At 53.5% G+C, this 70,481-nt stretch overlaps 2 protein-coding genes across 2 annotated transcripts; one reads left to right on the top strand and one right to left on the bottom strand.

Annotated features, from left to right (window-relative positions):
* The first annotated feature begins 3,822 nt into the window (after positions 1-3,822).
* On the top strand, positions 3,823-4,785 carry FAM181A (family with sequence similarity 181 member A). The gene has a single exon (XM_004376692.1). It carries the CDS (start codon positions 3,904-3,906, stop codon positions 4,783-4,785), a length of 882 nt encoding a protein of 293 aa, XP_004376749.1. The 5' UTR covers positions 3,823-3,903.
* A 4,054-nt stretch (positions 4,786-8,839) lies between these two features.
* Positions 8,840-42,071, bottom strand: ASB2 (ankyrin repeat and SOCS box containing 2). The gene is made up of 9 exons (XM_004376693.2): positions 41,795-42,071; positions 33,064-33,168; positions 29,803-29,963; positions 28,582-28,737; positions 25,531-25,776; positions 20,915-21,086; positions 13,691-14,255; positions 12,243-12,396; positions 8,840-8,976 (listed from the first exon to the last, which is right to left on the bottom strand). Exons 1-9 carry the CDS (start codon positions 41,998-42,000, stop codon positions 8,840-8,842), a joined length of 1,902 nt encoding a protein of 633 aa, XP_004376750.1. The 5' UTR covers positions 42,001-42,071.
* Between the last annotated feature and the right edge of the window lie 28,410 nt (positions 42,072-70,481).

Below are 70,481 nucleotides of genomic sequence, written 5' to 3' on the forward strand. Positions count from 1 at the left end.
TGGCTGAGCAGCCCTGAGTTGGGCCCACGGATCAGAGGTTTGGGGCCTGCCTTTGGGTGTGCCACTTTACCAGCTGCTCAGACACAGGACCGTAATGAGAAAACAACTGTGGAAGGGCTCCATAGAGTGAGGGGTAATTATCACCGCTCTCTTTCCACTGCCAACATGGCCTAGCAGGAAAACGCAAGCAGCTTTCGCCAGCACGGGTCAGAGGCAATCCCCAGAGGCCAGGTCAGAGCAGGGCCATGGATCAGGTCCCAGTCCACTCTCCTTCGAGACACAGCTGCCTCCTCTCCCCTCTACTCATCTCCCGTAGCTGCGGCTGCCATAGCCCTGAGTCGGAAGTTCGGAGTCAAGTTCTGACAGTGGGACGGAAGAGTCGAACCCAGGACTTACCGTAGAAAATCTGGTCCACAAGGTCTTTAAACCCAACGGCACTTGAGCAGTGCCTGGCACTTAGTAGGAGCTCAGGGAAGCAATGTCACGCGGTGGGACCATCACTGGCTTTCCATGCAGACCGGCCTGGGTTCAAGTTCAAGTTCTGCCAGTTATTAGCTATAAGTCCTTGGGAAAGTGAGTTAGCCTCAGTTTTCCTCATTTGTAAATGGCACCAATAACAGCCTCCTTGTAGAGCTGTCCTGGGCATCGAGTGAGCTCTTCCCCGTGTGATCACAGTTACGGCTCTCGGCAAATGGCAGGCACCCAGCAGGTATCGGCTTCCTTCATTCCATTTTTCTCTCTCCCTTTTCTTTCTCACCTCCGGCCTTTCTTCTTCCCTTCCTTCTCTCTTGCCTCAAAACTGTTTGGTGGAAGAACCGCTTATGTTAAGAATTACGGAAAGACTTTTTAAAAGATATAGACTTGACTCCCACGGAGCACCCCGACCTGTTGTGGGGACTCACTCTTGGCTATGAAACGGGATGACATCACAAGCAGATGAGGCCAGAATGGGTGGGAATGACTGCAGTTGCGGTGACATCTCGGGAAGATCTATGATCCCAGTGGAGAGGCTGGAGATTGTCTTGATGCTCTGAGAAAAGAGAAGGTGTTCCGGAGAGAAGGGCCAGCACGGGCACAGACCCAGGGAGTGAGGAGGCCAAGGTGGGAGTGGGGCCGGCGATGGTCTGGGCCAGTCTCCCAGCAGAGAATAATGGAAGAGCTGGCTCAGTGGGCTCTGGAGGTATTCCACCGCCTCCCTACAGCGGCAGCAGGAAGCCAGGGCTGGAGTTGCGAAAGAGCCTAAACTGGTGACCACGGTGCATTGGGGGGATTTCTTTTGCAGTACGTGCAGGGTGGGCTGGGCAATGCTGCAGAAACAAACCACCTCCAGTCTCAGGGGCTTGAAATGACCACGGTCTGTTCTTTGCCCATGCAGAGTCGGCTACAGGGATGGGCCCCTCAGGCAGGTGAGACCAGCCACACAGGCTGCTCTGGTCTGACAGTGCCTGCACCTCACCCTGAGCGTCCCCGCCCCACAGCAGGGCCCTGCGCCAGCTCTTGAATGCCTGAAGTGAGTTACAGCTTGTCAGAGCTGGGCCTTCTCCCCCATACCCTTCATTTTGCCTGTAGGGACCCTCAGGCCAGTGAGGGTGGCTTGGAGCCAGGCCACGGTGGGCAGATGCCTGGTGCCAGCAGAGCTGCCTATTGGCCAGCAGGAGGGGCAGGCTCCCCACTCCTGGGGGAGCCCCTGGCTCTGCCCTTCCTATGCGTCCAGCCTCGGTGGGGAGACCTCAGACAGGAGTCCCTTGCTTCCAGCACTTAAGAACAGGTTTTGGAGCAAAGGTGTGAGTGGCTGTATAGTCCACCTGCCACTCGGCTGTCCAGGGGGCAGGAGGAGAAGGAAGGTGGCACAAGTAAGGGGAAAGGAAGAGGAAAGAGAGAAGACAGAGCCCGAGGAGGAAGGTGTGAAAACCCCCGCTCCAGCAGGCTGGCATGGGGGCGGCGCCCACGAGGATTTCCCAGGCCGCTCCTCCGCCTCAGCCTCACCTTCCTTCTGGCCCGTTGGTGGGCAGGGCCAGCGGCCGGCTCGGGCTCCTTGCTCACTCGGAGCAGCCCTGCTTGCGGCCCTGCCGGCGTTGGCACGGTGACAGTAGCCAAGTGTGCAAACTTGTGCCATTGTCCCCAGGCCAGGGGGAGCCATGGAGACTGGCTAATATGACACAGGAAAATGTTTGCTGATGGCAATTCTATGGGCTTTGTCCACCTCTTTCTCCATCATGACGACTCGATTTAAGTTCCTAACTGTTTGACTACAAACGCAAGGGGGCCGTGCAACGCCAACCTTTTGTCCGGCCGCGCTGAATGGGCAATTCAGGCTTTGTGCAGCTCAATTGAGGAAGCAAACATAAAGACAAGATTCCAGAGAGCTCCGGCTCCCTTCCCATGGATATCCCAGGCCCTCGTTAGTCAGTCCTGCCGCGGCCACCTTTCCCGACAGCAGACTGCCTCCGCAGCCGGCCCTCCTATGCCCAGTCCAGAGAGAAGGGGGAGAGAGGGGGAGACGGAGACAGGGGAGTCAGGGAACCACTCAACACTCAAGGACAGGGAAAGCAGCCCGCCCCGGCTTACCCCGGCCGTCCGATTGTCCGTCTGCACTGGAGCATGGCAGGTGGAGGCTGGCAGTCTTTGGGGGAGGTTTGCAAGCCCGGCTCCACTAGGCCCAGCCCCTCCTCGGTCCTGGACATTTCAAACACACTCGTGCCGCGTGCACGCTCACTCACACACGCACGCACTCGCATGCACACACACCACCCCCTCCAGAAGCCAGGGAACCGAGGTCGGGGGGGAGGAGGGGCACGGAGGCCGAGGGGGAGAGTGGGGCTGAAGGGTAGAAATTTACCGGGAAATGATTGCATTTGGGAGCTGTCTTTTTTGTGATGGTCCCCATGGTGACAATTTGTGACGGCAAAGAATGTGGGAACGGGGCGCCGCCGCCTGATTGGGATGCTTTGTATCTGGAGAGGCGCTCCTGATTGGCCTGAGGGCCCCCCAGCCCTGGGGACTTGTCCTCCATTCAGCCCACTCGAGGGCTGCACAACTAACTGCTTCCCGCGACGGAGCGCGGCGGCCGCGAGGGCCAGCCCAGGTCTGCGGGGGAACCTGCCGGGCCGCGTGGGAGGGGGCCCGGGACCCACACCTCTGGTCAGTGTGGGGGACTGCGCTGGCTGGGTGGGGGGTGAGGGGCAGGCTGGGGCCCTGGGGGAGGGGCGAGGTGCTGTGGGTGGCGGCCGAGGAGGCATGAAATCGCTGCAGATGCTTCTACGGGGGAGCCCCGCTGCCCGCTGCCTGTGACCAGCCCTCGAGGCAGGTCTTGACTTGAGTGCCAGAGAGGGGTCCTGCCTGGTCCTGCGTGAGAGCTAGGGGTGGAGCGTGGGGACTGGGGGCGGGGGACTGTGCTCAGAGGGCTGGGGGCGGGGGGCAGGAGGGAGGAGGACACTACCGGGGAGGGAGGGGGCTTGGCCTTGCTTGAAAGTGGAGCAGTTGCTTCAGCTCATGAAATAAGACCTGGCTGACAAGTCATCCACGGTGGCCGTGTTCCTGCCAGCAATGCCACTGGGTAGCTGGGCCACCTTGGGCAAGCTGCCTGACCTCTCTGAGCCTCAGACCCCAGAAGGTTAAATGAGGTTCTCTGTGCACCTGGCTCATTGCAGGTGATCAAGAAATACTTAGCAGCTTGAGTGGACATCCCAGCTACCCAGACTCTGTTTAGGGCTGCAGGATGCTGGGGTTGGCGCCACTTTTTGCAGCCATGCGGCCTTTGGGGAGGGTTGGGTGTGGTTGCTCACAGAGACACTGACGGTCTGCTGTGTCCCTCAGGTCAGCTGGGTGCCCTGCCCCGGAGCCACCGGCCACCAGCAGGACCCACTCTCTTCATGGAAAGCCCCGTGCAGTGGCCCCCTGGTGATGGCATCCGACAGTGATGTGAAGATGCTGCTGAACTTTGTGAACCTGGCCTCCAGCGACATCAAAGCGGCCCTGGACAAGTCGGCGCCCTGCCGCCGCTCCGTGGACCACCGCAAGTACCTGCAGAAGCAGCTCAAACGCTTCTCCCAGAAGTACTCCCGGCTCCCGCGGGGCCACCCGGGCCGAGCGGCCGAGCCCCACCTGAAAAGGGGTCCTGAGGACCGGCCCTCGAGGCTGTCCTTCGACGGCCAGGATCCCAGCCCCGGCGGGGGTGGGGGCTGCAAGGAGAAGGCTCTGGGGAACCTTGGAAGGGAGGAATTTCTGTCCGGGGAGCAGGAGCAGACACTGCAGGGGCAGAACCCAGAAGCCGCCCAGCCTGGCCAGGTGCCCATGAGGAAAAGACAGCTGCCCGCTTCCTTCTGGGAGGAGCCTCGGCCCGCCCACAGCTTCCCCATGGGGCTGGAGGGGGGCCTGGGCCCCAGGGAGGGGCCTCCCTATGAGGGTAAGAAAACGTGCCAGGGCTTGGAGCCCTTGGGGCCCGAGATGGCCCCGGTGCCCCTCTCCCCAAGGGCACTGGTGGAGAAGGAGCCTCTCAAAATGCCTGGGGTCTCCCTGATGGGCCGAGTCAACGCCTGGAGCTGCTGCCCCTTCCAGTACCATGGACAGCCCATATACCCAGGCCCTCCGGGGGCACTGCTGCAGGGCTCCATGCCCAGCCTGGGCCTGTGGAGGACAAGCCCAGCCTCCCCGGGGGAGCTGGCCCCCTTCTGTAAGGATGTGGATAGCCTGGGGCAAAAGGTATACCGCCCTGTGGTCCTGAAGCCCATACCCACCAAGCCGGCCGTACCCCCGCCCATCTTCAATGTCTTTGGCTACCTCTAGCCTGGCTGGGACAGCCTCGGCCCCCACCTGAGGCTCCCCTGGCGAGGTGGGCGGGTCGGCGGGCTCTGAGCTGCTCAGCAGCGCGGCCTCTCCCCATTGTGTGGGAGGGGTGAGGCAGGACGGGGCGTCTCAGGCGGTCACCGACTCCGCCCTGGCAGCCTTGGGGGCTGTGGGGCGGGGCTCCTGCCCCCGGCCAGCGTCCAACAGATGACCCCGCGTCCCTGCGCAAACCAGGGTGGCGGGAGTGGCCCTCACCTGCCTGACGCCCCAGAAGCCAGAGTCCCACATCTGTTCATCTGCCACCACTGTGCAAGCCAGCCTCAGTTGTTATTTTTGTTCTTTGTAAATATTGAGAGAGTTAAAAGAATAAAGATGTTTCTTTTGCAGTTTCCACATCTTGGGTGTCTCGAAGTTGAATGGTCCCCAGCCCGGGCCCCAGAGTTCCCAAGAGCCCTGAAGTCGTGTGATGTGAGGCTGGCTCTCCTCTTGGGGCCCCTCGCCCCACCTGTAGAGGAGGGCGTGGGAGCAGAACGGTCCCCTCTGCGGTGCCTTCCAGTTCTGCTTACAGCCTCAGAGCAGAGGCAGTGGTGAGGTGGTCCTGCCGGGCCCTTGGTCAGAAGGGAAAATCAGGCCAAACAGGGCTTCAGCCCCTTGTGGACAAAGCAGCACGCTGTTTGACCAAATTACTCCTCTTCTAAGCATAGTCTTTGGTTCTATATCCACAGACCAAAAAATAAAAAGGAAGTAATACTGCGTGTGTGTGTGTGTGTGTGTGTGTGTGTGTGTGTGTGTGTGTGTGTGTGTGTGTGTGTGGGAGCCCTGGTGGCGACGTGGTTCGGAACTCGGCTGCTAACCAAAAGGTTGACAGTTCAAATCCACCAGCCGCTCCTTGGAAACCCTATGGGACAGTTCTACTCTGTCCTCTAGGGTCGCTACGAGTCGGAACTGACTTGACAGCACCTAACAACAATACTGTGTGACGAATGCAGGTTCCCGGATTAACTATGGCTCGCCCTCTGCCAGGCCTGGCACAGCACCTGGCACACACCAGGCACTCCACCAATGTGCCTGGGACAGTGCTCAGAGGGAGGCCCCAGTGGCAGGGAGGGGGCCGGGCTTGCCCCGATGGTGCTCGGCTGGCAAAGCCACAGAGGGCCTCTCCCTCGCAGCGGGCCTGCTGGGGCGCTGGCGGCTCATCATTTCAACACACAGCTCGTAACTGGCTGGGACTCTGGCTCCCAAACTAGCAGTGTGATGTGGACAATTCCCCCCCTCTGTACCTCAGTTTCCACATACGTAAAACGGGGGACTAGCTTGGGGAGAGCCAAGAGAGGCATCGCTGGCTGCCCACGGGGCTCTCCCCTACGGTGCCCAGAGGCGGCCTCAGTATCCTTCCTAACACAGGCTCCAGCGAGGGCTGAGGGCCTCTCCCACCCTGCCGTGTTTTTCCTCCGGGCTCCCCTGGAGTGGGGAGTCCACACGGAAGGGACGCTCACTTGCAGGGTGGCCGGTGGGTTTCTGTCCCATGCCATCAGACACTCTAGAGCCACAGAAGCCAGCGCACCACAGGCAGAGCTGTTCCGAGCAATTATGTGGCACATGGGTTGGGGGTCCTCAGGTGGGACCATCAGCCTCAAACTGCTCTGGTCTAAAGGAGCAGTGAGGGGCAGTCGTCATGGCGACCCTTTCGGATCCATTCTGATGCATCTCAGCCCCTCCTAACTGCCCAGAGTTAGGAGCATGGGCCCTGGAACACATCACCCAGGCTTGCATCCCCGCCCTGCCACCTATGAGCTAGCTGTGTGATCTTGGGCAAGTTCCTTAACCTCTCTGTGTGAGTGCTGAAACCCTGCATAAACTACCACAGTGACCTGGTGGCATCTGGGGGTCCTGCCAGACCCTGTCATAATCATGTTCATGGACGGTGTGGCCCATGGGGACATGGTGCCCAGACCATTCGACCAGCCACATTCCCAGGGAAGGGGCCCAGCTCCTGCGAGGAAAGGCTTTGTGGGTGCTGCCTGAGGCCAGGCTATATCCCATCTACCGCTTCAGCCTCACCTCCTCCAGGGGGTAACTCCCTCAGGCAGTGTCCCCCTCTGACCTCAGATGGGGAGAGGTCATGGCCCCTGCCTCTCAGGACTTGGGCATATAATGTGATCTGTGAAATGCCTAGTTTAAGAGCTTACCCGATACCCGCCCCGCCTGTGTACCCAAACAATCCCAGACTAGCCATTTCTCCCGTCCCGTCATCCCTGCTGCGTCATCTGAGATTAAAGGCTCTCCCTCTGAGCTGCTGGGCCAGCAAGGCACTTACTAATCAGGGTTTCCTCCTAATCACGAGCTGAACCCTATTCGGTAACAGCCCCTGGGCCCTCGGTGGGGTGAGGGGCTCCTGTAAGCTCTGCCTGCTCTGCAGCAAGGCGGCCTAGAATTATGTCCACACACTAATGGGCTGAAACCCCAGGGCCTGCTGTGTGTGCCCAGGCAAGCCCCTTTCCCTCTCTGGGCCTTTCCCCCATATGTACCGTGAGGGAGTGGGTATGACGTGGCCAAGTCCCCTCTGGCAAGTGCTGCTTGGTGGGAGTTTTCCTCTTTACGCAGACCCCAAGATTTACTGATTTAATGGAAACCCAGCAAGTCAGAGCCAGCAAGGCCACTAGGGGCCACCCAGCACCACTCTGCTATACAGATGAGGAAACTGAGGCCCTGGAGGAGCAGGCCAATGGCAGAGCCGGGCCTGGAGCCAGTGCCCCACAGTCTTGCAGGCTGAGCTCACGGTAAGAGGTCACGTGGTCGGCGGACACTGTGTCGGACCTCCCTAACGCTCTAGCAGGTCCTGGCCCAGCACGGCACTCAGCGAGGCGGCCTGCTCTAACATCGATGCAGAGCGGCCCAGACGCAGGCAGCTTTCAGCACGCGTGCAAAGACCGCAGATGAGTCACTGCAGCTTCCCTAGAAACGGACACACCAGAGCCAGGACCATGCTCTGCCCAACCTCACCTGTGCCACCTGCCTGTCAGCCCCCAGGGAGGGGACAGGCTGCACACACTCTCAAGCTCAGCATTTCTGCTGGGGCAATGATGGCCATCACTCCAGCGCCTTTGCTCACAGAAGCATCTAGATCGTTTTTATTGTTTCCCCCGCCCCATCTCACTTTTGTAGCAAAACCGGGGCAAGAGAACGTGAAGACAGAGTGCCAAGGAACACGTGCGTGCAGGACAACCCCAGTGTCGGGAGACGTGTGGGCACCGAGACCCTGCTTGTGACGAAGCTCTTGTTTCCATGGTGACTATACCAGGCGAGAAAACCAACGGCAGTACCGCCCCCGCTCTCCGCGGGCCATCGGTCTCTCCTGGTGAGTGAAGGCCACACACTCTTGGTCTTTCAGGAGCCCAAGCAAAGGTGACAGGTCACTCTGCCCCCACCCCTGCCCAGCCCCCACACCCGCCAGAGGCAGCGCTGAGGACCACAGGCCTTGGGGGAGTCTGGTGAGGGGACTGTGTTGGGCAGGGTGTCACCCGTGCAGCGTTTATTGTACTGAACACAGCCCTCAAGGACCAAAGGCCTTCCGGGTCCTGGGCTACGTCTTCAGGGAGACAGCTAAGAAGCCAGCTGGAGGGTTTCACAGAGCAAAGAGGGAGAGGCACCAGGAAATCTGCAGCGAGGCTGTCCAGGAAAGGTAGACTTGTCCCTTAGAGTTCTCCAGCCAAGTTGGGGGCCGGGGGGTGGGGGTCCCTTACTGGTCCCCTGCCTCAGCTGGCCTCTCTGGCCCCAGAATCAGAGGTCTTTGTCATTCCCAATGGCAGAGAAGGTCCGGGATCTACTCACTGGTTCGAGAACAAACACGACTTTTCTCCTGCTCGGCACATTCTGCCCTCTGCTCTGGGCAAAGCTCTGGACCACAGACCTTCTGAGACCATGGCGCTGCCCCGGCCGAGGGGGGAGGCAGCCTGCAGCCTCATTTATCCAGGTCCCCTTGGTCTTGGGGATGCCACCATCCTGAGACTTAGCAAAGACAAACTGAGATGCCATTCCGTGGCCCCACGGCTCGTTACTGGCTGCTCTCGTACTTCAGGTATCTAATCAGCCTGCCTGGCAGCGGCAATGTGTCTAGGAGTTTTATCCGGCATTTCCCAACGGCCTTCCGCACCCGCAGACGGCAAAGGTGAGCCAGGGGTCTCGGAGGTTCTGCAGAAAGGAGGGAAAGAGGGCTGCTGATTTGTTGATTGCTATCAGCAAAGGGCTCGCATCCGCCACCCCGGCATGTGGAAGGCACCTGGCTGATGTGGCTACATAAGGGAGGGGGTGCCTGGGCTCCCCCCAGCCCTAAACCCCAGTCCCTGCCAATTAGAAACACCTGCAAAGCACCTTCCAACTTGTCACTTGTCTTCCATCCCCACAGCCCAAGGAAGTAGATGGGGTAGGTACCAAAACCCCACCTCACAGTGGGGAAACTGAGGCTTAGCAAGGTGACATGCCTTGTCCAGGATCACTCCTGGGATGGGAGACTGCAGCTCCCAGCTCCTTGCTCCCTGCTCTGTCCTCTACCCACAGCCTGGACCTCCAAACACAGCCTTAGCAAGAGGTCAAAGAGTGTGACCTCTTAAGTGCCCCCACAGCATGGAATTCAGCTCTGGGCTTCCAGCTGGTGCTCAGGGGCCGGGGTGAGTGGTCAGGGACCAGGGATTGGGCAGCTCCCACTGGGCTGTCTTCCCTGAGGCCTCCAAAAACCCACTGCCAGCTAGCCAATTCAGACTCACAGCGACCCTATTGGATGGCGTAGAACTGCTCCATAGGGTTTCCAAGGAGCGGCTGGTGGATTCGAACTGCCACCCTTTTCCTTAGTAGCCAAGCTCTTAACTACTGCACCACCAGGGCTCCTAAGGCCTCTTGGGAGCCCTTGTATAGTGGAGTTTTCTCAGCTGGGGCAGAGGGGGTGGGGAGAGGAGGCAGGTAGGAACTGGGACTGGGCAGTGATGGGGTCATTTGTTTCAGCCTTGGGCACAGGGCTTGGCAGAGGTGTCGGCTTAATCAAAGAATGTCATTCACTCATTCATTCATTCATTCGTTGGTTCATTCACTCATACATTCAGCAAACACATACTGAGCCCCTTCCTGGGGCCTGGCCCTGCGCTCAGGCTTGAGATGCACAGGGGCCTGCCCAGGGCACCACCTGAGCTGGCTCTTGAAGGGTGGGTAGGAGTTTCCCAGGCAAGGGTATTCCAAGCAGGAGGAGCAGCAAGGGTGCAGCCGAGGACGTCATGACAAGCTGAGAGAAGACTGGGGCATAGAGTGTGTGGAGGGGGGGGAGTGGCCAGGTGGCTGAGCGTCGCCTAGCCAGGCATCAACAATGCCTGCACTGTTCACTCAGCCCCGGGAACTCCGGGCTGGGCCAGCGCCGGCCGCTACTGTGTTTCTGACACTTCCCTTGCCCTTTGCTCTCCCTTAGGGCAGACCTCCCCTTTGGGAAGCTCAGCACCTTTCCTGGCTGAGTTAAAACTGCACTGGTGGGACAGAGCCACGGGGGCCGGGGAGTTCCTGCTAGCTACAGATTCTCCGTGTGGTCCTGGGCTCATCATGCCACCTCTCGGAGCCTCCGATGGCCCTTCTGCCTGGAATAATGACATAAATGCCACTGCAGTAAATGAAAAACCATGTGGGAGGGTGTTTGCGGATGGAGGGTGGGCATTAAAGTAACCAAAATGGGTACTGGTTAAGAACTACATATTCTGCTTGTTAACAAACATTTAGAGCACGTTAAGGATTCCCCACATTTTTCCCTGGAACACTGTTTAGTTCTTAGGAATTAGCCTTCTCCAGAGGGGGTCCCTGGGGGGCACAAATGGTTAAGTACTCAACTACTAACCAAAAGGTTGGCAGTTCAAACCCACCCAGAGGCACCTCGGAAGAAAGGCCTGGCGATCAGCATCCGTAAGGTCACAGCCTTGAAAACCCCGAGGAGCAGTTCTACTCTGCACACATGGGGTGGCCATGAGTTGGAAACTAACAACAATCCTTGTCTAGGGAGAAGAGGCGGAAGGGGACGGTGAGGGGCGGGGCCGACATCTGGTGTGGATGGCTCCCCCCTCTAGTGACCAAGGGTCATGGTGACAGCAACCGACTATTCATTAGTTCAGTAATGTTTACTGGGCATCCAGAACTGGGCCTCACGTGAACGGGCAGGCAACTTTATCAAAGGCCTCAATTCAAGTTCTTTGCCAGCATTTGGGCAAATGAAAAATCCTATAGTAGGTTTGGGCTCAAAGAGGCGTGGGGATGAAGGAGGAGCTGGGGTGAGTCAGAATCAGGGCCTGGTGGATGGGGCACATGGGCAGGCGACGGGGGGTGCACGCTCTCACCCACCCGGCGAGAACGTCCAGCAGCATGGGATATAATCACGTGCTTCGGGTCTGTCTCTGTGCTACGTGATTGACAATACTTTGCAAGAGACAGGACTGTGCCCTCAGAGCTGGAGAAAGCCGTGGGGGAGCTGAAATCCCTCTGGGCAGGTGCCTGCTTCCCACTGTCAGCTGTGGCACTTAGTTTAACTGCTTCTGACACCTCACCCGCCCAGGTGAGCTCATAATGCCTTCACACCTTCTTGGTCTCACTTAGCCAGGCTGCCCCATCTACACCGAACACATTAGCTGGACCTTGGCCCAACCCTACTTCACTGTGCCAGGCCCACCCATCTGCACACACCCAGAGCTGAGAAGCTTTGCCAGACCAAGACCTTATGACTAAACCACAGGCTGGCAGAGCGGGGAGCTGGCCATCCTCCTTGCTGTACAGATGGGGATGCTGAGGCCCAGAGAGCGGAGGGGCCCTACCCACGGTCACACAGTCCCTGGCAAGGCTGGGCTCCAAGCTCAGGGATTCTGCTCCTAGCTCTGTGCTGCTCCAAGTGTGGACCACGGACCAGCAGCATCGCCCCACCTGGGAGTGTGCTGAAATGCATACTCTCAGGCCTCACCCGAGACCTGCTGCATTGGAAGCTGCATTTTTAACAAGATGTCTGGGTGCTTTATATGCACTTTATGGTTTGAGACATCCTAGACCACTGCTCTCTCTTCTACTCCGCCACACTGCCTCCCGGTGACCCACAAACACAGGCAACTTAACCCCAAGGCTCTGATCCCCCTCACAGAGCTGGAACTGTTTAAAACACCATGGAAAGAGTTAGTGAAAGAGCACGGACTTTGGGATTGGGAAACCTGGGCTTGAATCCCAGCTCTGCCACAAACAGCTGTGTGCACTTGGCCCTGGCAGCTGAATCTCTCTGAGGGCCAGTTTCCTCCCTTGTAAATCATGGAGAAAATGACACGCCGTCCGTGACACAGCACAGATCAGGCACGTAGTAGGTGCTCATCAGATGTTATTAAGTCACAGCCCTGAGTCCTGGGCTTCTCTGTCAGGCAAGGGTGACCTGCCAGCAGCAGCGGTGGCAGCCCTACCTGCCTTCTCCTTGATAACGGCCCAGTCCTCGAAGCTGTCGATGTGCTCCTTCAGCCTCGAGCAGAGCTGCACGTTGCCCACATAGTCCAGGAGCACATCAATGATGGGCCCTGCCCAGCGGCTCACCTCCGGGGCCGAGAGGATCTCGCAGAACTGGAAGAGAGAGTGCACACACCAGCTTCAGGAGCTCAGCCTACAGGAAACTGAGGCCAGGGAGGGCAGGAGGCATGTTCAGGGGTGGACACTGAGCACATCCAAGACAGGATCCAGTTCTAGAAATCCTCCCCACTCTCTACTCAACACAGGCTGCTGCTGCCCAAGGGGAGATGGGCAACTTGGGCAAGTTGTATCGATGACCTTGCTGAGCCTCAGCTTCCTTGTCTATAAAATGGGTATACCAGTACCAACTGCCATCGAGTCCATTCCAGTTCATGGCAACCGTATAGGTCTCAGAGTAGAACTGTGCTCCATAGGGTTTTCGATTTTTTGGAAGTAGATCCACAGGCCTGTCTCCCAAGGTGCCTCTGGGTGGACTCGAACCTCCAACCTTTTGGTTAGCAGCTGATGGTGTCAACTGTTTGCACCACCTCGGGACTCCGTAAAATGGGTATATGAACACTAAGGTAATATAAACATAAACTTCTTTGCACACAGTAGGCACCCATACATGATGGCCATTAGCCATTATAATTATTCCAAGAGAAGGAGGATTCTAACTTCCCTTTCATCCTCAGTTCCGACTTTTTAAGTCAACACCATGGACAGGTCCCATCTCTGGATCACTGACTTTCTGTACGTCGTCTGACCTTATCCCAGCCTGCTCTTGTCCCCTTCCAGATTCTGGTCACTTAATATCATATTCGAGCTGTAGGATGCTGGGGGTGACAAGCTCCTCCATTACAGAGTTCCCCGCCAGTCCCTTCTCCACAGCTGCTGCCTTAAGTTCTCCGAGACCGTAGACCAAGCAAAGGATTGAATTGTTCATGTGACTCCCTAAGTTCTGCCTACGTTGACTCCAAAGCACCTTAACCACTAGCCCACACTCGCTCCAAGGCGGTTTAAGCACCGAGCTAGGCCCCTCAGAAACGTGTTAACCACTAGTCTACATCGCCTCCAAAGCATGTTAACCACTGGTCTACACTCACCAAAGCACGCTACCTCTCCAAGTCCACACTCTCTCCAAGGCATGGTAACTACTTCAGTGCCCCTAAACCTGTTAACCACTGGTCTATGTTGCCCTCAAAGCTCGTTAACCACTGGACTAGACTGCCTCTAAACACGTTAACACTACTAGTCTTCATAGCCTCCTGAACCAATTACTCACAGGTCCTCACCCCTCCAGACAAGCTCACCAGACCCCGTGGCCCTCTCGTCCCGCCCACCTAGAACTGCCCCATCCGCCGCTGCCGCCCGCGGTCTAGACCACGCCCACCCGCGCCCCGCCCACCTGCACCACGCTGGGCTCCTTGACCGTGGTGGGCGAATCGCTGAAGCGGCTGGAGCGCGCGGCGGCCGGCGGGTGCGGGCCGTTGCCGTAGAGGCACGAGAAGCAGGGCTCGCCGTCGCAGCCGAGGTCCATGAGGAACTTGAGCAGCGACAGGTACCTCATGGCGAACATGATGGTGGCGGGAAAGGCGGTGGGGTGCGTGGCGATGTAGGCGTCGATGTTGGCGCCGTGGTCCAGCAGCAGCTGCATGGTGCGCAGGCAGCCGTGGCGGATGGCCACGAGCAGCGGGTTGAGGATGTCGCGGTTGGGGTCGGCGCCGGCCAGCAGGAGCATCTCGGTGGCGTGCACGTTGTTGTTGACCACGGCGAAGTAGAGCGCAGAGGTGCGCCGGTCCTCGTAGAGGCGCGCGCGCTCGGGTGCCAGCGGTGCGTTCACGTCGAAGCCGGCGCTCAGCAGCCCCTCGAGCACCGCGTCGTGGTTGCGCTCGGCCGCCAGGTGCAGCGGACTGATGCCGCTGCGGCGCACGCGCGTGCGGCTCGTCACCGGCAGCAGCATCTGCACGATCCTGCGGGCGGGCGGGGCAAGCGCGGTCACGGGGCTGCCGGCACGGCGGGGTCGGCCCGCCAGCAGGGGGCGCTGTGGCGCTCAGCCCAGCCACTTTTCCAATCACCGTGTGTGGGGAGCGGCGAGTGACGGCAGCACCAGCAGGGGGCGCTGTGGGGCCAGCCATCTCACAATGACCGCATTGGGGAGGGGGGCTCTGTTGCTGTCTCCGCGTTACTGGATGCTGAGGTTCAGAGAGGCTTCAACAACCTCCCCACACATAGTCAGTAAAAGTTGGTCTGGGCTTCAAACCTAGAACACTTGACTTCAAAGTCAGTTCTTATAAGCCTCAGCCAGGCTGGACTGTGGTACCAAGAGTCTCCCACTGACTTGTTTTAGGTTAAGGGGTGCCGCCCATTCCTAGCTCAATAATCTGGAGAATTGACTGGAGGGTCCCCAAACCCAATGCGTATCCAAACTACTCCCTGTGGCAGGCAGTTGAATCTAGTGAAGTTTGGAGCCAGACCCTGCCTGGGAGGGCGGGACAGGCAAGGAGGAGAAGGGACAGGAACAGCCAGCCAAAGCAGAGCTCGCTGTGTGCCCGGAGCCATCTAAAGACTTTAATCTTTACAAGAACCCACAGAGCGCATCTCATCATTTCCATTTTGCAGATGAGAAACATCACAGGTCAGCGAGCTTAAGGAACTTGCCCAAGTCAGGAGAGGTCAGCCAAGATATGAATCCTCCTCTGACTCCAGGGCTGAGCTGTCCTACACCCTGTGGGCCCCGGTGGAGCTGCCAGGTTTTAGGGCACAGGAGGGGACAAAACGTGTCTGGCCCCAGTTGTTCCTGCCCTGAGCCCTAGGCAGCCCTCCGTGACCATGACCTCGCCTGCTCCCCTCTCCTGTGGATCTAAACACCTCCTCCCCTGGAGGCTTATTCTAGCCTCGCCCAGCCTCTCTGCCCTGCCTTTGGCCTGGACAGCACTGGACAGCCACTGCCCAGCCTGGAGCCCCCTGCAGCCCTGGCTGGGCTCCCCTACTGACTTGGCCACCCACTCCGCACTTTATGTATATTAGTTTATTAAATCCTCCCAATAGCCCAGTGATGTGGCACTAGTGTGATCTTCGTTTTACAGATGAGCAAATGGAAGCCCAGAAGGGGTATGTGACTTGCCCAAGGATGCACAGCCAGTAAGTGAACCACAGCTAGGCAGTCTGACTTCTCATGTAGCAGTCAGAGTGACAGCTGATCTGTCAGAGACTTAGCAATCTTCACAGCCCGGTAAGGTGCCTGCCACGCCCCACGGGGAGCCAGAGCAGGTCTGTGGCCTTCATTTTGGCACGTGTGGCTCAGAGACCTGGAGTGACTAATCGAAGACCACAACGCAGCTTCTGGGCTCTTGGCCCCTTGATTTTGCTCTCTCCCCCCAGGCCCCCTGCTGCCTACAAGGAAAAGCCCCTGCCACCCTAATCTATCCAATCCCTGCTGACAGATCACCTTGAAGCCCTGCCTGGAGCTCCAAGGACGTGGCTGCGGCGAGGGAAGCAGGTGCCACCAGGCCTGTTCCCACACTTCCTGGCACACCAACTTCCTGGAAATCCGATGCCAGCGACTTCCCACTAGGATCTCAGTGAAAAGTATTATTATTGTTAGTGACGCTGTGTTTGGCTAAAATCGGCCTCCAGAACCTCAAAAGGAAATTCGTACACCCAGGGGGGCTAATTGCCTCCTAATTTCTATTTGTGCCGGCGCAGGGGGCCTGACCTCACTCTGCAGAGGTGCTGGTCACAGGCAGGGCTGGGCCCTGGCCCTGGACCTCAGCCACCACCAACAAATGCTCTGTAACAGCCGTAACGTGCCCGAGCACGGGAAAGAACAGTGGGCAGATCTGCTGAGGGCTACAGGCCAGATGGGGCTGGTATCTCCAGCGGGTCACAGCTGGCCAGATGGGGCTGGCATCTCTGGCGGGTCACAGCTGGTCTCTAGCCTTTCCCTTGCCAACTAAGGGAAAGGGGCAGGAATGTGGGAACTGATCGGCAGCTGCCTGGGGCCCCCGAGCATCATCTTGTTAACACAGCGCAACCATCTTATCGTCCCTTGCTTCTGTGGGACCATGCCATTCAGAAGGGGCTTCAAACTCTTGGAGATGAATGTGTGACACTGGATGGGGCAGGAGAGCAGTGTGGCCAGCCCTCCCATTTTACAGAGGGTGAAGAGGCCTGGGCATATGGTGGGGAAGGGAGTGAGATCAGACAGGCAAAGCCAGGGCAGAATGCCAGTCTCCAGGCTCCTGGGATCAGGCCTCCCCATGATGCCCCACTCCTAACCAAGGGGAATGGTCGACACAGGCAGGGGTCTCCCCACAGCTCTGCTATGGAGGTCCTGGGATCACAGAGCATTGTGGCTCCAGCTGTACCTTATGGAGAGGAACCAAGATGGCCACTGCCCAGTAGAACCCTAGGTGTCTGGGAGACCTGGCTCCCTGTCTGCTCCCCTCCCGTGCAGAGGCACCAGGGGCTGCGGGGCTGGCTCAGACCTGGGACCCCTGCCCTGTAACTAGACCCCTGCCTTGTTCCAGGACCCACCAGTATTAACTAGACCCCACTCCCCTTGCCCCAGGCCCCAGCTCCCCACCACGTTCCCAGTCCCCACATCTGATGTCCTGCCTAAAGTCCAGCCCTGCAGGGAGTAGAGCAGAGAGATGTGAGCCAAAGAGGCTGTCCTCGGCATCGTGGGAATCCGGTATGGGGGCTGAGAGTCAGCTGGACCTGGGTGACACAGCCAGCTCTGCCCCTCGGTGCTGGGCCATCTCAGGCTTAACCTCTCTGAACCACACCTGCTTCATCTATAACGGGTAATTACCCATAATAGTCATAATGCTAATGCTAATAATGATCATCATCATCATAAACCAGTCAAGTCATGAGTCAATTCCAACTCATGGCGACCCCCTGTGTATCAGAGTAGAACTGTCTCCATAGGGCTTTCAGTGGCTGATTTTTCAAAAATAGATTGCCAGGTCCTTCTTCTAAGGTGCCAAGCATGTTAACCAGGGACACTCAATAATAATAGCCACCCTTTATTGAGCCCCTATAAGTTGTAAGCACTTTACCTTCCTAAATAATAGCTACAATAATATCATTGCTCAGCATTTACTATGTGCCAGGCACTGTTTAAAGTGCCTACTTGTTTAACTCATTTCATCCTGGAAAGGACCCTAAGAGCTGAGTATTTTATCTCATGTAATCCTCGTAACAACCCAGCAAGGTGAGATGCAATTGCAATCTAAAAATATCTTTCACTGAGGCTGCTTTTGAAGGTGAGATCTTACACATTAAACTGACCGACTTATAGCAGGCACTCAGTCGCTGGTGGCCCTCAGTGTCTTGACCACCACGGGGCACGGAGCTTCTGTGTCTCTGGGTCCTGGCAGGGTGACCTTTGTCAGAGTTGAATGTAGATTTGACAGTGGACTTTGGTTTCACCTGGGAACCAGCCGCCCACAGATGGCTCCACTGCCAACGCTGCTGGACTGTGCCATGTCCACCCTGCCTATGTGTGTGTGCTTGTGTGCACGTGTGTGTGTGTGTGTGTGTGTGTGTGTGTGTGCATGTCTGTGTGTGTTGGGGGGTGGCGTTCTCTCTTCTCTGAGCCCGTGTGATACTTGTGCTGGACCCAGGAAAGACCCACCAGTGGAGATTCTGCCTGAAACTGTTCCCAGGGTGCAACAGAGTCCCTGCCCACGAGGGCTGCCCGCTGAGGAAAGTCTGCAGCTCTTCCAGGGGCCCGTTTCCTCTGCTCAGCCTGGGAGCTGGTGCAGGGCAGCAGTTCCTCCATGAGGGTGGGCGCTGGAAGGGCAAGTACCCAACAGCTCCACACCTGCCGGGCTGAATGTCTTGGGACCACAGGGCCCTCAGAGAGAGACTGGAGCTTACTGAGGATGCAAACTGCCAGTTCTCAAACACTCTGCAACTGATAATCACCCAGGGAGAGCAGTCAAATGCAGATTCTGGGCCCCACCACCCAGGGCCTGATTTAGCAGGTACTCAGCTGTTAGGGTCCTTTCCAGGATGAAATGAGTTAAACGTGTAGGCACTTTAAACCTGTTCAGCAGGTTTGGGGCGGGGGGGGGGGGGGGGGGGGGGGGCAGGAGTCGGACACAGGTGATCCAGGACTACACTTTGAGAACCTTTGATGCACACGCAGTAAGCAGCTTCCTGCAGCAGAAGGACCCTTAGACAGGAGTGGGGAGAGGCTTAGGCCTGGGAATCCCTCCTTATTTTCCGTGAGTCCTTGCGCTCTGAGCCTCGGTTTTCCTTTGAATAAATGGGGATACTCACCTGTTAGTCCATGTGCTTTATAAACTGCATTTCAATATAATGTATTAAGTAATTTCTATCCTGCCTTATTCCAGAAAGAATTTTAAACGGTTTGCAAAGATAGAGAAAATATAGCAAAGGTAATCTAAATTAGAAGTAGAAGAGAAAGAATGTTTAAAAACAAGGGGGTCAGAAATGAGACCCCAAATGCAAGTCTATGTTTTATGTTTTATCATTCTTAGAAGAAATACGGCCAGCATGCTCCTTAGAAGCGAGGATGGCAAGACGTCAGCTCACTTACTTTGGGCACGTCATCAAGAAAGATCAATCACAAGGACATCATGTTTGGCAGAGTAGAAGGTTAGAGAAAACGAAGGAAGCCCTCAATGAGGTGGATTGACACCATAGCCACAGTGGACTCAAATGTACCAACAATCACAAAGATGGTACAGGCCTGGGCAACGTTTTGTTATATTTAAGGTTGCCATGTGTCGGAGCTGACTCGACAGCAACGAACAGCAACTTGTTTTATGTTGGCCGCCAAGTAAGCTCTGAAGGAGTGACTGTCTACCCAGGCTGCACAGCAGAATCCCCTGGAGGCCTTCAAACACCCCAAGCCCTGGCCACACCCCAGACCAGTTATGTCAGAATCTCAGGGAGGGCTACTCCCAGGGGGTCCAGCCTGCAGCCAAGGTGAGAGCCTCTAGTCTGGGGGGCTATTTTAAATTCACTTTAAAGGAATCTTGAAGCATCAGCTCTTGGGTAAAGTAGTTTCTTAATAAATATATTTTGACGTTGACCTGTAATTTCATAAGGTGCGTTTGCTACACCGGGCATGAAAAACAGGCGGAAGTGCGATTTGTCGGTGACTAAGACGGGTGACTCATAGCGACCCCATAGGACGGAGTAGAACTGCCCCACAGGGTTTCTTTCCTAGGCTGTAATCTTTACACGAGCAGATCGCCAGGTCTTTTCTCCTGTGGACTGGCTGGTGGGATCAAACCGCCGACCTTTCAGTTAGCAGCGGAGCACATAACCATTGCACCAGTCGACTCAACAGCCCACAGCAACACAAGAGACGTGTGAATCTTAGAGGCTCCTTTCTCAGTGACACCCCAGTGTCACCCCCTCCAGCTAAGTGTGTTGAATAGAAGGCATCATGTGGCAAACCCTGAGACCAGCTGCCTGGCCCTTGGTGCGGAACACCAATCCCCAAGCCCCCTCTGGGAGGTAGAGAAGGCCACTAATGCCAAATGCCCAGGAGTGAATGAAGAGCGCAGGGCTTGCCCAGCCATGGGCCCTGCCACGTGGCAGAAGCTGCTGGGCACGGGGCTTTAACCCTTTGTTGGGTGACCTTCCCAAAGCAGCCTGCCCCCTCAGCCTGGAGGAACAGAGGAAAGTCGGGTGGGGGAACGGAGGGTGACTAACAGAAATATGCATTACAGGCAGTCCCTGGGTTTTGAACATCCTTGGACAGCTCGGACTTGCCCTTTACTGTTACCTAAATTTGCCCTCCCTTTGAAAGTTTGAACCAGGACTTCGAACCAGTTCTTTCCGTTTCAAACCCCTGCTGAGAATTTGCATTTCTAACAGGTTCCCTGCTGTTAATTTATATTTCCACCCCAGATATACTGAATCAGAATCTACATTTTAACAAGATCCCCAGGTGATTCTGATGTATAACTTCCCAGGAACTTGTCAGAAATTCAAATTCTCAGCAGGGAATTTGTTAGAAATACAAATTCTCAGCAGGGGTTCAAAACAGAAAGAATTGGTTCAAAGTCCTGGATTGAACCAACCCCTACTCGCAATGAATTCTTTATCACAGTCACCTACACTTGCTCCATGTGCAGCTTTTAAATCATTGAAAAGGCTTCAAGCCATTTCTTGCACTAAAGGCAAATTTGATTTAAAGACACATTTAGGGACAGATCTCATTTGTAGGGTTAGGGGCTGCCTGTAGTCCAGACTCATATCTGATCCCCTGAGGGAGATTCCTATAGATGGTACATTTGGAGCAACTGAGCTCCTGCCAACTACAAGCTGTGTGACCTTGGTCAAGTCACTCAACCTCTCTGTGTCCTCACCTGAAAAATGGAAATAGTAACAGCACCAGCCTCACAGAGTTGTTGAAAGGAGCAAATACGTTTACAACATCAAGTCTGGTAAGTGTTTGCTTACTTATTATACTGTTTGCTAACTATCATAATTGTGGCTGTTTTGTAGGCATTCACTTCACATTTGCTAACTGCGGAGAAATTCTCCTCTTTTCCACCCAAATGGTACCCCTGGGCCTCCCAAGGGGAATCCTGTGGGCAGGTCATTTGGAGTGGGGCATTGGGGGCCGGGCTGGGCTGACCTGTAGCTGCCCTTCTTGGCGGCCATGTGCAGGGGCAGCAGGCCATCCTTGTTGGTCTTGTTGGCATCAGCACCCTGTGACAGCAGAAACTCCACCACCTCCTCGTGGTTGTTCTTGCAGGCCTCGTAGAGGGCGGACGCGTTGTCGTTGGCCTGTGTGTTGATGTCGGCACCTGGTGAAGGGGAAGCGAACAATGACTGATCACGGCAGTCACTATCCTGGACCTAACGCCCACCCCGGGCTGGGCGCCGCGTGCTAACCACCATGATGCATCAGATCATTTCATCTGCATTATGCCCCTTGGAAGGAGTCCTGGTGCCACAACGGTTAAGCCCTTGGCTGTTAACCTAAAGATCAATGGTTCGAACCTGCCCATTGGCTCCACGGGAGAAAAGACCTGGCAATCTGCTCCCTAGAAAGGCATATCTTACTCTGTCCTGTAGGGTCACTGGCAATCTGCTCCCTAGAAAGGCATATCTTACTCTGTCCTATAGAGTCACTATGAGTTGGAATTGACTCAATGGCACACTACAATGACCTTGGAGGGGAGGCATGCACTCTGAGAACCCCCCAGCTCCCTCCCACAACATCGAGACCCAGGGGCCTCTTACAGGCATCAGGATGATGCTGGCATATATTGGGCATTCAGGATGCACCAGGCACATGCTTTCCACATGTTTGTGAAAGTTAGCCAGTGAGGCCAGGTAGGATAAAGTGCTTCTCTTACCTCCATGTCACACAGATGATGCCACTAAGACAGATAACCTAAGCAACGCCTCCCTAGACCACCTAGATCATAAACGAAGAGCTAGAACTTGAACCAGATGGCCCGATGGCTGAGGCCATGCTGTTAACCCTCACTGTGTGTAAGACGGGGCCTTTCCCAGCCCCAGGGGAACACAGAACCCTTGTTGTGAGTTGAATTGTATCCTCAAAAAAGATATGTGGAAGTCCTAACCCCTGGTGAACGTGACCTTTTTGGAAACAGGTTCTTTGAAGATGTTACCAGTTAATAGAAAGTCCACGGATGAAAGGTGGGTCCTAGTCCCATCCAAGAGAATAGACACAGACAGACACATGGGGGAAGACGCCGTGTGAAAGTGCAGCTACAGGCCAGGGAATGCCAAGGGTTTCATCAACCAGCAGAAGCTAGGAGAGTGGCATGGGACAGTTCCTCTCTCGGAGCCCTCAGAAGGAATCAACATGGCTGATACCCTGGTTTGGACATCTAGCCTCTAGAACTGTGAGACAATCAATTTGTATTCTTCAAAAACACCCACTTGTGGTATTTTGTTATGACAGGACTAGGAAACTAGGGCCCCCAGTAGAGGAAAACCCCCAGGACTTTATTCATTGGTGTCATGAATTGAATAGTGTCCCCCAAAAATATCTGTCAACTTGGCTAGGTCATGATTCCCAGTATTGCATAATTGTCTACCATTTTGTCATCTGATGTGATTTCCCTATGTGTTGTAAATCCTATAACTATGATGTAATGAGATGGATTAGTGGCAGTTATATTGATGAGCTCTGCAAGATTAGATAGTGTCTTAAGCCAATCTCTTTTGAGATATAAAAGAGAGAAGTGAGCACAGAGACAGGGAGACCTCATACCACCAAGAAAGCAGCACCAGGAGCAGAGTGTGTCCTTTGGACCTGAGGTTCCTGCACAGAGAAGCTCCTAGACCACAGGAAGGTTGATGACAAGGATCTTCCTCCAGAGTCGACAGAGAGAAGAAAATCTTCCCCTGGAGCTGGCGCCCTGAATTTGGACTTCTGTCCTACTGGGCTATGAAAGAATAAACTTCTGTTTGTTGAAGCCAGCCACTTGTGGTATTTCTGTTACCGCAGCACTAGATGACCAAGACAATTGGGATTTGTTCTTCTCTGCCTTGCTGTTCAAAGATAAGAGGGGAATTGCTTTCTGTCTCCTTTCAAGAAAATATTCAAACCATGTTGCAAGGAGGAGGGATGAAGCCTGATGTTAGTCTGCCTTTAGCCCAATCTTCTGTACCTCCTCCATCCCCTGGTGGTGAAGGAGAGAGCTGACATGCACACAGGTTTCTCTGCAAAGACAGGTGCAGCCTGCCCACCAGGCCCTCCTTACTCCAGAAGGAAATAGAACTGCGGCAGTTCAAAGCTGGTAAGGGCTGAAATCCAAAGCCTCTGTTAACCACAGTTCCTCTCTCCTTGAGCGTTCTGCTTATCTCAGACTTCCTGGTGATTTTTAAAATGTTCAGTGATGGTGGGACTGGCTCCTGGTCTAGTGGGAAGAGATCAGGACGTGGACCACTTAGAGCTTCCGTTTCACTGCTCACAAGCTGTGTAGCTCTAGCAGCCTTTTGGAGCCTCAGTTTCCCCATCTGTTGACTGGGAAAAATAGTACTTACCTCTTGGAGTTGCTGGTTAAGGTCGCGTAAGTAAACCTTGCAGAGTGCCCAATACACAGCAGGTACTCAGCTGTTGTTGTTGTTAGTTGCCAGCAGCCCACATGTACAGAGTAGAACAGCCCCATAGGATTTCCAAAACCGTGACCATTCAAAAGCAGATCACCAGGCCTGATCTTCCGAGGCGCCCCTGGGTGGGTTTGAACTGCCAACCTTTCAGCTAGTAGTCGAACACTTAACCTTTGTGTCACCCAGGTGCTCAGAAAATGCCAGTAAATCTCCAGGGTAGAGGGACTGAGCATGGGAGGCCAGTTCTGCCCTCCATACAGAGGGAGAGCCACGCACAGCTCTTTAACGCTCCACGGTACTCTCAAGGTCAGGCTCCCTGGAAGGCCTGGACCCCGCCAGCAAAGCTGCCTGCTCTACACAAGAAAAATATTTGGATTTTAAAATGGACTCGGCCCACAGAGGGAACAGACCCTGACTCAGAGTGCCACCGGGAGACCAGGACCAGGGTAGATGTTAAGAGTTAGCTAGCTCCCCCCCGCCCCGCTGCCTGCTGAGCATCCAGCCTCCTCGTCTGGGCTCCCAGGACCCTGCCTGTGCCCCTTTGTTCCCCAGCTGCTCAGTCTGCGTTTGTCCCTGGCTGAAGGCAGTGCCTTGGGTCTGTTTTCCCAACTGCTCAGGCACGTGCTGGGAAGTCAGCTTGTCTGGGCACAGCCCCGGGCTGGTAACTCTCACGGCCCGAGGTAGGGTGGTGCAGTGGAGAGAGCATGCAGTTTGGAGCCAGATGGACGCAGGTTAGAATCCAAGCTCTGCGACTGCGTGGACTTCTAGCCAGTCATTAACCTCTCTGAGCCTCAGTCTCCTCATCTACAAAATGGGACGAGAACAGTATCCACCTCGTAAGCCTATGGGGAAAACTCCGTTGATCCAATCTGTGTTTGTGCTTAGCAGAGTATCTGGCACACAGTAGGTCTCCAATAAATTATTCCAGTTCATCCCCAAGGTCTGAGTTACTTTTGGCCTCTCTGTTGCTAGAGAGGGAGGATTACTTCCCATTAAGAGAGAAAAGAAATCAAAGGGGTCTTCGGAAGATCAGAATATAATGCTCATTGACCACAAGGACATCTACCATTGTCTTCTGCTACCGGGACATCATAATGCAAGCAATATTATTTTATCTCCCCCATTTATGTGTGTAAAGATATTTCACAGGCAGAGTCCAAAGACCTGGGTTTAAATCCCAGCTCTGCCACTAATTTGCTGTGTGACTTAAGACAAATCACTTTCCCATTCTGGTCCTTGGTTTCATCACCTACAAAACGAGGAGATCCTAAATGTTGTCTGAGTTCCTTCTGGCTCTGAATGTGACCTACTGGAAAGAGAAGTGGTTGGGGTGTCAAGAGACCCAGAGTCTGGCTAGTCCTGCCACTAATTTGTTACATGACCTTAGAGAAGTCACTTCCCTTTCTAGGCCACAGATTCCTCATTTGCAAAATGAGGGTGTTGGGCTGGATTGTTATTGTTGTTGTTAGATGCTATCGAGTCAGTTCCAACTCATGGCCATCCTGTGTACAACAGAACGAAACATTGCCCTGTCCTGTGCCATGCCCATAATCGTTGTTATGCTTGAGCCTATTGTTGCAGCCACTGTGTCGATCCATCTCATTGAGGGTCATCCTCTTTTTCGTTGACCCTCTACTTTACCAAGCATGATGTCCTTCTCCAGGGACTGGTCCCTCCTGATAACATGTCAAAAGTATGTGAGACAAAGTCTTGCCATCCTCACTTCTAAGGAGCATTCTGGCTATACTTATTCCAAGACGGATTTGTTCTTTCAAGTCCATGTTATATTCAACAGTCTTCACCAACACCATAACTCAAAGGCTTCAATTCTTCTTCGATCTTCCTTATTCATTGTCCAGCTTTTGCATGCATATGAGGTGACTGAAAATACTATGGCTTGGGTCAGGCTCACCTTAGTCCTTAAAGTGGTAAATATGTGGCACATGTGCCCCCGCTCCCCATGTTTGTCCTAATTGCAGACATCACTAATGGATCTCAGCACTATTTCCCACTGAGCCTAGACATAACTTCAGAATTCTTCCCTACCCAGCACTCAAGGAAGCTGCTATCTTAGAGCTAATCTCTGAGGTCCTTCCCAGATGTGCCCTGGGGACTCCATGACCCAGGGACTCCATGACCCAGGGACCCTCAGTCACTCACCATGCTTGGCCAGGAACCTTAGGGCCTCCAGCTGCCCACTCTGGGCGGCCACGAACAGCGGGGTGATGCCGTAGGCATTCTTGGATTCCACCTTGGCGCCTCTGCTCACCAGGATCTCCATGACCTCCAGGTCATTGCGCGAGACGGACTCGTGCAGAGCTGTCCAACCTCGGTTGCAGCGATGGTTGGTGTCCGCATTGTACTGCACCAGAATCCTCACTGCGTCCACATTCTTGCGCTCGCAGGCTGTACCCAGGGAAGAGCAAGACCGTCAGCAGGGTGGCTGGCAGGACAGGGCCACCCAAGACTGCATTCATCAGTTCATTCACCCATTCATCAGCCATTCACTCAACAAATATCCACTGAGTCTTTACTATGTTCCAGGTCCTGCATTGGCCCTAGGCTATATAACTAATTGTAATACTAATGCTAATACTAGCAGTAATACCTGCTGACATGTATATAAGGCTAGTTATGTGCCAGGTATTCTGATCTAAGCACTTTACATGGGTTAACTAATTTAATTCTCCCAACCACCCTTAATGTATGTACCTTACTATAAGTCCCAGACTTACGACGAAATTACATTCTGACATCAAATACTTCTCTTTCTTTTAGTTTTCATTATTATTGCCTTTTATTATCCATATCTTTATAAATCCACTCTTTGAACATCTGTGAGTGACCAGCTGAGAATGATAATGCTGCAACATTATATGTAGGATATATTACTAATGATAAGATGTCAAAAAAAGAAGATGGTGGTAAGCACGGTTCATCGTAACTTAAATATGTCGTAAGTCTGGGACTACCTGTAGTGTTATTATCCCCTTTTTACGGATGGGGAAAGTGAGGCACAGAGAGGGTAAGTGACTTGCCCAAGGTCACACAGATAGTAAGTGGCAGAGCTGGGATTCAAACCCAGGTAGTTGGTTCCAGAGTCTGTGCTCTTAATCACAGAACAAGATGGACAACTTGTCTACCTTCACAGTGCTTCCAATATCCAAACCCTTGAGTCTCAAGTGAGGTACAGGTACCACTGAGGTCTTGTCAGGATCACTTTTAAATCATTTGTGGCATTTCCTCTAACAACATTTGTGTTATTTCTCACTGCCTTGCCAGGGAGCTGCCTTCTGTCCCCTGGAATGTTCCAGAATCTCCCAAACTTGTCTCCCCTTCCAGTGTTACCTGCTTCAATCCTCCACATTACCAAGGTCAAAAGAATCTTCTAGATGAGGAGCAGACTATGCCATATTCCTGCTCAAAACCCCTCCTCAAAGACTACTCATAATTTGGGGTAAAATTTATCTTGCTGAGCACCACTCACCAAGTCTTTCTCAACGTGCTCAAACCTCCCTGTCAAGCCTTATCTCTCTGTAGACCTCAAATGCACCCTTGGCTCTGGCCCAGAGTTATCACCAGGGAGGCTTCAGGTGGTGTCAGTCATCTGGAAGCTTCTCTGAGTCAGTCTGGGGAGGCTGCCTGTGGAGTGTCTCAAACTGGACCACAGGCAGAGCTCTCGCCCTTTGTGAGCCTGGGCTTCCTCCCCTATGGCATGGAGATAATAAAACCTTCCTTAGAGGATGCTGTGGAAGTTCTGAGTGAGATGGTACATGCAAGCAGTAGCCTGGTGCTTGGCACATAGCAGGAGTACACGCAGGACCAAGGCCCAGGCTTTCATCTGTGACTTGCCCAGCTCCATGGAGCTCTCTTTGGGACACCCGAGGCCCCAGGTGATGGATCTGGTGCCCAGGCAGGCATGGGTTCTGGGGAGGCCCTTCCACTGTGGGTCTGCAATTGACCCGGATACCTGCCATTATTCCTGCTTCCCACTGAATGTTCCAAGCACCAGCTACCGACCACCCACGTGGGAAATTAGAGGTTTCCATAGTTTTTCAAAGCGTAAAGGCATCATTTTACAGGACCCCAAGCTGATTGCTTACGTGTGTAGGCACGGACTAACCAAAAAAAAAACAAACCAACCAAATCTGTTGCCGTCGAGTTGATTCCGGCTCATAGCAACCCAACAGGACAGAATAGAACTGCCCCATAGGGTTTCTAAGGAGCTGCTGGTGGATTCGAACTGCTTGACCTTTTGGTTAGCAGCCGAGCTCTTAACTACTGTGCCACCATGGACTAGATGCTTTGTAATGTTCAGTGTGTGGTGCTGGCATCAGCTGCCTGAGTTTAAATCCCAGGTCTACCCTTTGCTGGCAGTGTGGTCCTAGGCAACTTATTTCCCATCTCCATGCCTCAGTTCCTCATCTGTGAAATGGGAATAGTAGCAGTATCTACCTCTTATGTAGGTGGAAATGAGTGTTAAATGAAATAACAGTGCCTGGCACACAGTAAACACACAATAAATGCCAACTATTAGCCCAGAGGTAACTTGGAAGAAAGGCCTGGTGATCTACTTCTGAAAAAAATCAGCCATTGAAAACCCTATGGAACACAGCTCTACTCTGACACACGTGGGATTGCCATGAGTCGGAATCAACTCAACAGCAACTGGTTTTCTTTATTAAGATTATTCAGATCTTGACTCTAGGCTCTGCTCGGGCATTCAATGAATGTCCTTGGATGACGTCCACTTATTTTTCTTAAACAAACATCCCTGAGGTACAAACTCTCTTCATACCTCCTTGCCTTTGCCTGTGCTGTTCCTCATGCTTGTCCAGCTGGTAAACTCCTCCTGTTCAGGCTCAGCTCAGGCACCACTTCCTTGGGTGCCCTTCCTTCATACCTCCCCCCACCCACCCAGGCCAAGCTCATTACCATTAGCTGACTGTCACATTGTCCGTGTGTCTGTGCCCTGCTGGACTCAGAGTGCTGCACGGGCAGGGTCCACATCTTTTCATCTTTGGACCCTCGGCACCCTCAGCGTGCCTGACATATGGGAGGCACTCAGGAAATGGTGGCTGAATACATGCATGAATGAATGATTCAAGGACATGAATTATGCATCCAAACGAGCCTCTCGCCTTACGTGCTTATGGGATGCCTGCCTAGACTCTGGCCTCTTCCTCAGGGAAGCCCACCCGAGGGACTCACCTTTATAGAGCGGTGTCTCTCGGGCCTTGTTGGAGATGTCAGGCTCTGCCCCAGCCTGCAACAGCCACAGGAGGCAGTCCAAGTGTCCCCTGCACGTTGCCAGGTAGAGGGCCGTTTCCTCCTGCAGGGTGCGCTGGTCCACGGTTGCCGGATATGCTGGGAGGAGGACAGACAGGGAATTCATGAATTAGGGAGACATGCGTCCCCCCAAACACGAGGCATTCCCAATTTGCTCCCAGTTACAAAGACAGAAATGTACAGCATCCTCTGGCGTTAACCAACCCCAGCCTGCCCTCATCCTCTTTGTCCTGGACCCTGTCACTTTTACAGGCTGTTTCTGCTGTCCAATCATAGAAGTCCACTCGGACACCACCTCCTCTAGGAAGCCTTCCCTGGTTGGCCCGCCTCCCTCTCTGAATGACCCTTGCTTTCCTTTGCTAGCCCACTAGCCACTGCGGGAAACTCGAAGTCTCACGCAATTGTTTCTGCCCTGGAGCCTGGTGGGCTGTTTGGGGTCTGTGCTGCTTGAGGGCAGAGAGAAAAAAGAAAAAAACAGTTACCATTGAGTCGATCCTGACTCATGACCACCCCACGTGTGTCAGAGTAGAACTGTGCTCCATAGTGTTTTCAAAGGCTAATTTTTCAGAAGTAGATTGCCAAGTCTTTCCTCCGAGGCACCTCTGGGTGAACTTGACCCTCGAACCTTTATGGTTAGTAATCGAGCGCTTAACCCTTTGTTCTACCCAGGGACTCCTTGAGTGCAGAGATATGTCTTTTTCATTCACCCAGGAAGCTAGGGGCCCTGCCTGCAGGCATTGTTCATCCGGATCTGGCTCAGGAGGAGGCGGGGCTCCCACACAGTCCCCCAGAGGTGGGGGCGGCCTTGGCTGGGCACAGGCACAGCTGCATGTTTTCCACACCAAATCAGCCCTGGAAGCTTCATCCTGAAACAAGCTGAGGTGGCTCTCCAAAAGCCGGCCTTCCTCATTCCTTTTCTAGGAACTGGGCGCCCCTGTCCTGGCGGGCCTGGAGCGGTGGTTGGGAGGGTGCTGGAGTGGGTGGGGGCAAGCCACTTCATCTCTGCCATCGCAGTGACCTTAGCTGCCGAACAGGCGCGACAGCCTTGCCTGGCCCTCCTCACGGAGCTCCAGCGGGAAGGGGTCCTCTCCCCTCCCCCTACGTCCCAGGCCCACCTTGGGGGCCCCAGCTACGCGCCCTCACCTCGAAGCAGGACCTTCAGGCAGCCCAGCTGGCCGTAGTAGGCGGCTTCGTGCAGCAGCAACCAGCCCTCCTTGTTGGGCTCGGCCAGGCTCTCCCCTGCCTTGATTCTGGCCTTCAGAGCCTCCTCATCGCCCTCCTTGATGGCCTGCAGCATGGGGTCCCTGTGAGAGCAGTGGGGGGGAGTCACTCTCTCCCAGAGGGAAAACAGGAGCTAGGGGTGGCAGGGAGTATCGCCAGCTATGGGGTCATGCAGTGCTGGGTTCTAGGCCTGTGCTCGGCCGCCTGTAGCCCAGTGTCCTCAAGGGGAAAGGGGGAGAATGACCGTTCCTGACCCACACAGGTGTGCACTGTGAAGACTGTCCACCAGAACCAGCCCTGACTTGGCCCCTCCAGCCCTCAGCCCATTTCGGCTTCCTTAGCCGGAGGACAGCAAACTCCCCGACCAGGTCAGTCCCCCAACCAGGAGCCTCAAATGACCATCGGCCTTGACAACTCACGTTTATCCCCCCACTAAACTATGAGCTCCCTGAGGGCAGCACAGTGTCTTTCTTTATCCCTCACCATTTTACTCCCAGGCTCTGGCTCAGTGGCTGGTCCATAGAGGTGCTCAAAAATATTTGTCATATGAAAAATAAATGTATGAATGAATGAATTTGGACCCTGGCATGCGATGGGAACTCCAACGATTATTTCACTCCTTCATCTCTTCTGTTTCCGAAAGACTGCCTCTTCCCCCGCTAGACCTGTGCATCTTTCTTTGGGAATTATATTTATTTACACTTATCTTGTTCAAGAGGGAAGGAGCCCCATGGTGCAGTGGTTAAGTGCTCAACTGCTAATCGAGCAGTTAGTGGCGGTTCGAACCCACCAGCTGCTCCGCAGGAGAAAGATGTGGCAGTCTGCTCCCGGAACGATTTGCAGCCTTGGAAACCCTTTGGGGCAGTTCTAATCTGTCTCACAGGGTCGCTGTGAGTTGGTTTATGAAGCTAAGTGTGGGGACTCCGGATCAAGTCTTGTCCATTCCGGTTCCCTGCGTGTGTTTCTAGACTCGGGGCTTTTCCACATCTGTGTCCCTGAGCTGAGCCCACATAGGGCACAGCGTGGGCGCTCAGTAAAGCTCTGCTAGAAGCAGGCGGAAGCACAGCAAGTACCTCTACTTCTGCAGGTGGAACTGAGGCACCCTTGTGGATGGCGTTCCTTGGTGGCAGGAAAGAGTTTGGGGAGCCACCTTCAGTGACCGCAGCTACTGTTATCCCGAGGCCACTTCTGACAAAGAGGATTAGACACAGACTGCCACTCTCCAAGGGCCGGTACAAATGTCCCTAAGTGGAAGCTTTTTCAGCCATCAAATGTCTCCCTGGAGCGTGGTGCCGTCACAGGTACAGGCATCGACCTTCGTGGGCCCAGGCTCTCAGCAGCTCCAAGACGAAGCCCAGACCCTCAGGTGAGGCCCCTGTTCACATTCCACATTTAGGGGGTGCTTCCCAGCTCTCCCCCTCCCTCCCTCCCTCCATCCTTGCCCCCAGAACATTTAGCTGCTGGAAGACTTCGATACTTGAGGATTAATACATTTGAACCCTTCACAGTTTAAAACTGAATGTGGACCCTTTGCGATTTAAAACTTCTGAATATCAAAGAGATTTCAAGGCTAGTGTGAATGACACATTCTTTGCTTGGCTCATTAAAGCCACTTCGTTCATTCATTCATTCATTCACTGAGCCCCCCCCACCCCCATCCCCATCCTTGGAGAGTCAGTGAGGACCACAACTGCTAAGACTCTCAGGCCCACTCCCGGGGAGGGTCCCCATAAATGGTTCCATTTCCCAGACGGAGAAGGTGAGGCTGGGGGCTCCCATTTCAGGGGGCCGGCTGAGCTCTGAGGGTCTCCAGTGCCAGCCGCTACCCCCTCCCAGCAACTTCCTCCAGCGTGAGCGGCACTTCCTCTCAGCTCTCAGCCTCTTCAGGTATTAATAGCAACAGAGCAAATAAGGTGCCGGTTGAGTTTACAGATGCGGCAAAGCCGATGGGGAACTGGACCAGATACACCCTGACGTCCCGTCAACACCATCACTGCCACATCGACGGGGCCCATGAGGAGCGGCCCGAGCGGCCCCTTTGGCATCAGGCAGAACCCCGGTGGGGTATGTGTCCCAACTCCCCAGGTCTCCTATGGGAGCCAGCTGCAGTGAAGGCGGAGGGCAGGCTGTTCTTGTGGTCTTGGGGGCTGGGGGAGGGGCACCGTGTCATGGGAACACTTTCAGGACCCCCCACCTGGCTTGGGTCTCGAGCTACAGGGCCAGGTACCAGGACTCTCAGCCAAACACACTAACGGCTTCTCTGTGATCTCAGCCAAACTCCCCGCCCACGTGGGGGAGGCTGCTGGGGGACACCAGGCGATCTGAGACCAGGACCCGGGAGGCCACTTGGTCTACTCCAGCTCTGCCTCACAGAGAAGGGGGGCTCAGAGAGGGGCAGTGACTCACTGGACATCACACAGGAGGTGGCAGCAGCGTGGACACAGACCCGAGACTCCCTCCCTTCCCAAACTGTCAACTCCACCAGCAGCACCAAGGCTCTGGGGGCGGAAGGGGTGAAAGGAGCTCGGAAGGAGAACGGAACACTGGCTAAGTCCCTCCTCCCCGTCTGCTACATAACTGAGCAAAGCAATAGGGGTTGCAGTGGTGGAACCCCTCTTCTGCTCTTAGCTGCTTCTGGGGTGGAATGGGGGAGTGGAGAAGGGAAGAGGACAGGGCTATTTTCCAAGACCCCAACTAGCCCAGGATCCCAGGGCCAGCCCAACAGAATCCTCCCGTAGCTCTGATGCCTTCTGGGCCTGGCACCTGGGACTTAGCACAGAAGGGCCACAAAGCAAAACAAAACCTAGGGGACAGGGAGGCAAGGGGGTAGACCAGAGATGTAACAACTCCTCAGTTTCAGCTCTGAACTCCACTGGGCTTCCCTCTTGCTAGTCCCCGACACAGCGCTTCGTGGGGGTTATTCCAGCACCCAGGCCCTACCCAGGGAATTGGAGGGAGAATCCCACGCCAGCCTGGCTGGCACTCATTGAGGATGGGGTCTATGGCCACCGTGCCAGCTCAGCAGAAGCAGCTGGGCCGGAGAGGGACGCGCCTGGGAGGGGCTGGCCTGGGAGGTTCCCCTCAGTGTCCCTGCCTTCCTGGATGCCGCGGGCCACTTCCTACACCCCTGCAAGTCCAACTGGGGGAGTGAACTTGGACAGTCCCAGGGTGGGGGTCACTTACACCGGTTGGGAGGTCTTCAACAATCTGCTGTTGTACCTCTGCATGACCCCCTGGAACAAGCCCAAGTGGGCCGAGGCCGGTGGGCTCTCAGGCGGTGCAGCGGACCTGAAGGGCACAGAACAGCAGTGAAAGAGAGAGAAGTACTCTGCATAGGAGAAGCGGGTCATGGCTGGAGGCAGGCCCAGGGAGCGCCAGGGGGAGAGGGGGCAGACAGACAGATGCGGGCTCTGCACCAGAGCAGATGGCTGCGTCCTCCCTGCGTTCTGGTCACAGCTGCTGTGTCTCCGGATTATTTTTGGCCCTTGGAGGAAGCCCTGGGAGAGTTAAATGACCATATAAGACAACAATGAGGTTAACCTCACCCCCACCTCTCAGTCCCCTTCCCCAGCCAACCACGCGTGGAGGCAGATACGGAGCAAGGTGACATTCTTCACCCCGGAAGGATATGAGAAGTCGTGGGCTGCAGGGCCCAGGGTGAACGGGCCTCGGGGCTGGACAAGAGACTCATGGAGGGCCGGGGACAGGGGCAAAGCAGAGAAACCAAGCCACATCGGTGCCCCCCATCCCACCTTGCCAACTCCTCATGAGAGAATCGTGCCCCGCCTCCACCCCAAGAGTCTGAAGCAAACAGTATATGGGTCGCAGCAAGAAGGTCAGGAGGAAGGCATCCAGGGCCAGGGCTGTGCATGGACACAGGTTCAAATCCAGGTTCTGGCACTTCCTAGCCACATGACCTTGGGCAGGTGGAAACTCGGTGCCTTAGTTTCCCCACCTGTAGGATGGTCGTGAGAACAGCACTGTCTGCTCGGCCTGGGTGGGGCCTGCATGAGTGAGCGGTAGACAGTGCATAGCGGAGTGTTGGGCAGAGAGGGGGTGCTGCACGCCTAATGACCTTTCATATGTCATTGCACCTCTCTGGCCCTCCGTGCGCCGCGTTCACCCCATCGGGCTGTTGTGAGGATGGACGGGTTGAAGGAGGTGCGACAGCCACAGTGAGAACCAGGAGTGAGAACTGGCATGTGGCCCATGCCAGCCTTCTCCCAGCAGTGCCACGCCCCCACCATCTACACCCCAGCAGGCCCAGCCAGTCTTGGGCATGCCTCTGGGGGACCCTGTGCGATGGAAGGGCATCACTGCTGGCAACAGGCACCCTTGGGCATGGGGTGCTGGGATGGTGACCTTGGAAGGACCCATACTCTCCCAGGACAGGCTGGAACCCACAGATTTACGGACCCCCCTCAGAGGGCCACAGGGCGGTGGAGAGGCAGAGGGAGAAGGGAGGACACTCAGAGTCCTTGCTTCGGCCCGTCTCAGGGCTGGCTCCAGGCCTGGCCATCTCCACCATCACGCTCGTCGTCCAAGGTGGGGCAAGATGCCACCATCAGCCCTTGGTGTGTGTTAATGCTTTAATCCTCACAGCCACCCTAGGAAGTGGTGCTCAGGTCACTGCCCTCTTGCAGACGAGGCACTGAGAGGGTGAGGAACTGCCCGGAGCCATAGACAGCTGGTGCGTGAGCGAGATGCGGACTCGGGGTCTCTGCCAGAGCCCTGACTGCGCTCCGTCCTCCAAAGGCACAGACCTTCCTGCCTTCCCGCTTCCTTCGATCCTCTGTCCAGGTCTGCAGCCTCCGCACTCACGGGCCTGCGACTTCAGCCTCAGTTTCTTCATTTGTAAATGGGGTAAGACCCGACCAGGGGGGTCCTTGCTGCTTTTGTAGCTGCGGAGCCTTTGCAGAAATGAATTCTTCTGGGAAACTCAGCGTGTAAAACAGACCTAACGGGGCTGTCCTGGGGGCGGGGGGGCGATGCTCTAGGCCCTGAAGTGCTGAGCTCAGTGTTCTCTGAGCATTCTCTGCCTGAGTAAGGGGGAGAGCTGGGCAGAGAGGAGTGGAGTGCAGGCCCGGAGCCAGCCACCCTCCAAGCTCACCAGCCCTGCAGCCTTAACAAGGCCCTTGGTGTCTTTTTCCCTGTGATCCCTGGGTCATGGCTGCCCTCATCACTGTCCATACTTGGAACTCAATCACTTATTGTGGTTAGAATGTTTTCAGTAAGATCATTTTGTTGTTAGTTGACAACAAATGGACCTGGACGCATAGCAGCTCCACACACAACGGACCAAAACACTGCCCGGTCCTGGTCCAGCCCCATGATTGGGTGTGGATCGGACCATTGTGATCCATAGGGTTTTCACTGGCTGATTTTCAGAAGTAGACCATCAGGCATTTCTTCCTAGTCCGTCTTAGTCCAGAAGTTCTGCTGACATCTGTTCAGCATCATAGCAACACGCAAGCCTCCACTGACAGATGGGTGGTGGCTGCGCATGAAGTGCATTGGCCGGGAATTGAACTCAGGTCTCCCCCATGGAAGGCGAGAATCCTATCACCGAACCTCCACTGCCCCAGCGAGGTAATAAGCACTGGTGAGAAACCACCATACTACTCAAAACCAGGACCTATTTCTGACAGCGTAATAACAACAGCGGCCGCAGCGACAGTGGGGCTGACGGGGCCGGTGAGATGATTCTGGCAACCACACCCTGTCTGTACAGGGCGAGCGTTCACCAAGCCAGTCCAGGCTTTGCCTCATTTCCATCCTCCGCATTGTCTGATGGAGGCAGGGGAGGTATTGTTCCCATTTTGCAGATGAGGAAATAAAGACTGAGTTTGATTTGGCAAAGACATCCCAGCTCCTGCTGGGTGCCAGGCCCCGTGCTGGGGGCTGGGGCTAAAAAGATCCGTAGGACGCTTCTTCTGTTGGTCCTCGATGCTCACAGGCCAGAGGGGTGGGGGACGAGGACACACACAACCACAGAGCTGTAGGGGAGGAGCTGGGGTGAAGGCAGGAGGGATTGTCTGGGAGCATGGAAATGGGGGTGCACTAACTTGGTTTTGGGGGCCAGAAGGGTGACTGCTCAGAGTTACTGAGTTGTGAGTCTCTGAGCTGAATGGGGAGCCAGGCCTACGTGATCTTTCCGATCAAAGCTGGAGGCCCCACTTCCCCTGGAGGCCCAGAGCAGGGGAACTCCCAGCAGAGCACACCACCGGCTGAGTCATCCGAGGTGAGAGGGCCTGGCTGGGGTGGGAGGTAGACAAAGGTCATGACCTAGAAGAGGCCCGGTAGCGCCCAGGGCCTTCCGGCTGTTGGCAGGCAGGTGTGGAGGAGGCAGTGCAGCCCACCCCAGTGTCACCATCACCCCAATCCTGGAGTCCCGGGTCAGGCTCAGTGAGAGTGATGAGCAGGGCTGAGGTGCCATCGGCCCCAGGCCCTGGGTGAGCCTGCAGATGGGCTGCTTGTCGGAGCTCATCAGGAGCCCAGGCCAGCCCAGGAAGGGCCGTGAGTTGACCTGAATGCAGACGGCAGCAGGCGTCTTAATAGGGAAGGGAGTTAGCAAATATGGGGAGTCTAGGGGCCCTGGTGGTGCAGTGGTTAAACAGCTCAGCTGCCAACCAAAAGTTCGACAGTTTGAATCCACCAGCTGCTCCTTGGAAACCCTATGGGGCAGTTCTATTCTGTCCTATAGGGTCACTATGGGTTGGAATCGACGGCAACGGGTTTTTTTGGTTTTTTTTACTGTCCAAATCCCATGTGCCAGCACCCTTACATCTGCTCCCTCCTCTAGTCTCACACCAACCCTGTGACATGCGCAGGTTTCACAGTACAGTGACTGGCGCACAGTGGGAGCTCTATACATTTTGATGAAGGAAATCTCTCAAGGGGTAAATCCTCATGTGGTAAACTTGGCGTTGTGTGGTTTTGTGCCAAGATTTCAATTGCTGGAGAACCAGGCACCTGTCCTCTTGGGAGAGGGGAAGGGCTGACAGTTTATAACCAACCCTGGCTCCATTCCCATAGGGTCTCTGGACTCAGGCTCCCACCCATGAGCATTCTGTTTTCCCCTCACCTACTGGCCAATCCGTCCCTCCAGGTCTGTGCAGAGAGGCACCGTATGTTGAGAAAAATGCAACTCCCTGCTGCAGCAACTTCTGCTTTCCCACCTTGCAGCGATTCACCAGGTGCTTGCTGCTGGCTGAGCTGCATAGCAGGCTCATTGCACAAGGCCTCTCATCCAGTTCTCCAGTCCACTCTTTGAAGGAGGCTCAAAGAGGCTTGCTTCCTCTAGTCTGCTTGGTAAACTCCTATTCGTTCTGCAAAGCCCACCTCCTCAACCAAGTGAATCAACCCTTTCTGCATCTCTCCTCTGAAACTGGATCGAGCACATTGCTGTTTTCCTGTGGGTCATCATGTGCCTCTGGGCCTTGATCCCCATTAACTGTGAGCCTGGGGAGGACAGGGCCCAGGTGATTCACATCCAAGTGCCAGGAAGGCAACTGGCACATTACAAGTGCACAGTATTGAGGGTGGCTTGATTTGCATTGTTTGCAGCTGTGCACACACTAGCCTAAGCAAGTGCCTGCATCATCTTTTTCTGCTTTGCCTTCTTAGAAATGTAACCATAAATAAAATGCAGAAGTTTAAAGAGTGTAAAGACCCAGCTTCCTGAGCCCGCTCTGACTTGTCCAGCCAGGGTAGCCGGGGGCTCCCGGCTTCATGGATGCACACACCCTACTTCTCCATGGAATGCAAAACCAGATCTGCCTTGAGGAGCCCTCAGCGGGCCAGTGTTGGCAAGTGATCCTCGTGCATGTTTCAAACGTCGTCCCTTACACCGTGCTGGGAGAGAAGCAATTGCAAAATGGCTTCAAGAGGGAATATCCCATTTTCTTTGGGATGCTGATCTGGCTTTTGTTTCTAGGATCCCAAAGACTGAGTTGAATCTTTATGTCCACAGTTGCTGTCTCGGTCGCAAGATGAAAGCAATCAATTACATTTCTAGAGCATCGTATTGGCTTCCAAATACACCTAAACTCTGTTGCTGTGGAGTGGATTCCGACTCATAGCGACCCTATGGGACAGAGTAGAACTGCTCATAGAATTTCCAAGGAGCAGCCACTGGGTTCGAACTGCTGACCTTTCGGTTAGCAGCTGAGCTCTTAACCACTGTGCCACCAAGTCTCCTCCCAAGTGCACTTATTTGCCTACAAGCATTTACTGGGCACCTAGAATGATCCGGGCTCTATGCTGGGCATGAAGGATACAATAATGGATAATATCTGTTCGTGGTCCCCAAGGAGATGACAGTGTAGCTGGGGACACTGTCAGGGGGCCAGACCAGGCCTGCCCAGGGTGGCAAGTAAGCTTGTCTGGGAAGCAGAGAGAGCACAAGGCGAGCACGAGGGAGGAGGTAGGGGAGGCCGGCTCAAGCTGCAGAGGGTTAGGAGGGCTCGTACACCTAACTCATCTTGTGTGCTTTCCATAAGCACACTGCAGGACCAGCAGGGCAAGTATTTGTTATTGCCATTTTAGAGATGAGGCTGTCGGGGCTCAGAGAGATTAAGTAACTTGCCTAAGGTTGCACAACCAGTAAATGATAGAGGAAGGATTTCAACTCCAAACACACTTCTCTTTCCACTTTGACTCTGCTGCCTCTTCATTCATTCCTTTGTTCACCCATTTATTCACTCACAGATATCTCTATGGTTTTTGCCATGGGTCAGGCCCTGGGCTAGGCACTGAGCTACACAGGGAGACAGACAGATGAGGTCCCTGCCCTCAGGGAGCTTCCTGTCTAATGATGGAAACAGGCAGAAATGAATAAAAATTCTAAGTTGTCAGCCATGAAGGAAGCAGTAAGGCAAGAGTGAGTCAGGGGTGACCCACTTGGCCTGGGACGGTGGTCGAGCAGGACCCGAGGAGCTGGCATAACCCACAGGATGAGAAGTGGCTGGCCATGTGGAGCCCCAGGGACATGTATGAATACCCTTTTCCTAAACCTCCTCTGTGTCTCTTTGAATGGGAACTATGATACTTGGGATAAAGTGAACCAGGGTCCCGTCTGTCCTGTGATGTCTGGGCAGATGAGAGCTCAAGTATGTGTGCCACACATCTTTGGGAACTTCAGATCTCCGTGGTGGGAGGCGGATGTAATGAGACCAAAACCCGACTTAGAAAGGGGAGGAAGAAACAGAAAAGGGGCTTTGCTGAGCCGGCAGAGCCTGGCTAAGTGTCTGAGCTTCAGAGCGGGGCCGACTTGGGTTCATTCCTGACTCTGTTGGGCACATGTTTCATCATCTGTAAAATGGGTACATTCTCACTGGGAGGCTCTTACAAGTATGACGTGAATTGACGTTTGCCAGCCCAGGGGAAGAGCTCCGTGTGCACTTGGGGGAGGAGGAAGAAGGATGAGGAGGAGGAGAATTGCATTTAGAAATCCCATTAATGGGGTTTGCTTGCCCACCAGGGCCTAAGCCAGGCCTGCTTCCAGAGACGAAGGGGCAGAACGGAACTTGGGGGGCATTCAGGTCACTTCAAGAGTCAGAAGATGCATGTTGAATCCTCCCCTACATTCCTGGTGCCTGGGTCTTAGGTGAGGGTGATGTGACCTTGGATAAGCCATTTCATGTCTCTGTGGGAACTTTGTTCCTAGGAGTCTGGATAAATGCCCCACCGGGGTCTCCATGTCCTGCCCACTAGACGGAGGAGGAGCTCAGGGTCTGGGCCTCTGGGACACTCAGCTCTGATGTGTTTAAGTGTCCTTGGGACTCCGGTGGGCTTCCACACAGGGGCGGAGGCTGCAGATGCCCCGGGGGACGTGCTGGCTGCCTGTCTTCCCAGCGAGGATGCTCTTCTCTCAACCTGATCCCCTCCTGAGAAAAAGGAGCCTGTAGTCTGACTTCAGCTGAACCAGCCGGAACAGGAACCAGGGCCTTCTTAGCACAGGCCCCCGTGAACCAGGTCCTTGGCTCCGGGTCCCAGTTTCTGGTTAGGTTGCAGAATGGGACATCCTCAGGGGCAGCTCAGGGTCCTGGAGCCTCATCTGCCTTCCAGCTGCCCGAGGACACTGAGGCCTTACCATCTAGAAGGGCCCCCTCCGCTCCGGGAGCCTGGGCCTTTGTCCAGCCTGCCTGGCAGAGGTGGTCCAGCCTCACCAAGGGGCAAAGTCACTTGAGAAGAACCCTGTTAAGTTTCATCAGGAGGCAGGGCTGGGGTGCACCATGACCCACCTTCATCCCCTGTCAACTGTGACTAGACTTTGGAAACAGTGTGTTTATTGGTGTTATTATTCCCAGAGAAGGAAGCCGAGGTTCAGAGAGGTTCAGTGACTTGCCCAAGGTCACACAGGGAGTCAGTTGGCTGCTGGGGACAGTGAGATTTGAGGCCCACACCCCAGGGCCACACCAGTTACACTTACCTGGGCTCAATAAATGAGCAAAAGCATTTTTTTTTTTAAATTTGCATCTTTCTTTTCTAAAAGCATTTTAGAATGAAACAATTACCTCTCCGGTTCCCACATCTGACAAGGAAAGTGTCCTCCAGATCTGAGCTGTCCAGCACAGTAGCCACTGGCCCACATGTGACTAGTGAGCATCTGAAATGTGACTGTTCCAAACCGAGAAGTGCAGTGAGTACAAAAAGGAGCCCTGGTGGTGCGTTGGTTAAATGCTTGGCTGCTAACTGAAAGGTCGGCAGTTTGAATCCACCAGCCACCCCACAAGATAAAGATGGGGCAATCTGCTTCCATAAAGATTACAGCCTGGGGAACCCTACAGGGCAGTTCTACTCTGTCCTACAGAGTTGCTATGAGTCGGAATCAACTCAACAGCAGTGGGTTTGGTTGTTTTCAGGTGAGTATAAAGCACACGCTGGATTTCAAAGAGGTGATGTGAAAGAAGGAATGTAAAAATCTCATTACTAGTTTTTACATTGATCGCAAGTGGAAATGATAATATTGTAGACATATTGGAGTAAATACAATATATGATTAAAGTTAATTCCACCTGTTAGCTTTTACTATTTTTAAATGCGGCTTATAGAAACTTTTGGAACCCCTGGGAGGTGCAGGTGATTAACATGCTTGGCTGCTAATTGAAAGATTGGAGGTTTGAGTCCAACCAGAGGTGCCTCAAGAGAAAGGCCTGGTGATCCACTTCCGAAAAATCAGCCATTGAAAACCCTATGGAGCACAGTTCTGCTCTGACACACGCTATGAGTCAGAATTGACTTGATGACAACTGGCAGTGGCGGAATAGGAAATTCAAAATCGCATAGGTGGATTGCAGTTCTGGCTCGGGTCGTTTCTGCTGGTGGGCAGTGCTCTAGCTAGTCCTGGGAGTGGGATGATGAGGGGGGTGTTAAGACAGGGGAGCCTGGCCAGGGGCAGGATGGCTTTGCCCGGCAGATGTGCTTTGTTTCCCAGGCACGTTTTCCCAGGGAGACTGCGTGGATAGGGTTGGAAGCGCTGGTAGGACTCAAAACATCAGTCCCACCTCATTCCAACATAAAACCAGTGGTGCAAGGCGAGCGCATGGCCTTTGGAGCCAGATGGTTCCAATCTCTGCAACACTGCCTACTAGCTGTGTGATCTCAGACAAGTTGCTTAGCCTCTTTGAGCTTCAGTTTCCTCATCTGTGAAATGAGAATATAGCACAGGGCTTGCCTCGAGGGTCCTTAAGAGGATTAAATGAGGCAAGATGTGCACAGCGCCTAACAGCACTTGGCATAGTCAGAGCTCAATAAAGTTAGATAATAAATGTAAACATGAAGGCGCTTAGGTGCATCCTAGACACTGGGATAACTTAGTTTTGGATTAACAGTGGTTGGGATCTGCAACTTATGGATGCCCCAGATGGCAAAGACCTGAGGCCCTGTTCCCCTCGTTGGTCCCCTTGCTCACCTGGTCCACGGGTAGAAATGGGCGGGTGGGCAGTTAGCACGAGCAGACACGGCAGCCTCAGTAGTGGTGGCGCCCCTTGTCTTGTCAGCCAGGCTCTGCTCGATGGCCATCTGGACCAGCTCATCCTCGCCCAGGCTGCTGTACAGGTTGTACTCCTCTTGCCCAATGGCACGCTGTCTACTCTGGGCACTGATCTCCATGGCCATCCTCTTCTACCTCCCACCCTGGCCTCCAGAAGAGACACTCAGTGGGAGGAGGAAGCAGCAAATCAGAAAACCCTGCGAGGAGATCGAAACCATCCTTGTCGGTAATGGTTTTGTATGTTTAGCAATCACACATTCATTCTTTCATTCATTCATTTGGTCATATGATCCACCCAACCACCCACCCATTGATCTATCTGTCCATCCATCTACCCACTGACTATCCATCCATTTACTCATCTACTCACCAACCCACTCACCAGTCTAACCACCCTCTCCATCTGCCCGTCCAGCCTTCCATCCATCTATCCATCCTCCTACCAATTCATCCATCTATCCAACCATCCAACCTTCCAACCTCCGCTTGTCCATCTATCTGTCCATCCTCTCATCCATCCATCTCTCCACACATGCACCCTTCCGTATATTCATCCTCTCATCCATTCACTATTCATTCAACCAACCATCCACCCCCTCATCTTTCCACTCCCGACAGCCACCTATGTATTCACCTGTGCATACATCTGTTAACTGAATAATTATTTGTTGAGCACCTATTCTGTGTCAGGCACTCTTCTAAGCACTGGGAACACAACAATGATACCAACACATAAAAACCCCGCCCTCTTGGAGTTTACACAGCAATATTTGCATTCTTTTCTTCCAGTCACCCTACACCACCCTATCGTGGTGTTTCTCCATTTCTCTACATTATGCTGGGGCTGAGAATACTAGAGATGAATTAGACAGGCCCACCCCTTGAGATGGCAAAATCAGTTATGAAAATAATTTGCCATGTTAATTCCAGGGACTTTCTTCTAAAAAAAAATGCCTGAAGGGAGAAATGGACTTTGGCTGAGTTGACTACTTTTAGGAAAGGAAGTAAAGCCAACCAATCCTCATTTTCGCTTTGACTGACTGGTGTGCAGTGTGACTGCAGGTCAGTGGTTCTGTCATGTGAAGTCTTTTATAAGTACTCCAAAATACAGTGCTGTAATTCAGTTAGTTCAACAAATATTCACCCCACTCCCCACCCCCACCCCCTGAAGGCATCCTATCGCCTTCCTCCCCACTGGTGTTGGGATTGGCCATGTGACTCCCTCTGGCCAGTGGATGTTGGTGGACATGGTGCAGGCTGAACTTGACATGGGCTTGTGTGATGGGACTCGCTCTCGCTCTTCTGCCATCGCCAAGAGAGGAGTTTCCACTTCTGGAGTCACTGCCCCTTCAGCCTGGGCCCCAGAGTGAACACATGTGGAGAAACTTGAGCCCAGCCTGTGTGAAGGAGCCTAGCCCAGCAGGGCCTGCCGCCTGGAGGTGAGTGTCCCAGCCAGGGCTAGCCCGGACCAGCCAGTCAGCAATCGGTCTACAATCAACCTGAGCACGAAAATCAATGCTTATTCAGGGTACCTGTTTTAATGCAGCATTCTTTGGTTAACTGATACCCAAAGGACTAGACCAGGCACTTCACAAAGAGGGCCTCCGAATGGCCGAAACACAAGTACAAAAGTGCTTAACTTCATTAGTGTTTGGGAAAATTCAAATGAAAACACCAGTGCAATACCTCTATACCCTCCAGATGGCTCAAATGAAAGATGGAAAATACCTAGTGTTGGGGAGGATGTGGAGAGACCAGAATTCTCACCACTGCTGGTGGGAGTGTAAAATTGGTAAAACCACTTTGGAAAATTGATGATATTTGCTAACGTGGAAATACACAAGCCCTATGACCTAGAAATTCCACTCCTGGCTATATGCCCAAGACAAATGTGTACCAAAAGACAAGAACAAGAATGTTCGTAGCAGCGCTAGTCATAATAAGCACAGCTGGAAACCACCGGAATGTCCATTTGAATGCCCAGTGGAATGAATGAATACATTGTGGTATGTGCCTGGGGTGGATAGCATGTACCAACGAAATGAACAAACTCTGCCTACACACACCAGCAGGATGAATCTCACAAACAATATTGAGCAAAAGAAGCCAGATAATAGAGAACATATATACATGATTCGGAACCCTGGTGGTGCAGTGGTTAAGCGCTGGGCTTCTAACCAAAAAGGTCAGCAGTTCAAATCCACCAGCTGCTCCTTGGAAACCCTATGAGGAAGTTCTGCTCTGTCCTATAGGGTTGCTATGAGTCGGAATCAACTCGACAGCAACGAGTTTGTTTGATACATGATTCAGTTTATATAATGTTCTAGAACAGGCAACCATAAAGAGAAATGAAGTCCTGATGTATACTACAACATAAATGCACCTTTTGAAAACATTATGATGAGTGAAATAAGTCAATCACAAAAGGACAAATATTGTATGATCTTAATTATATGAAATAGCTAGAATAGGCAAAGGTATAGAGTCCAAAGCTTATCACTGGTTACCAAGGGCGGGAAGGAGGGGAAAGGGGGAGTCATTGTTTAGGAAGCAGTCCGTTTCTGTTTATGGTGATGGAATATTTCGCTTTGGATATTGGCGGTGGTTGTACAATGTTGTTAATGTAATAGATGTCACTAAATTGTACATGTGAAAAACATTAAATTGGCAAATGTGTTATGTATATTTTTACAACAATAAAAAAAATAACAGGCAAAACTGATCTGTGGTACTCAAGAAAAGGTTTCAACATAGAAGAAAACATTCTTTGGTGGTTACGAGGGTGGGGAGGGAGGGTGAGGGTTATTTACTAACTAGTTAGTAGATAAGAATCATCTTAGGCAAAGGGAAGGACAGCACACACTGCAGGCGAAGTCAGCACAACTGGACTAAACCAAAGCTAAGAAGTTTCCTGAATACAGTCAAACACTTTGAGAGACAGAGTAGCAGGGGTAGGGGTCTGGGGACTGTGCTTTCAGGGGACATCTAGGTCAATTGGCATAACATAGCTTATTAAGAAAATGTTCTTCATCCTACTTTGGTGAGTGGCGTCTGAGGTCTTAAAAGCTTGCAAGCAGCCATCTAAGATGCATCAGTTGGTCCCAACCACCTGGAGTAAAGGAGAATGAAGAACACCAAAGACACAAGGAAAGTAGTAGCCCAAGAGACAGAAAGGGCCACATAAACCAGAGACTTCATCAGCCTGAGACCAGAAGAACCAGATGGTGCCTGGCTACCACCAATGACCGCCCTGACAGGGAACACAACAGAGAGTCCCTGATGGACCAGCAGAAAGATGGGGTGCAGAACTCAAATTCTAGCAAGAAGACCAGACTTAATGGTCTGAGACTGGAGGTACCCCAGAAAGCATGGCTCCTGGATTCTCTATCAGCCCAGAACTAAAACAGTTTTCGAGGCCAGCTCTTCAGACGGATTGGACTGGACTGTGGGACATAAAGTGATACTCGTGAAGAGTGTGCCTCTTAGTCAAGTAGATACAAGAGACCAAAAGCACAGCTTCTGTCCAGAGGTGAGAAGGGAAGGCAGAGAGGGTTAGGAGCTGGTTGACTAGACATGGGGAATCAGGGACTGAAAGGAGGAGTGTGCTGTCGCAGAATGGGGTGAGCAATTAGGGTCACATAACAATGTATGTATAAAATTTTGTATGGGAGACTAACTTGACTACTAACTTAGACTACAACAATAAAAAAAAAGAAAAGAAAAAAAACTGATCTGTGGTGGCAGAAGTCAGAATAGGGGGTACTGTTGGGGGGTTACTCACTGGGAGGGGCCACAGGAGGCTTCTGGGGAGCCAGGAGTGTTGTATTTCTTGATCAAAGGGGTTCCTCAGGTGAGGAGCCCTTCGTGAGGATGCCTGGAGCTGTCCACTTTGAATCTGTACACTTCTCTGTGAGTATGTTATACTACAGTAACATACCAAAACCAAATCCATTGCCATCGAGTCGATTCCAACTCATAGCAACCCTCGAGGACAGAGTAGAACTGCCCCCTGGGGTTTCCAAGGAGCGGCTGGTGGATTTGAACTGCTGACCTTTTGGTTAGCAGCTGAGCTCTTAACCACTGTGCCACCAGGGCTCCAAAAAAAATATGGAATGCTTCATGAATTTGCATGTCATCCTTGCACAGGATTTTAAGTAGTAACATATCTACTTAAAATAAAAAATATATAAAATCTGTTTTAAAAAGTATCAGTGCCTGGGTCTCATCTCAGACCAATTAAATCAGAATCCCTGGGGGTGTAGCCTAGGTATCAAACTTATTCTGAGAGCTTCCCGGGTGGTTAGGAATCACTGCTTTGGAGAAAGACGAGCCAGAGGGGGAGGTGGGACACCATGAGAGGTGAGGGGTGGTGTGGGGTGAGACACTCGTGGGAGATAGAATACGCATGGGGAAATGGGGACGAGAAGTGGGACATTCATGGGGGGTGGGGGAGTGGGGTGGAACACCTGTAGGAGGTGGGGGGAAGACTGAGAAGTGGAACAGACATGAGGAGATGGGGGACAAGGGGTAGGACATAGATGGCAGGGGGAGGGCTGAGAGGTGGGACACCCGAAGGAGGCTGAGGGCGGGACCTGTGCTGGGCCCTATACAGAAATTGTTTGGTTTAATCCCTAGCACAGCCCTAAGAGGTATTCTAGAAGGATTGCTCTACAAAGCACTATAAATGATCCTGGATGTCAGGAGCCCTAGGTCTAGTGCCAATTCTGTAGCTTCCTAGCTATGAGACCTTGGGCAAGGCGCTTCCCCTTCCTGAACCTCAGTTCTCTTATCAGCAAAAATGGGAAGGAGACAATCCATCTTATATTGGATAACTGGTGGGGCATGTGTAGGCAGCTCATAAGGGGCAGAGCAATTATCTAATGGGGACCCCTCCAGCCTCTCACCTCCAGCTGCTGGCTCTGCCATCTGAGGTGGGCCTGTCGGAGGCTTGTCCATAGGACCTGGTCACGGGTCCCTTCCCTGGCCACACACCTTAGAGAAGGCAAAAGCAGCCAGGAATAGTCGCCTGGAATCATGGATCTCCTGCAGCTAATTCCAGACTCACCAGCCTCTCACCGAACCCCCGCGCAGGTCAGCCGTCGGCCGAGCCATGTTGACATTGTCAGCTCCTTTGTGTAATCACCCTCCCAACAGCCATGAGGGGTACAAATCCTGTCCACTGAATTAACATTTTAAGTCTTCTACACCCTAAAAACAAATCAACCCCATTGCCGTCAAGTCGATTCCCACTCATAGTGACCCTATGGGACAGAGTAGAACTGCCCCCATAGGGTTTCCAAGGAGCGCCTGGTGGATTTGAATGGCCGACCTTTTTGGTTAGCAGCTGTAACTCTTAACCACTGCGCCCCCAGGGCCCCTTCTACACCCCAGCTGTCTTCCAAAAGGAACTTTATGTAGCTACATTATTGCTTCCATGGTACAGATGAGAAAATTAAGATTCAGGGAGGGAAGGGGAAGGGCCCGCATGAGGACAGACTGCTGGAAAGTTGCAGGTTGGGATTTGAACTCCGATCTTCCAACCTTCTGGGAATTCCAGAAACATTGCCCCAGTAGCTGGCACGCATGTGGGTGCTGAGGGGAAGGCTGTGTTGCCTATTCTCGCCCTACTGTAGCCAGCTGCCCATTGGCCCCTGTGTCTGCTGGCCTGCACCTGTGCGTTGGGCACCTACTAGGCTCTCAGCCCACTGAGAGGAGGGCACACGCAGAAGGGGGGGCTGACCTTGAAGGGATCCCCCACTCCCTGTGGACCGAGACGTCTCTTGCTTTCCCCTGAGTCCTCTGAGCCTGTGAGGGTTCTGGGTGGTTACCCATCTTTAGTCTCCTGCTGTGCAAAATGGAGTAAGTAGTGCTACCATTATTATGGGTTGGGGGCAGAATCCAAAGGGCTCAAGCATGTGCAGGCCTAGCTCTGGGCCTGGCCGCTAGCAAGAACGGGATGCAAGGCTGCTTCAAGAGAGGAGATGACAGGCTATTGACATTTGCCGGGGGTCCGTAGGGGCATCTCGTGGGGGTAGTGGCTGGGATAAAGCAGCTGGCGGTGTTAGTGTGACTGGGCTCCATCACAGCTTTGCCAGTTACTAGCTGTGTGACCTCTCAGAATCTCCATTTCTCCATCTGTAGGGTGATGTTATCTGTAGGGACCCGTCCCTGGAGAAGGACATCATGCTTGGTAAACTAGAGTGTCAACGAAAAAGAGGAAGACCCTCCACGAAATGGATGGACACAGTGGCTGCCACAATGGGCTCAGACATGGCAATGACTGTGAGGATGGCGCGGGGCCGGGCAGTGTCTCGCTCTGTTGTACACTCGGTCGCTATGAGTTGGAATCAACTTGACAGCACCCGACAACAGCAACAAGACAGAGTGGTGAAAGAGTACCTATTTCATGGAGGTTGGAGTGAGGCTATGCCCCTCTCTGGGCCTCAGTTTTCCCTCACCTTCGGGCTGCCTACATTGATTTCTGAGGCCTCTGCCTGGGGCAGGGCTGCCTTATGGACCTGAGTCCTGGAGGGAGGCCAGCAGCCCCAAGGGACCTTGGGGAAGCTGACTCAGGTGAAAAAATAACCCTTTCCCAGGGACAGCAGCAGTCTTGTGGGCCTACCCTGCTGAGCCAGGGGCCTTCAGAGGGAGCAGTGTTCAAGGGCTGACCAAGCCAAGGCCCACCTGGAGCAGGTGGGGCCACCCCTGGGGCCTCCAGGAGCTCCTGTCTTACCTTCTTTGCCATACCCCAAACCTTGACTCCTGGGTGGTTTAAATGGTTAGTTAACACACTCGGCCACTAACCAAAAGGTTGGTGGTTCAGGCCTCCCCAGAAGCACCTTAGAAGAAAGGCCTGGCCTTCTAATTCTGAAAAATCTACCATCGAAAACCCTCTGGAGCACAGCTGCACTCTGGCACACGTGGATCGCCAAGAGTTGGAGTCAGCTCGATGGCAGCTGGGTTTTAATGTGCATGAAGTGTGGAAAACAGCCCCTGGCGTGCAGCAAGTGGCTCGGAAAGGTTTGCCGGTGTTGTTCTGTAGCCCCCAAGAAGCTGAGATCCTCTGCTCTGACCCCAGAGTGTGGACGAGGGAGCCTGGACCCATCCCTGCCTGGAGGATGCCCTCTGGAGCTCGTTCTTATTACAGTTTTCAGGAGGCTCAGTCTGGGGGATGTGGACCCCCATACGCACACTGTCCCGCACTTAGAAAGAGCAAGAGCGAAGACTGAAGCCAGTCAATAAGCCCGGCCTTCCCTCCACAGCAGTGGGTGAAGGTACAGCCGTAGCTGTCAGCTCCCCAGGCTGTGCTGGGCAGCCCTGTGGGGGTCCCTGGCAAACATCTGGCTCAAGTTTTCCCAGGAGCAGAAATGGGGTCAGAGCTTAGGAAGGAGGGAGAACTCCACCCCATCTCTAAGCCAGCCTTTGGGTGGACTCTCCCAGGACTCTCCCAGGGCCCTCCCCCTCCCTTCCTGCTCACAGGATGGAGCTGCGGTCCTGGGAACTTTGGAAGGACCCACAGCCCACTCCATTCCACTACATGTAATCCTGGCTGGAATTTCTGTATGGAGTAACGGCCTACAAGTGACAGCAGTGGATATTTGTTGCCGTTGTTAGTTGCCACGAGTCACCCCTGACTCATGGTGACCCCATGCCTAATGGAACGAAACACTGCCTGGTCCTGCACCATCCCCGTGATCAGTTGCAGACTGGATCAATGTGATCCACAGGGTTTTCACTGGCTGATTTTTGGAAATAGATCACCAGGCCTTTCTTCCTAATTTGTCTTAGTCTGGAAGCTCTGCTGAAACCTGTTCAGCATCATAGCAACCTGCAAGTCTCCACTAACAGACAGGTGGTGGCTGTGCACGAGGGGCATTGGCCGGGAATTGAACCCAGTGCACTGCATGGAAGGTGAGAACTCTACCACGGACCCACCACTGCCCCCTAGCGGATGTTTAGTGAACACCTGAGTCATCTGACGGTGTCAGCACATACTAAGTGCTACGTTAAAGATTTCGGTTTGGGTTAACATGTACCTTACAGGTGCAGGAAATGGAATATGATGGTTCAATCTAGCTCCTGAGCAACGTCCCGTGCTGCAGACCCACCCACCCCTCTCAGATCCCTGCTGCCCGCTACAACAGGCATCATAACCATGGGTATGCCCCCACATACGATTTTTGTTTGAGCTGTGTGATAAAATTGTGATAAAGGTATTGTTCCCATTCTACAGATGATGAAACTGAGGCTCACTCAGGGAGAAAGTGAGAAGGCAGGGACTAGAGGCCATGTCTCCTGATGTCACCCCTTGTTCTCATTCCATGCAACTAACAGCAGCCCCCAGCTGTTTTTTAAGCTTTGAGTAAAAGCCTGAGTTAAACTGAAGACTGAGCTAAACTTGTGAAAGCTGGAACGTGTGTAAGGCGGAAACGTGTCAGAGAAGGAAAACTCAAATATTTTCCACTAAAAAGGGTCATAGAAAAGTGATAAGACTGCACACTGTCAAAGGCAGAAAACTCTCAAGATCTGGAAAAACAAGTCAGTTCTGGCTCTCACAGGTTTCACTGTGTATATGTATACATACATGTGCACACATATACGTATATATATACATATTCAATCAAAAAGACTATATGTGTGTATATATGTATATGTGTGTGTATACTCCATGTATCCATCCATCCATCCATCATTCATCCATCCATCCATCCATCCATCCATCATCCAGCCAGCCAGCCAGCCAGCCATCATCCATCCAGCCAGCCAGCCATCCAGCCATCCATCCCTCCATCCATCCATCCATCCATCCATATATCTATCTATATTCCAAAAGTTTCAAGATCTCCCAAATATCACATGCCTGGGGCCACAGAGGAAGTGGGAAATTAACCTGAGCTGTTCCTTGGCCTCCAGGGCCCTCAACCCCACTCCTTGCAATGCCCTCTTTAGCTACTCCTTGTGTCGAAACTTATTCTGATTTGCCATGCCCCCAGATTCCAGATGGGTCCTGGGCAATCCCATAAGCCACTTGCAACTGGAGGGTATACGTCTGTAAGGCAGGCATTAAAGTATTCTCCCCCTTCCAAAGTCCTGTCTGCATTTACAGGGAACACTTTCAAACCCAAACTATACAAACAGCTGATGCTTGTGGGCCCCTGTACTGTTCCCTAACCACTTTCACTCCCTGCAGTATTTGACTTTCTCAGCAATACCCCGTGGTTTGTGAGGATTATTCTTCCTATTGTGCAGGTGGAGAGACTGAGTCCCAGTTAGTACGCAGCAGAGCATGCTGAGCCCAGGGCTGCCTGTCTCCTCTTCATCAGACCCTCTGACACTGTATTTAGGGCAGTGGCAAGTTACTCTGTGACCCTAAACCTCGCCTCTGAGGAAGTCTTTTTCTGGCTAAGGAGTGAGCAGACCTGGGGGCAGGTAGAATCCAGGCCACCTTGCTCTTGTCCCTTGAGAGAGGACAAGGTCGAAGCCCCAGGTGGGCCCTTGGCAAGGGTGCTGGGAGTTTGAGTCTTTTGTCCTGACACTAAGATTCTGCAAAGACCCTCCCAGCTCTGCCTTTGATGCTGGTTGGAGGCTCCTGGCTGCCCTCAGGTGCCAGGGTCTTGGGGCTTCTGAGGCTGAGCCAGAGTTGCTGCAGGTTACCGAGGAGACCTGCTCGGGGCCAAAGACCTCAGCCAAGCCCACCATGCAGGCAAGGCTCTTTCCCCCATTTTATGGAAGGAAAACTGAGACCTGAGTGAGGGTGGGATTGGCCCAAGGCCACCAGGTAGGAGGTGACAACAAGGGATTTGAATCTGCCCAAACATGGTGCTGTTCCGTCTATACTGTGCACTCTGTGCCCATTGTATGGACGAGAAGACTGAGGCTCTGAAACGGAATTGGTTGCCACAAGCTGGCCTGAATCTGGGTGCGGCTCTTTTTCTCGAGTGTTCTGAAACCCTGATGACAATCTTGCAGGTTTGTTTATTTACTGGTGCACATTGAAGAAAAACCAAAACCAAACCAGCTGTCATTGAGTCCGTTCTGACTCATGGCGACCCCGCATGTGTCAGAGTAGAACTGTGCTCCACAGGGTTTTCAAAGGCTGGGATCTTTCAGAAGCAGATCACCGGGCCTTTCTTCCCCGGCGTCTGTGGGTGGATTTGAATCACCAACCTTTCGGTTAGTAGTTAAGTTGCCCTTGAGTTGATCCCCACTCAAGGCTACCCCATGTGTTGCCGAGTACAACTGATCCGCAGGGTTCTCAGTGGCTGTGATCTTTATGGAGCAAATCGTCAGGCCTTTCTTCTGTGGTGCCTCTTGGTGGGTTCACACTGCTGACCTTTAGGTTAGTGGTCAAGTACAGACCGTTTGTGCCACCGGGGACTTTGAGGAAGCCACTCCAAAAACAGAGAAAGAAACACGGAGAAAGGGAACAAGGAAGAACGAGGAAAAAAAATCTCTTTCCTGGTTTTTGCGGAAAATATTCCGCTCCAAAGAGGAGCATAAATTCCGCACGGGCTCGAAGGCCCACCATCCGAGGCAGTGCCATGACCACCAGCTAAAAAAATCACCAATGAATGCCAAGTTTCTGTCTTAGCCCTTCGGGTCCAAAAACTACTGACTCCCCAGGCCCATGGATCACCGTCACCTCAGCCCCGCAACCAGCCCCCTCCCACGCCGCAGCCTGTCTGCCTCCCTGCCCCCCTCCCACTGCAGCCAGACCCATCAGTGAGACCAGGCCAGATTCAGTGGGGCACAGGACCCCAGGCCCCGACCCAGTTTCTGCCCACAGCTCCATGATGCCAGGCTCTGCCATCTGTGCCAGCAGCCTGGGAGGGGGTGGGGGCTGGGCTCTCTGAAAAGGTCTCAGCCTCCAACAGCTGCAGCCCCGGCCCCTCATCGGCCCTGTCGGCAGCACAGCCTTGGTCTGTGCCATGGACTCCTTGGTCCCTGGGTGGCAGGACACACACAGGGGGTTCTGAAAGTTCTGGCCCCAGGCTGCAGAGCTGAAAGTCTCGAGCGGGACAGGGAGTGCACCCCTGGGCCCAAAAAACCCAAACCTATTGCTGTCAAGTCGATTCCGACTCATAGTGACCCTGTAGGACAGAACAGAACTGCCCCATAGGGTTTCCAAGCAGCAGCTGGTGGATTTGAACTGCTGACCTTTTGGTTAGCAGCCAAGCTCTTAACCACTGAGCCACCAAGATTCCTACAGCCCCCTCCAAATCCAGCCCCCAGTGCTCCCTGGAAGTCCTGTCATCTAGATCACAACAAGGGGTCCCTGGGGGGTGCAAACGGTTAAGTGGAGACTACTAGCTGAAAGGTGGGTGGTTCAAACCCAACCAGAGGTGCCGAAGAAGACAGGCCTGGTGATCTGCTTCCCAAAGGTCACAGCCTGGAGTCAGAATGGACTCAAAGACAGCTAACAACCGCAGGTCACGCTAACTTCACGTAGGACCTTCCTCCCTTCTTTTGCTCCTCTCCCTCTGAGCCTGTTTTCTTTTTTTCCCTCCCACCTTTATTTAAATGTTTCCTTTCCTCTCCACCCTCCCCGTCTGTCTGCTTGCTCCTCTCCTCTATGTCCCTGTCTCTGAACTCTCAGGCAGGTGAGGAATCCATTCACGTTTGCATGCCACCACCTCCCCAGTGCATTCCCCTCAACCACAGAGTCTTAAAGACCTCATTTATATTCCTGACCATTGATTATTCCAGAAGAAAGGAGCCAAGGATACGAACCTGTCCTGGGATGCCGCCTCCCACCCCCCCGCAGCCTGACCCAGAGATGGGAGGACACTCAGCGGCCCAGAGATATTTTGGTGCCTCCTTCGGGAGGACTCTTGGGTTTAGCCCATCCACAATATACTGGCGCCTTATGATGCCTCGGCTGTGCCAGGGACATTTGTCCCGGGTGCGCAGGTGGTTCTGTTTACCACTGCCTGTCCGGTGGAAGCCCAGCACTACGAATGTAGGCATGGAGGCCAAGAGACCAGGGGCTGATTCCCACCTCCAGCACCTCCTCTCTCTACCGCCCCAAGCAGGCTCCTTAGTCTCTCGGAAGCTCAGTTTCCACATCTGGAAAACGGGAGTAGCAATCACCTGTACTCCTGGTTCCTTGAGGAGAGTCAACGAGAGCAATCAGCCCCAGCCCTTGGCGCCGGCGCCAGGCTCGTAGGTCGTGCTCAGTGAACGCTTACTGCTACTGATTGTGATTATTGTCAGGTCACTGTGGATGCATGATACGTCCCCAGCCCAGGGAGGAGGAGGAGGGTACAGCCCCACAAGGCACCCATGCCTGGCCTGTTTGTGTGGAATGGATGATGCAAACCCCAGTGGTGTCAGGTGGGGGCAGCGGCCAGTGCCGCCAGGCAGCTGTGTTGTAAACAGGCCCGCCGAGTGTTTCAGAAAGGAGTGAGTATCTGCTGAGGGTTGCTTGGCCTCTGCTGGCAAAGGTCCGGGGCTGCGGCTGATGTGCAGGCCCAGCTCGTCCTACCTTGGCCGCTGTGAGCCCCCTCAGTTCCTGCTTGCCCATCCTGTCAGGGGGCGGGGGCCTTAGTGAGCCTCTGCCCTGGTCAGGCCTTCCTCGTTCACCCTTACCCCGTGAAGGGTCCGCCTGCCTCCTAGTCCTTCACTCTCCTCAGGGTTTCCCGAGATGCTGTCTGAAGCCAAAGCCGGACCTCACCCTCCTCTGCTCCAACCAAACCCAAACCCGTTGCCGTCGCGTCGATCCCAACTTGTAGTGACCCTATAGGACAGAGTAGAGCTTCCCCATAGGGTTTCCAAGGAGCAGCTGGTGGATTTGAACTGCTGACCTTCTGGTTAGCAGCCAAGCTATTAACCACTGTGCCAGCAGGGCTCCTTCTGCTCAAAAGCGGTCAGTAAAATGTTCGGTCTTCTCGCCTGGCATCATCGCCCTCCAGCTCCCCTCCCAGCTTCACCCACTACTTCCTACCTCTGCGGCCCTTCAGGCAGCCGCCCTACCCTTTCCACCGGCACCCAGCCCCGTCTCACCCGTCTGTCCCCCACCTGAAGATGCCTCCCCACCTCTGCCTGATGCTGTCCACCCGTCCTTCCAGAACCTACTCAAAGGCTATCTCCTGCTTGAACCTGTCCAGTGCCTCTGCCCTCGCACACACACACAGAGGAAGAATTCTTTGTCCTGGTCATTCTCAGTGTTTTGTTAAGTCTTGCATAACATTCTCAGTCTTTTCACTGTCTTGCATGTTTTTGTTTGAAGAGTCGATCTCTTCTCCTGAGCCCCATTGCAGGTAAAGCCCAGGCAACCCTGGTTGCTATCCTCCCTCCTCAATGCCACGCACATATAAACACTTCATAAATGTTCACTTGACTTTCCCATGCATGAAAATATCTGTTCGCCTGACCTGAATGCATTTCTGAAAGTCGTTTGTCTGACGCAGATCGTGCCTAAGGCCTATGGCACCAACAGTAGCATCATCGAGAACTCCTGCTGCATTGCCATGTTTAGATGTGCACAGCAGAGCGACACTCTGAGCGAAAGTCCCCCCAAGAATGGATAAGCCTATGCAAATTGCTGATTCCATGTCCCCCAAAGCCAAGATGAAAAGTCACCAGGAGCTTTATAACTCAAGCGAAAAGGAGAGAGAGGGAGAGGCAAGAGCGTAGTTTGACTGTAAGAGATTTCAGATAAGTACTGCAGCGGTAAGCCCCGGCCAGCCAAATCATCTTTCTCAAGGTCTGTATAAGAGAGTTGAAAGCATGCATTACCTGTTAGGCTCTGAAACAAGGGTACAACTCAGGTGTAATAAAAGGATTTTCTTGAGAGTGTCTTAATTCAGAACATGCCCCTGCATTTTCTCTGCGTCCTGGCTGCACTGTCAGGCAGCTCGGAAAAACTTGCCTTTGAAGCAGGGAGTTTATTTCGGGCCCACCGCATGACCAGTGATGACAAGCCAAACTATAAGATGTTATGAATCTCAGATTTCCTGTTTGCAGAATGCACTAGGAAACAGCGGTCCTGCCTTCGGGCTCCTCTCTCGATGCGTCAATTACAGACTCTCACTTCATAGACCATCTTGGAGCTGAGCCTCCAGCGCTGACCCCCACGTGACATCATCATTTGTGATCCTTGACATGGAGGCCATATATGGGTATGTTTCTGGAACTACCCAGGAGGGAGAGAGAGAGGAGAGGAAGGAAGAGGGGAGAGAAACAGCGTGTGAGAGACAGAGAGACGGGGAAAAAGAGTGGAGAGACAGAAGGTTGGGAGAGAGAGAGAGGAGCAGGTGAGAAAGAATATGTGAGAGAGAGGAAGAGAGGGAAGAGAAGGAAGGAAGGGAGGGAATGGAAAGAGATGGACAGAGAGAAGGAAAGAGAAGGGAGAGGGTGGGAAGAAGAGAGGGAGGGGATAAGGATAAATGGAGACAAGAAGGAAGGAAAACAGGAGCACCGGGAGGACAAGGAGAGAGAGGAATGGTGATCCTCTGAGAGAGGAAGATGGAGAAAGAGTGAGACAGAGAAGAGTGTGGACGGGAGGAAAGAAGAGACAGGAGCGGGTGAGGGTGGGGAAGGGAAGTGACTAGGGGAGGACAGAGGGAGGGAAGAGAATAAAAGGAAGGAGAGGGGACGCAAGAGCGAGAGACAGAAAGGAGATCGAGCACTATCTGGAAGAATGGAAGAGTGGGGAGAAGTGATACAAGAAAGGAAGGAAAGATAAGTAGGCAGAAAGGGAGACGGAATGAAGGAAAGAAAAGGAAACAGGGAGGGGAAGGAGAGGAAGGGCTCCATGTAAACAGCCTTTGGAGAACCCTCCAGCTCAGTACTTGGGTGCAGAACTGCAGCAGGTGGCAGAGCCTGGCATTTGGAGGCACCAGGTATCCAGCTGCTGGATGCTGGGTGGACAAAGTGCAGGGACAATGAGTAAACAAAGGGTGGGGCCGGCTCTGGGCAGAGGCACACAACAGAAGGGCACTCTTCCTCCAGGTCCAGGGAAGAGCGTCTCCTGCTTCTGGAACAGGTCAAATGGCACAAAATGTCAGCGCCAGGTGGCAAAGACCACAGCCGCATTCACACTCACTGGGCTTCTGATGTGTCCAGCCCGCTGCCTGGTGAGCACAGGGTGTGTGATGCACCCTACATATGCTTTCTGTCCTGGGGCAGAGTCAGGGGCAGGAGATGTCTATGCTGCTGAATGAAAATCATTCCAATTTCAAGAGCCCATTCCCCTTGGAAGATATTGGATGTAGAACAGCTACAGCCTGGTTTCTTATCAGCTCAAGCTCAGGAGAACTTCAGCACACCTTTATACTCGCTTTGAATATTCTACCTGAGAATAAATCCCAGTGAATACAGGGTGCCCTGGCGTTGGGTCAGAGTTCTAGAGGTCTGGTCTGGGGCGAGAATGGGAGGAACATCCTCAGTCCCTGGCGGTCTCCCAGCTACTGTGACACCTGCTGGGTCTTCCAGGCAAGTGCTATCATCACCCCCATTTTACAGATGAGGAAACTGAGGCTTAGAGAGGCTGGGTCATTTGTCCACAGTCTTACAATTCATAGGCAATGGCTTGGCCACCTAAACCAGATCGCCCCAGCTGAGACCATCCCCCCAGGCCACTGTGGCTGGGTGGCCCCTCAAGGTCAGGCTCAAGCTCAGCCGCTCTTAGGCCCATCATTTAGCTGCTGCCCTGTGCCATGGCAGGGATGTGGGAGACTAGGCGAGGGGGCTGTCCAATGCACTTGACCTCTTTTGGGACTTTCCTTGGCAATTTGAAGTTCTAGTGGAGCTTCGTGAGGTGCTCACCTGGGCTCAGATTCTCCATCTATCTACCACCACCTCCTCCCCAGACCTGGCCTGGGTGGGGTGGGCATAGGCAAGGCACAGGCCCTTCTCAGGAATGTGTACATCAACCTGCTGCACTCCCAACGACGTTCTGAGGCAAGTACTATCATCACCCTCACTTCACAGATGAGGAAACTGAGGCTCAGAGAGGTTGGGTCATTTGTCCACGATCCTGCAATTCCTAGGCAATGGCTTGGCCACCTAAACTAGATCTGCCTGACACGGAAGCCAATGCTTTTAGCCATAGCACTCTCCCCCATGTAATGGGGAATCCAAAAGTTGGGGCCAAGCAAGAAGACCCACAAAGCAGTATGGGAAAATTTCCTAAATGCTAGGTTGCTGGATAGTGGGTACTTTGGGAAAAGAACCAGCTAGAAGAGTTCCCCACACACATACTGTCCTGTAGACCAGTGGACAAAGTACCCTCTGGACTGGTGGTTTTGCTCCCTCCCATTCCCCCATACCAAGGTCTGATGGTTAATGTTAGGTGTCAGCTCGGCTAGGCCATGATTCTCAGTGGTTTGGCAGACACTGGACTGGGTGCTCTTCCATCACGTAATATAATGTAATCACTTTCTGTGATCTGATGTCACCAGCCAATTAGTTGAAAGGAGAGTTTTCTCAGGGTATGGACTGCCTCCAATATATAAATGGATGTTCTGGCAAAGTTTGCTCTTTCTTCTCGTCACCTGACCTCTGGGATGTAAGCCTTCAGAAGTCTTGGCCTGCCACCTGAACTGCAGGCTTTGGATTCGCCAGCTCTTGCAACTCCATGAGCCAGCAGAGGTCTCCAGCCTGCCGCCGGACCCATGACTTTGGGACTTGCCAGCCCCCACAGTCGCGTAAGCCATTTCCTTGAAGTAAATCTCTACCTGCATTTACATATACATTTCGCTGGTTTTGCTCCCCTAGAGAACCCGGACTAAGACACGGACATCCAGTGCATCCACATCTTCTTCTCTCGGCACCGATCCTGCTCATGACTCACCAGCAATGGGGCCTTTTGCTGGGGTTTCAGCCAAGGCCATCATTTCAAGCATGAAAGACCTTTGTGCGGTATCAGTTACCTAGTGCTGCTATAGTAGAAATACCACAAGTGGATAGCTTTAACAAATAGAAATTTATTTTCTCACAGTTAGGAGGCTAGAAGTCCAAACACAGGGCGCTGGCTCTAGGGGAAGGCCCTCTCTTTCTGTCAGCTCTAGGGGGAAGTCTTCTTCTCTTCAGCTTCTATTCCTTGGCTGCTTGGTGATTTCCATGGGATTTGGCATCTGTCTTCCCCCATCTCTGCTGGCCTAATCTGCTTCTTTTTTGTCTTTTAAGAGATTGACTCAAGACACACCCTACACTAATCCTGCCTCGTTAACATGGCAAAGACAACCCATTCCCAAATGGGACTATAAACACAGACATAGAGGTTAGGATTTACAACACACATTTGGTGGGGCACAATTCAACCCATAGCAGGACGTTGCACCATCTGGGGACAGAACCTTGCCTGGTGCTGTCACATTCTGTTCCTCATCTGAGATGTAAAACAGCTGTCAGGTGGACAGAGATGGCTGTGTCATTCCCAGGGTCCAGACGAGAATACCTAGGGTGTGATGGTGGCAGAGCCAAGGCTTGACCCTGGAACCCTGACTTCTCCCCTGGGCCACATCCCCACTTGAGCTATTCCTCAGAATGAGAACTACAGGCCACGAGAGAGATGTGGGGATGAGCGTGGAGGGCCCACCCCTGGGGGAGTCAGCCAGCACCAGTCAAGACCCAGGATCCAACGCTCCATACCAAAATGAAGAAGAACTCAAGGGCTTACCCAACCACAGACCAAGCCTTTCCCCATATTCATCACCTCCCCACATCCCTAGTGAATCAGAGCTGCGTCCAAAGCTACATATGTACTTCCTAAAATGATTAAATTGGAATATAATCTGGGACGAAACAGATTTATCAAGTTAAAATGAAATATACAAGAAAAAGTTGACAGTATGTTAACCCAGTCACCATCAAGTCAACTCTGACCCATGGTAACCCCATATGTGTCAGAGAACTGCCTCCAGAGGGTTTTCAATGACTGATTTTTCAGAAGTAGATCACCAGGGCTTTCTTCCAAGGTGCCTCTGGGTGAACTTGAACTGCCAGCCTTTCGGTTAATAGCCTAGTGCTTAACCATTTTCACTATCCAGGAACTCTCACAATATGTTAAGTGGGGAAAAAATACAAAAGGATGAAGAGTAGCCTAATACCATCCCCCCTTTTTTATACAGTGGTGCGTAGAGAAAAGTAACATGTACATAATTGTTACCTCCATGTTTTCCCAATTTTCTACCCTCACAGTGTAGGAAAAGGGTGGCATTATTTAAGCAATTGATTGAGTTTGAGTTTCTGTTGGGCAGGAGGAGGCAGCTCGGGCCAAGACGGACCATTCGCAAGTGAGACATCCTAGACCCTACTTCAATAATTCCTGTTACGAAGTAACACCAGGTTTGGTGATGTCAAAGAACAGGACAATTCTGTCTTTGTCTCAGACTTTGTGGCCTTTTGCTAGCAGCAACAAGCCTCCTAAGACTGGGCTGAGTCAAGCACTGGAGGAGAAGCAAATATCCATCGATTGGTTGTGGTGACTGATACCCAAGATGGCAGCCGTCCATTCCTCCAGGGAGGGTTTTTGTGAGGACGGGAAGGGGCAAAAGGTGGATAAATGCAGAATCAAACAACTGGCCACCCTGTAGGGGACCAGGAAGAAGGATGTGGCCCCCAAGAGAAAGCCCCAGGCTCACCTCCATCACCAGGGGTGCTGATGTCTCCCTGATCCTAAACAGAACTCTCCTCCCCCCAACTCTCTAGCCCCTTAGATAGATAGACAGCTGCTGTGGAGTCGGCTCTAACTTATGGGGACCTTATATACAACAGAACAAAGTGTTGCTCAGTCCTGCATCATCCTCATGAGTAACAGCGTGTTCAAGTCCATCATTGTGACTATCGTGCCACTCCGTCTCACTGAGGATCTCCCTCACCCTCGTTGGCCCTCTACTCCACCAAACACGGTGTCCTCCTCTACTGATTGATCCCTCTTGATGACCTGTCCAAAGCAAGTGAATCAGACAGTGATCTCTTGTGATCCATGAGGTTTTCATTGGCTAATTTTCATAAAGAGATCACCAGGACTTTCTTCCTAGTCTGTCTTAGTCTGGAAGCTCTGTTGAAACCTGTCCACCATGGGTGACCCTTTTCTTTGAAATACCAGTGGCATAGCTTCCAGCATCCCAGCAACATGCAAGCCACCACAGTATGAGAAACCAACAGACAGATGGGAGCTCTAGCCCCTGACCTGCTTTTACTTCTCTGCGTAGCACTCATCACCGCCCTTGCCTATTCTCTTTTTTGTCTTTTGTTCATTCCCTGTCTCCTGCATCTAGAACACTGTCTCTCTGTTCCCTGATGTGTGTCAGAGCCTGCAACAGTGCCTGGCACATGGTAGGTGCTCATGAAATGACTGTCGAAGGTGTGTGCCCACACTCCGGCATCCAGCCCTGGGGCAGAACTGGGGAGGGCCCTGCCTGCCAGCCCAAGCCTGGCCCTCAACAGGCATGCACACATACACACACATACGTGCACACACACACGTGTGCACATGCATATACACACCCAGGCCTCAGGTCACCGTTCGATGACATCTCCGTGTTCTGCTTCCCCTCCCAGGCCACCGTCCATGTTTATTTTCATCTGAATCCCCGTAAGTAAATGTGTGTGTGTTGAGGCGGGGTGAAGGTGGCGCATAGAGACTCACACCCAGTAGGGATCGGAGAGAGGGCCAAACCCAGCAGTTTTCCTTGTGACAGTGACTCCTCTTCCAGGAAAGAGGGAGGGGGAGGAGGGCCAGGCCAGGGAAGGGGCTTGGGGCCGGGGCTGCGAGTCAGCAGGAAGTCCTGGGAGGACTCTGACCCGGCAGAGGAGCATCACCTGCTAAAATAAGCTCCCCTGCAGCCTGGCGGCCTGGCCCCTGGCCCTGGCTGTCTCCTGATGTCTGTTTATTTTGGTTTCAAGAGATGAAGACTAGGCCAGAGTCTGATCCCTGCTTGGGGCAGGGCTCTGGGGGTGACAGCTGGGGAGGGGACCAGACAAAGGCCCAGGCCCTGGGAGGGAGGGAGGAGCACCCATGGAAAGGGAGGAGGAGGAGCAGAGAGAACCCCAACTGCTCTTCCTCGCTTCACCAGCAGCACTTGTTGCCCTCTGGGTGTGGCAAACTCACAGGGTCTTTCCTCCTGAGCAGTCCAGACCCCTCCCCTCCCCTCCCAGGTCCGAGGCCAAGGCAAACTCCAGGGACAGAAGACCGTCTTCCCATTTACAGGGCATGAACAAGATGTCATAGATTGCATTGTGTCCCCCAATATATGTTAAAGTCCTAACTAACACCTGTACCTGTGAACGTGACCCTGTTTGAGAATAGAGTTTTTCTTTTGCTACCCAGTAGGCTGGGTCCTAAAGCTAATAATCCTTTCTGAGCCTGTCAAATAAAGGGAAGTGGAGAGAGACACAGAGGGGGCCCTGGTGGCACAGTGGTTAAGCGTTGAGCTGCTAACCAAAAGGTCGGCAGTTCGAATCCACCAGCCGCTCCTTGGAAACCCTATGGGGCAGTTCTACTCTGTCCTATAGGGTCATTGGGAGTTGGAAGCGACTCGATGGCATCCAACAACAACAACAGAGACACAGAGAGACACATGCAGAGTGGGGACACCGTGCGACAACAGCGGTAAATGCATTTAGGAGCCCAGGAACAGCTGGCAGCTACATGAGCTGAAAGAGACAAAGAAGGACCTTCCCCTAGAGCCTGAATTCGGACTTCCAGCCCCCTGAACTGTGAGAAAATAAACTTCTCTTCTTTAAAGCCACCCACTTGTAGTATTTTATTACTCGGTCCTAAGAGAATAACACACAATGGTATGATTCTAACCTCTCAGATGGGGGAGAAAAGGCAGGTCTGCCGCACTCACTGTGGAACATCTAGGCGTGGAGGTGACATCCAGTAGGATCATCACCCAGCATGGCCCCTAGGGCAGCTCGGGTGCATCCGAGGCCTCCTCACCTGTACCGCTTGCTGTGCCTGGGCCCCCACAAGGCCTACCTGCTCCTGGCCCCGTTCTCTCCAAAACCCCACCTGCGCATGAACAGGAGAACCAGTGGGATCTTACCATGATTTCCATGAGAATTAGTAGGTCTGAGGTACAAACGCAAAGGCGAGACATTGGGCTGTTTGCAGCAGGCGGGCAGGGTTGGGGGTACTTACGGAGCCATGACTGCCCTTCAGACACAAGGGGCTGGGGCCGGCCAGCAAGGCAGAAAGACGGGGTGGAGCCACGGCCTCAGCTGGCCTCCCAGCTCTCTGTTGCAAGCCCTGCTCCCCCTTGAAGAAATCGCCACTATCACAGTTGGGCTTGTTGTTTTATGCCGTCAAGTCAGTCCCGATTCATGACGACCCCGCCTATTACAGAGGAGAACTGCTCCATAGGCTGCAGTCTTTACAGAAGCAGAGCTCCAGGCCTTTTCTTCCACAGTGCAGATGGGTATGTTCGAACTACCACCCATTCTGTTAGCAGCTGAGTGCAAACTGTTTGTACCACCCATTGACCTGTATTATGGTTGGCAGCCTGTCCAATCTAGTCACTGAGTTACCCCTGCCTGGTGGCGCATAGTGAGGTCGTCTCTCTCCACTCCTGGGGTCCGCCCCAGAGAACGACCCATCTGCAGTAGAAACCCTGTACGCCCCAGGACGGTCTGGTGGTGAGCCTGACTTTCCCCAGTGGAGGGTGGCCCAGGGCCTGGTGGGGCCAGGCCGCCTGATTAGGGGCACACTTGGACAGCCCTATGCAAAAGGCACCTTCCTTGCTGAACGTGTCACCTACATGCAACTCCATCATTGCTGCCGACCTATCTCCAGCAGGGGTTCTGAGGCCGGTAACCCAGTCCCTCCCTCCCTGCACCTGGAATCTGACTCATCTTCTGAGGGCGAGAAGAGGGTGAGATGAGATGCCAGAGCCCCAGCAGCCCATCCAGGGCCCAGCTCGCTGGAGGCACGCATCTGTCGAACTGCTTCTTCCTCACCTGCCCCCTGAAGGGTGTGCGGGAGGGCACCCCCACAGGGTCTGGAAGGCTTAGGCAGCTGGCGGGCCTGGGGGCTAAACCACCTGGAAGCTGCTGGCAGTAGACTCTGTCACCGACCAAGCCACTTGGCATCCTCCAGGGTTGATCTCAGCCTGCCTGAGTCCCCCTTGGGAACTTGGGAATAAAGCTGAACCCTAAGTCAGCTCCTGGACACGCACACAGAGCAGAGCTGGGAGCTATCCAGTGCCCTTCCGTGGGAGGAAAACGCCTTTCCCAAACAGGACCAACATGCAGCAGGCACAGCGCCTGTTTCCCGGGGTTAGCCCCTGGCTGGGTCAGACATGCAGGGCCTGTGGATGCAACCGCTCCTAGACCCTCCCTTCCAAGCTGGGGCCGGATCTGCACCTCCATCTTCTCCAGCAGGGAGGGAACGGAGGATCCCCACTTAAATGCAGCCCAGCCCAGCCTCGCTAGCCCCAGCCCAACCTGGCTAGCCCCAGCTCGCTAGTCCGAGCGGCTCAGGAGGCTGAGCCTGGAGGGCGCGGGGCTGCTCCAGACCACAGCTGTTCCCCATTTGGCACCACTGCAGGGGCCGCCAGCTAAAAGGCGGCTGAGCCCAGGTTTCAGCTTTCAGCTTTCTCCTCTGCCTCGCTCCTTGGGGAATTCAGAGTGGCCAGTGACGTGTCACCACCGAGGTGTCAGCCAGGCCTGGAGCCCAGAGGGGGGCACTGGGCCTGCTCTGATGAGGAGGCCGCGGTTCCTGGTGTGGGCAGGGCTGGGAGACTGAGTGAGGCAAGTTTCCACATCGCAGGGAGGTGTGTCTCCCCTCTACCTGCAGGGAAAGGAGTGCACTTATGTTTCCTGCCATCCCCTGGGGTCCTGCACTTGCTTGGCAATCCTGGACCTGAGGTGTTATCATCCCAAATCTACAGATGGAGGAAATGAGGCCCTCATGGAACATGCCAGAACTCCATGACAGCGAAAACTCTGACCATACAGACACTGACCACAGAGAATTAAAAGATCGGAACAGGGCAGGAGGTCAGAAGTACAAGGTCCCTTTTTCTGCAGAAGGGGAAACTGAGCCTGGAGAGCGAGAGGGACTTGGCGAGGCTTGACTGGGAGCCGTGGCCGGCCTAAGCCAGAAGCCAGGGCCTCCAGAGTCCATTCTATGCTTGTTCGTAGCTCCATCCTAGGCTCATAGTGTGATCTTGTTGGCTGATAACCACATCCTGCCACAGGCCCTAAAATCCAAGCTGTTGGGCCAGACTGGCAGGAATCCCATCACACCGGAGGCAAACGAGCCCAGTGTGGAGAGGGGAAGTGTCTTAGTCATCTAGTGCCACTATAACAGAAATACCGCAAGTGGACGGCTCGAACAAAGAGAAATTTATTCTCTCACAGTCTAGTAGGCTGCAAGCCCAAATTCAGGGTGTCAGCTCCAGGGGAAGGATTTCTCTCTCTGTCGGCTCTGGAGGAAGGTCCTTGTCATCAATCTTCCCCTGGACTAGGAGCTTCTCCCCGCAGGAACCCCGGGTCCAAAGGATTTGCTCTGCTCCCGGCTCAGCTTTCTTGGTGGTATGAGGTCCCCTAATCTCTGCTTGCTTCACTTTCCTTTTATCTCTTGTAAGATAAAAGGTGGTGCAGGCAACACCCCAGGAAAACTCCCTTTACATTGGATCAGGGATGTGACCTGAGCAAGGGTGTTACATCTCACCCTAATCCTCTTCAACATGATCCAATCTTGCCTCATTAACCACAGGCAGACATTAGGATTTACAACATATAGGAAAACGATATCAATCATAAAATGGAGGACAACCACACAATACTGGGAATCATGGCCTAACCAAGTTGACATGTATTTTGGGGGGACACAATCCAATCCATGACAGGAAGGCAGGCCGGACTCCTTCGTGGGCACTTTTAATATGCCCAGTACCCCTGGGGACACCCAGAAGTGCTTATGGGTAGGAGGCTCTGGTTTGCAATAGACCACAAGCCCCAGTGTCATTGTGCCTCGTTGTCCCCACCCACAGGAGATCAGGCTGGGGTCACTCAGGGCAGACAAGTGCTTGTGAGGTGTCTCTCGCAGATGCCCTGCAGAGCCCAGACTCTAGAGGCATCTGCCACCTCCACCACTTGCTAGCTGAGTGTCCTTGAACAACTTACTTAACCTCTCTGAGCCTCAGTTTCCTGATCTGTAAAACGGGGAAAATGATAGGACGTGTACTTCATAGGAAGATTGCCAGAATTGTATATTTGTGTGTGTGTACATATAAAAATATACATATAAACCCATTGCTGTTGAGTCAATTCTGATTCATAGCAACCCTGTAGAACAGAGAAGAACTGCCCCATAGGGTTTCCAAGGCTGTAATCTTTGTTATATATATATATATATACACAAACACATATACATACACATACATATATATAAATATATACATATATGTATGTGCATGTACATATATATATACATGTATATAACCATTTGCTATTAGGCCGACTCTGACTCATGGCGACCCTCTGTGTGCCAAGGTAGAACTGCTCCATAGGGTTTTCATTGGCTGATTTTTCAGAAGTAGATCGACAGGCTTTTCTTCCGAGGCACTTCTGGGTGTACTTGAACTGCAAACCTGTCGGTTAGTATTCACAGTTTGCATCACCCAGGGACTCCATACCTTAGACTAGAGACATACTACAAATATTAGAGGTTGTTATACCTCAAATTTCCTGATAGACATGGAAGGGATGGTGGTTAGTCGGAGACAGTGGTTCTCAGCAGGGGAGTGGGGGATGATTTTGCCCCTCCTGGGAGATATTTGGCAATGTATGGAGGCATTTTTAGTTGTCACAACGGGAGGGAGGTGCTACCGGCATCTAGTGGGTTAGAGGCCAGGGATGCTGCTAAACATCCTACAATGCACAGGACGGCCCCCCAACAACCTCGAATTATCTGGCCCCAAACGTCCACAGTGCTGGGACTGAGAAACCCTGGCTGGAAGAGCGGAGGGTGGTGGCGGGAGGACCTGTGGGGGCAGAATGAGGCCTGGAGCTGACTGAAGGGAAGGGGCGGGGGCCTGACTGTGCACCCCAGGGTGGCTTTGGATTTGGGAATAGCTGCAGTCAGGAGGTCCTGGTGTTTGGAATCCAAATGGCTTGTGACCATTACATAATGGCATGGCTCATTGAGCTGCTCATAAACCAGCTCTGAAGGTCACAGGCAATGGGAAACGCAGCTGTGGTTGAGCAAAGCCGAGAAACAGGCTTTGTGATCCCCACAAAGTTGGGGTGCTCCTTTAAGTAGGAAAGGGGGGCCTCTAGGTGGGTCTCAGCCCCGCTAGGGCAAGCCTGGCCACCCATCTGGTGCTTTCAGACACACACATGCACACACGCACAGGCACACACACATAGCTCACACAAGGTACACACACATGGTATACACGTTGTAAGGGAAGAAAACAGGTGAATTTAATCCACCAGTTGGCAGGACAGTTGGTGAGTAAATTTGTCTAATGCAAATATTAGATAACTGTTTAAGTCTCTTGCTTTCTAAAACTATATTTCTCCATCTCTTTCTTGGTGCTTGTGCGTGCGGATCTGTGTGCACATGTGGTGTGTATAAACTATCTAGGCAGGGTTATGAGGCACATTGCAAAGAACTCGAGCCTAGCCCTCAGGGTGCTGGTCTTGGCCTTTCTGGAAAGTTCTGTCTGGCCCTGTGCAAATCTTCCCTTTCTCCAGAGCACTGAGAAATGGAGGAAGGGACTGCACGGCAGAGCCTTTAAGATCACAGCCCCCACAAACTCTGAGAGCCTCCGAAGATAGAGTAAACGGCTCTAAGTTACTGTGCCCAAGTATCCTTTTTTCTCTGAGAATAAACATTTTAATTGTAAATCAGTAGGAATTGAAATCAAGCCTATGTAAGTCTTTTCAAAAATAAAAATTATTTTTATTATTATAATTATTTTGGAAAAGTCTCTCAACCCTGGGATTCAAACTCCCATCACCCATAATTTCAAAATAATTCTCTTGTTCGACAGAATTCAGTTAATGTATGTATTTGCTGTTGGTCTTTGGCACGTGGGCTGTCTCCCACTCATCCACACACACATGCTCTTGAACATGCCCCAGGTCACCAGGGGGACCCCTCCCCACATAAGGCTGATCCTTCGGGAACCGATCCCAACTCCGGCATGAGCTGACACGTGGGGTGAGAAAGGCAAAGGCTTGAAAAGAATGGTCCCACGGGGTGGATGGAGACAGTGGTCGGTCATTGCTAGGACTCTCACCTTCCGTGTGGGAGACCTGGGTTGGATTCCCAGCCAATGCTCCTCATGCGCAGCCACCACCCGTCTGTCAACGGAGGCTTGTGTGTTGCTATGATGTGAACAGATTGCAGAGAAGCTTCCACACTATGACACACCAGGAAGAAAGGCCTGGTGATCTACTTCCAAAAATCAGTCAGTGAAAACTCTACAGATCACAATGGCCCAATCCCCAACTGATCATGGGAATGGTGCGGGACTGAGCAGCATTTTGTTCCATTGTGCGTGGGGTCCCCACGAATGGGGGGCCAATTTGACAACAGCTAACCACAAGGGGTGGATGTGGCCCTCTCTGTTTCACAGATAAGGACGTGGAGGTGCAGAGACTTTAAGGTGTTTCCAAGGCGACTTTCCAAGGCCGCTCCGTCAGTACGGGGTCTGGATTTTCACGTGTTTCTCTCTTTTACGTGTAGATACGTATCTGTCTCTCTTCCTTGTCTCTCTTTCATCCTTATTTTCCCGGTGTTCTGAGCTGACATCCCCTCCAAACTGCACTGTCATAGTTCCTGGCTGGCCCTGGAGGTATGTGACTGGCTGTACATGCCCTGAGCTGCCCACAGCCAGGGCCATGCTGGGGGCGGCGGGGGTGGGGGGCAGGGGAGGCGGGGAGACGCGCTGCAGGGCACCAGGCTCTGCCAGCCCCCTGGTCTCCTGGGACGTGGAGAGATGCCTTTCTGGTTGAAGCAGGGGTGGCGGCCTGTTCCATGGCCCGCCTGGTTAGCCAGTTGGCCTGTTTTCGCCCTGTCCTCAGAGCCTCTGGGCCTATATTTAGTGTCAATGTCCGGCCCAATGGGATCAAGTGTCTGTTATACCACGTGCCTCAGGAAGGGACAGTTGGAGCCCGAACATCATCTCCAGGTGTGGTGTCCCGCGGCCCGGTTTCTGACCCAGACAGCCTGGTACCTGTTGGGCCATGGGTGGCTGTGGCCCAGAGGGAAAGGCCAATCTTGGGAGAACCAGAACAGCTGTGCTTGGTGGCGTTGTGCTCAGTCTTCTTGGTATGGCATTCGAGGCCTCTGTGGCCCGCCCCACACCACTTCCGCAGCCTCATCTCTCACTCCACCCCTCCTCCCTCGCTCTACCTGTCGGCATGTTGATGCTTTGGACCCTTTGGATCTGACCTGTAATGGCCTATCCCTCCTGACCTGTCTGGACAAGTCCTGTGGAGCAGTGGGCACTGGACCGGGCGACCGGGTTCATACCTTGCCCTCCACCCCCTGGTAGCGGTGGGCAGTTTACTCAGTCCTCCTCTCTTCCCCACTTCTCACCTCGATTCCAACCGTGGCGACCTCATGCGTTACACAGTAGAACTGCTCCATAGAATTTTCTTGTCTGTAATCTTTATAGGAGCAGATTGCCAGGCCTTTCTTCCACAGTCCCCTGGGTGGGTTTGAATCACCAACTTTTTGGTTATAGTCGAGCGCAAACTGTTTGTGCCACCCAGGGCCCTCCCGCCTGTAAGGTAGGAGTCGTCATAATTGTAGCCCCTCCTCCTGGGTCTGTGTGAGGCTCAAATAACGTAACACGCCAAGGAAGTCTAGGTCAGCGGCTTTTGAGGCAAGTGCCCAATAACTGTGACTATTATTATTTTTATCCTCAAGGCCTAGGTTAAATGCCATGAACCCTATTAAGAGGCAGAAACATCGTCAGCCTCTGGGATGTACACCCCCTACCGGCGGGGAGGCAGGGCCCCACAGAGAAGGAGGGGCGGGGGTCTGGGGGAAGGGAGTGAGAGGAAGGGGGGTTGGGGAGAAGAGGTTAGGAGGAAAGTGGGGGTCAGGAGAGGGGAGTGGGGGGAGGGTAGGGCTGGAGAGAAGGGGGAGGGAGGGTAGGGCTGGGAGGAAGGTGGGGATTGGGGAAGAGGGAGTGGGAGGAGGGATGGGGAAGGGAAAGACAGACAGACAGACAGAACTATCTTTGTTGAGAAAGTACTTGGCTGAATGCTAGGGGTAGATGTGCCTCCTCCCTTACCCTGGGCCTTCGGAGGAGGGGGCCGCAGTTCTACACACTTGAGGGGAAGGACTTGGACCCCAGGAAGGAGGGGAGTGAGAGTCGGGGTGGGGGTGCTGGGAAAGACACACCCTGCAGACTCGTGAGTGACTGGGTTGTAGACAGTCTACCAGGACCTGGGGGTCCACCCTGGGTGGAGACAGCTCGCCTGGAGCAGGGCCTTGGAAGCAAGAGAACATAAACCCTGGGAACTGGTGGGAATTCCAGGAAAGGCTTTAAGCTTAGAAGGACAAGAGAACTTGGTGGGGCTGGAGCCAGCTGGAGCAACACCTCGAGGGCAGAGAGACCCCAGGGCCCTGCCTGGCTCCATGCCGCACCAGTCTGGCAGCAAATGGGGCGACCAGCACAGTTTGGAA

This window comes from Trichechus manatus, unplaced genomic scaffold (assembly GCF_000243295.1).
Source record: "Trichechus manatus latirostris isolate Lorelei unplaced genomic scaffold, TriManLat1.0 scaffold00045, whole genome shotgun sequence".
Classification (NCBI taxonomy): Eukaryota; Metazoa; Chordata; class Mammalia; order Sirenia; family Trichechidae; genus Trichechus; species Trichechus manatus.

Bases quoted from the DNA above. Each gene is read 5' to 3' on its own strand.
- FAM181A (XM_004376692.1), top strand. From the start codon at position 3,904: ATGGCATCCGACAGTGATGTGAAGATGCTGCTGAACTTTGTGAACCTG.
- ASB2 (XM_004376693.2), bottom strand. From the start codon at position 42,000: ATGGCCATGGAGATCAGTGCCCAGAGTAGACAGCGTGCCATTGGGCAA. The intron at 28,738-29,802 runs GTGAGGGCGCGT...TCCTCCTCCCAG, and splicing joins CCTGAAGGTCCTGCTTCGAG to CATATCCGGCAACCGTGGAC. The intron at 12,397-13,690 runs GTGGGCGGGGCG...TCTCTCTTCCAG, and splicing joins AGGAGCCCAGCGTGGTGCAG to TTCTGCGAGATCCTCTCGGC.